At 42.4% G+C, this 72,089-nt stretch overlaps 1 pseudogene; it reads left to right on the top strand.

The window, feature by feature from the left end:
- Positions 1 to 33,305: 33,305 nt before the first annotated feature.
- On the top strand, positions 33,306 to 34,337 carry LOC138850289 (transmembrane protein 170A pseudogene; annotated as a pseudogene).
- The last annotated feature ends 37,752 nt before the right edge of the window (positions 34,338 to 72,089 follow it).

Raw genomic sequence — 72,089 nt, 5'->3', positions numbered from 1 at the left:
AGAGGAGGTGAGATTTTATCATCACCGCTTATGCCAGTTACAATCAGGACAAAGGGCTGGAGATCAATCATTTACAATAACAATCCGGTTTGTCAGACTACTCCACTCACCTTCTTTAACCTGTGCACGTTTAATATCTCTGTGAACTCACTTCATTCAAGTGTACACTCTGCAGGTAGCTACTTTCTAAAGAAGCTGACCTTTAGAACTTGGCTTCCTATTAATGCATTTTCTGAGCCTTACTTTATTTTTATTATATGGACAAAGAGCCTGTTGGGTAGATCAGCATTACAATTTATCCACAACCATTCTTGGAAGTTATATTTGCCCAATTGTCCATGTTGTTCAACCAACCAAATATTATTTTCTAGGGAATATCATGGACTCACTGACAAACACTTGCTGTGCTCAGCTTTGAGGGGAGATTGGAAAAATGTCCCTTTTCAGGAACATGTCCTTTTCCTCCACTGTTAAGCCGTGTTGGTATCTGCCACCTAATCTTGAGTCACTTAATTAACAGTTCTGTGTTTAACTAATGCCCCAGGATGGTTGCATGAGGCAAAATCTGTTCTCCATGTAGGAATTTGAATGAAATAAAGATCTTCACTTCCACAAAAGATAAATCTACTTTGCCTAAACTGAGCAGAAAGGGGACTCTTTAATGGAAAGAAGCTCTATGAGCCTGGGGACTGGAACTCAGGAGTAGCGGCACCCACAGGCATCACTAATAGGAGCCAAAGCGCACTAGACACTTGCCATTTGTCAGGGGCTATGCAAATTTAGACATATTTTCTTCTTGGGGCATGCCTTATGATGTAGCATGTTAAGCCTCCACTTGGGGTTCTGGCATACCATATCAGAGGGCCAATTTGAGTCCTAGCTCTTCTGCTTCTGATACAGCTTCTTGCTAATGTGCCTGGGAAGGCAGCAAATGATGACCCAAGTGCTTGGGCCTCTGCCACCCATGTGGTAAACCCAGATAGCATTCTGGCCCCCTGGCCTCAGCCTGTCCAGTCCTGGCCATTGTGGCCATCTAGGGAGTGAACCAGCAGATGGAAGATTTCTTTCCCTCTCAGTCCCTCCCCCTCTCTCTGTCACACTGCCTTTTAAATAAACAAATATAACAAACCAAGTTTTTATGTATGGATGAATGGATAAACAAAATGAGAATACTACTCAGTTTTTAAAAAGGAAGGAAATTCTGACACAATATACAACCTGGATATCTTGAGGACAACTGGGCTATGTGCACTAAGCCAATCTCAAAAACATACATATCGCGTTATTCCACTTGTATGAGGTGTTTAGAGGAATCACATTCATAGAGATAGAAAACAGAATAAAGGTCATGCAGAGCTGGGGGCAGAGTGGAGAATCATTATTTAATGAGTACAGAGCTCTGCTCGCAAGAAGAGTTCTGGAGATGGATGGTGGCAATTATTGCAAAACAATGAATGTACTCAATTCCACTAAACTGTACACTTGAAAATAGTTATGATGATACATTTTATGCTATTTGTATTTTACAATTATTTTAAGTAACATATAAAGCCCTGGAATTTGTGATTTTTTTTTTTTGACAGGCAGAGTTAGACAGTGAGAAAGAAAGAGAAAAAAGTCTTCCTTTTTCCATTGGGTCACCCCACCAAGTGGCTGCTACAGCTGGGGCGTTGCTGTGCTGATCCAAAGCCAGGAGCCAGGTGCTTCTCCTGGTCTCTCATGCGGGTGCAGGGCCCAAGGACTTGGGCCATCCTCCACTGCACTCCCAGGCCACAGCAGAGAGCTGGACTGGAAGAGGAGCAACCGGGACAGAATCCAGTGCCCCAACCGGGACTAGAACCTGGGGTGCCGGTGCCTCAGGTGGAGGATTAGCCTAGTGAGCCGGGTGCTGGCGAATTTGTAATTTTTTTAAAAAATACTAACTTCTTAGAAATAAAAGAAAAAAATCACAATTTTTTTTTGAAATCTTAGATCTGAATGATAAAAAATTCTCCTTTTAATAACAGATAAGATACAGATAACATGGTGCTTTAAATCCTTAAAAGTTTACAAGGAAAAGGACAAAATAGTTTTTCAACCTCAAAATAGGAAATGATTTGTTAAGACAAAGAATATAAACCTTAAAAGAAAACATGGATACACCTGGACATAGAATTTCTGCTATACCATTATTAAAGAATAAAAGAACAAGCCACAACCTGGAAAATATACTTGTAGTTAATGCAACAAAAGAAGAACTGTTATCCAGAATACATAAATCACTTCTGAAAATCCTTAAGGCACACCACTCAGCAGAAAAAAATGGACAAGAGATGTGAAATGAAAAGCTATTGGAGAGAGAACACTAAACATATGAAAAGACACCCAGTCTTATCACCAGTCTGGGAAATGAAAACTCAAACAACATTGTAGTAGCTCTTCATAACCATCAGCTGACTAACATGAGAATTCTGGAGCTGCATAGTATTATAGCAACTATTTACATACTACTTATACTGTATTGGGTATTATAAGTAATCTAGAGGTGATTTAAAGCATATGGAAAAGTTTGCTCAGGTGATATGTTAATACTATGCTATTTTCATAAGGGTCTTGGGCATCTGTGGATTTTGATATCTATCAATCCTCCATGGAAATGGAATGATCACTATATACAAAATTTTCATGAGAGAATGCTGTAATGGCAAAACATTTGGAAATGGCATAACTCCATTAACAGGAGTGTGGGTAAATCAACTGTGGCATATTTATATCATGGAATACAATCCAGCAATGAAAATACATAAGCCAAAGTTGCACATAACAGTGTGCATAAATCTTACAAACATTATATTGAGAAAACATCAGTTTGCAAAAGAATATATAAAAGTACTGTTATTTATGTACATTTAAAAAATATGTAAAATCATATGTGCCTAAAAATAAAATTGCTGAATCTTAGAGTATGCTGATCTTAGCTTTACTAAATAATACCAAATGCTTCTTAGGGATACATGTATATTCTTAATTCTTATGTAAATAATGGAAATTCTAGAAGAATGGATGTCTATATGTAAGAAAGAGAAAGTGGATACAATTTAAGAAGTCCCGATTTAATGTGAGGACTTCCAAAAGTTTGTGGAGAAATGGAATTGAAAGATAAGCTTGTTTTGGTGCAAAAACATGTTTGAAATTCATGCATAGGTTTTTCAAAACATGCATTTTTCATGTATTTTTCAACATACCTCATATAACTGAGGTTATTTTAGCAGTTGAAAAAAAGGCAAAGTAGAATTATTTCTCTTAATATCTTTGGGATAAAACATAAAATTTTGTATTAATTAGATTGAAGCATTACAATTTGTAGTTGGTTGATATCTCTGATGACTGCCACTTGTTTCTATTTGACATCTGTCCTTTATTAACACTCTCTAATTTGCATATGTACACAACTTTCATCTAGATATAACTGCATCCAATTCTTCACACGTAGTTCATCACTCTCCTAGTTTCATAACTTCTAGAGAGAATCCATTTTCTTCAATAAATTAGTCCTGGTATCTGGCACTATTCTGGCACATTGGAGGGACTTTGCTTATATGACAGAAACTCACACACACACACACACACACACACTAACTTCTTTGGACATTAGCATCAGGATCTGATACCTGGAAGTGTATCTGGCTGCCTGCTTGAGATTAAGGCTGCCAATGAAGATGGCAGGGCAGTGAGAGGTAAAGAAATGGGATCCCTCTCGAAATGATTGAGCCGTTTAGTGGAGCAACCTACTGGGCATTTGAATTTCAAGATTTATTTATTTGAGAGCAGAGTTGCAGACAGAAGAGGGAAAGACACACACACACACACACACACACACAGAGGGAGAGAGAGAGAGAGAGAGAGGTCTTCTATTGGCTGGTTCATGCCCTCAAGTGGCTGCAGTGGCTGGAGCTGAGCCTATCCAAAACCAGGAGCCAGGAATTTCTTCTGGGTCTCCCACATGGGTGCAGGGGCCCAAGCACTTGGACCATCTTCCACAGATTTCCTAGGCCATTAGCAGGGAGCTGGATTGGAAATGGAACAGCTGGGACTAGAACCAGCACCCGTATAGGATGCCACCAGTGCTACAGGCAGAGGCTTAACCTACTACACTGCAATGCCAGCCCCTGACATCTGAACTTCTTATATGAGATAACCAAATTGCTCATTGTTTAGACAGTTTGAAGGAGGAATTTCCTTATTTGCAGCTCAAAATCAACTGAGTTGTATGTTGTTGTTGTGTCAAAAGCTTGGGAATAGATATGCTTAGAACTTGAACAAACAGGAAAGCCTCCAGTATCGAAGGTAAATTTTCAGTAAGACTCTTGATTGGATCAAATATATCACAGAGAAAAGACTTATAGACAGGAGGACCAGTGTAATTAAATGTGTATGAATTAGAATTGGTTATAGATGGCAGAAAATGCAACATTACTGGGACTTAAACAAAAACACAATTTGTTTCTATTCCATACAAAGAATCTGGACAAAAGCATTCTGGAGTTAGCAGCTTCATGAATTTGTCAGGGAAACAGTCTTTTTTTTAAAGATTTATTTATTTATTTATTTATTTATTTGAAAGGCAAAAATACAGCAAGAGAAATGGAGAGAGAGAGAGAGAGAGAAAGTGAGAGAGAGAGAGAGGGGTCTTCCATCCACTGGTTCACTCCCCAGGTGGCTGCAACAGCTAGAGCTGCGCCAATCCGAAGCCAGGAGCCGGGAGCTTCTTCTGGGTCTCCCACATGGGTGCAGGGGCCAAAGCACTTGGGCCATCTTCTGTTGCTTTTCCGGTCCATTAACAAGGAGCTGGATTGGAAGTGGAGCAGCCAGAACTTGCACGGGTGCACATAGGGGATGCCCGCACAGCTCCGGCTGCAAGGATTCAGTCTTCCATGTGCTTGGCCACCAATGTCCGCAAGCTGAGCCCAGTTCATGCTCAAAATGGCTACTAGAGCTCCAGCCATTTCAGCTATGCTTTAAGTAGCTGATCAAGAAAGGAACAAATAAGTGCTTCATCTTCCCATTCAAGACACTTCCTGAAAGTCAGAACATTTCAGCCTAGATTGTTAAATGTGCAAGAAAACAGTCACATAATCACACTCAGCTGTACAGGAAACCTGGAAATGTTTTCTTCTTGGTAGTTAAGCCCAGCCAGAAAGTTTGGGCTTCTGTTTTTCAGTAAAAAACGGGAGAAGAACTATCTGCTTCTGTTTCAAAATCCCTGGCTGTGTGAATTGGAATAGGGGCTTGATAATGAAAAAATATTTCTATTTGAAACAAAAATTGTCATTAGTCTGCTTCCTAAAAATTTATAATGAAAGTCTTAACTTGTGTTTTAAAAAATAAGCAAGTGTAATCCATAAGTTGTACTTTGGAAATTTATATTCATTAAATAAAAGTTTGAAAGCAAAAAAAAAAAAAAAAAAGCAAGCTTTCACCCTCTCCCTTCCACTTAGAGAAATGGCATTTAGGAGAGTGAGGCAGGAAGAAAGGGAAAGAAACCTTTTTGATGAAGTCTACATTGTTTTTTGTGCTTCTAAAAGGCACCAAGGATCCTTCTGCTTTTAATGCGGACATCAGCGGGTTTGGGATGGTCCAAGTCAGACTTCAGCTAAGAAAGCCTTGGGTCACCCAGACTGCAGGCTGTGCGGCATGTCAGAGAGAGGAGCCGCGTTTCAGGGCAAGGTAGAGGGCCAGAGGCTGCAAAGAACAGGGAGCTGTGCCTTTTCTAGTCTAAGGATGAAAACAACTCTTCACTGGGCCCTCTAGTCTTTAGCAGAGTCTAAGCTTACTCTGGGATTTAGGGAAATTCTTGGGGGGGCATTAAATTGATCCCCACATCAGAGAAGAGAGGAACTGTTCCTAGGGTCCATTTGCATGTTCAAAGCGCAACTCTGAAGCAAGAAAATAGCTCAGAATTGTTATTTGCTTAGCAAGGCGCAAAAGTCCCTTGAAGGCTGTAAAACTCTGAGTGCAGGCTACTTGTTTTTGGCTTTGAAAACACCGTGTACTTGCTCACACAGCCCATCTAACCATGAGCTATTATCCACAAACATCCATGGCTCCAGGCTGTGGGACTCTCTCAACGAGCAAGAAGTGACAGCAACCTCCTCAGTCAGGGATATTTACAGCAGCGAGCTTTTGCCACTGACTAAATGCAATGTAACGAAAATCCTAAGCACCATCTAATTTGGGAATTCATGGCTCGTTTTTCCAATGGCATAATGGCAATGATTTCCCCTGAGGAAATATCAAATGTACAGTTTTCTAAAAACAGACAGTCATATTAATCAATGTAATAAAAAAATCAGGGGCTGGCATTGTGGCACAACGGGTAAAGCCACAGCTGTCGACATACCATATGGACACTGGTTCATGTCCCGGCTGCTCCACTTTCAGTCCAGCTCCCCGCTAGTTCTCCTGGGAAAGCAGTGGAAGATGGTCCGAGTACTTGGGCCCTTGCACTCACATGAGAGACTTGGGAGAAGCTCCTGGCTCCTGGGTTTGGCCTGGCCCAACCCCATCCTTTGAGGCTATTTGAGGAGTTAGCCAGTATATGGAAAATCTCTCTCTCTGTAACTCTACCCTTCTAATAAAAATGAAATAAAACTGGGACTGGGCCAGTCTGGAGTCAGTTCTAGGATCCTGGAACTCAGTGCAGGCCTCTCAAGTGGGTGGCAGGGCCCCAAGTGCTTGAGCCATCACTGCTGTCTCCCGAGCTGCACATTAGCAGGAAGCTGGAATGAGAAACAAAGCCAGGACTCAAAGCCAGGCGCTCCAATATGGGATTCAGGTGCCCCAAGCAGAGTCTGAACTGCTGTGTCAAACACTTGCCCCTGTAGTTATGTTCAAGTCTCAGTTTGCTACTCACAAGGTAGGACTTTATTATCTGTGGGCTAAGCTTTATGGTTTCATATGTTAAAGATTTATGCCATGTAGAATGTATTTAGAGTGAGAAATAAGACCTCAATTTGGATTTTTACCAACACTGATCCAGAGCAATTTATTACATAATCCCCTCCTCCCATGGATGTTCAGTGAAACCTTGAATTGTAAGCAATTCCCACGTGGCTTTGGGTCCATTTCTGAACTCTCTGCTTTATTCTGTTAAATTGACTATTTTCTCCTTTACCAATTTTTAAATAGTTTAGATCTATGCAACGGTTTAATGGCTTATGAGGTTGGTGGTCTTCACTTTCACTCTCATTTTCAGAATTTCCCTGGCTATGCTCACATGTTTATTTCTCCAGCTGATTCTTAGTATCATTAGCTCAAGTTCCAAAAATAGTACTGGTGATATTCTCATTGGGATGGCATTGAAAGTACAGATAATGTTAATAGGTTTGCAAGCCTCATACTACTGTTTGTGTCTCAGTGTCAACCTGAGTGATCTCGTATGTGCCTCAGTACCCCACCGAATCTTTTACATGAAAAAGATAGATACAGAAAAGCTGAAACAATAGTACAATGAAAAGTCATATACTGATCATTGAAATCCAAATATTACCAAGTTTTATTTATACTTATAGATATTTACTTATTCAACTGATACTTTTCTAAACTGAGAACAAATTATAGGCAAAATGATACTATAAAAAATGTAACTCCTAAAAAAGACATAGTTCTATTAAAATATCATTATCAGACCTATAAAATTACCTTAACATTATTTAGTATCCAATCTGCATTCAAATTTTCTCAATTGTTCCAAAACTGCTTTTTATAGCTTCTGGGTTTTGTTGTTGTTTGAAGCTTTGCTTCATTTAGTTTGGTTGCTTGTTTATTTATTTTAAAGTGAAATTCCTAAAATAAAAATGCCACTTTTTTAAAGTGTAAAATTTAATGGCTTTTAGTATATTCACAAAACTGTTCAATCAGCACAGCTCATTTTAATTCCAGAATATTTTTATTAAGCCACAAAGCAATCCTGACCCATTAGCAATCAGACCCCATTTTCCCTCCCCCAGCCCAAGGCAACCACAGATCTACTTTTGTCTCTAAGAATTTTCCTTTCTGAACATTTCCTGTACATGAAATTTTACAATATGTGGTCTTCTGTGTTTGCTTTCTTTCACTTAACACAATAGTTCCCATTTTTAAAAGACTGACATTTATTTATTTGAAAGAGGGAGCATCAGAGAGAGAGGCAGAGACAGCAAGAGTGAGAAAGAGTGGGAGAGAGAGAGAGAGAATCTTCCATCTTCTGATTCACTCCCCCAATTGACTGCCACAGCCATGGACTGCCCAAATCAAAGTCAGGAGCCAGGAGCTCCATCTGGGTCTTCCACATGGGTGGTGGGAGTCCAAGCACTTGGGCCATCATCCACTGCTTCCCAGGCTCATTAGCAGGAAGCTGGATGGGAGAAGGAGCAGCTGAAACTCCAACTGGCACTCTGATATGGGATGCAAGTGTCACAGGCGGTGGCACAATGCTGGTCCCATGAATATATTTTCAAGGTGCACCAGAGTTATAGTATGAATCAGTCTTTCATTCCCTTAGTTGCTGAGAAATATTCCATGGAGTGACTGTATATCCCATATTATTTACCCAGTCATGGATTGGTGAACATCTGGATTTATTTTAAAACCAGCCTCCAATAAGGACTCAACCATTTTATTCTGCTGCTGTGGCTCTTTAAGATAGAAGATTTAAAATGTCTTTGTCTTTGACATTGACTTTCGGAAGAGACCAGCATAGAGGATTGTTTCCTAAGTTGTTTCCCTGGTTCTTCTATTTCCTGCAAACCTAGTGCAGTAAAAGGGCGTGGCCAAGCTAAGTCACCATCCTTATTGATAGCTCTTGCTTGGAGATGCACTCTTCTACAGGTTGGGTCACTCCAGGGAGTCCGATGTAACGTGCCTCCAGGAGAGATGACAGCTTTGTCATTTGCTCCAGGAGATCTGCTCCTGGCAAGGTTTGTGTTTCCTTCTCCGTTCCTCAGTGCTCTGTGGGTGAAGCTTTAGCACCATGAGAATTCCCTCCTAACAGCCTTTCACTCTCCTTCCTGTATTTTGTAAAATGGAATTTTTGTGTACATTATTATGTAAAAATTTTGCACAGAGTAGAAAATTTTATACACCTTATTACATTTATTTCTATTTTTATTTAAAATTTTTTTATTCACTTGAAGGGTAAAACTACAGAGACAGAACAGGGAGAGTGACAGAGAGTCGGAGAGGGAGAAAGAGACCTGTCATCATCAAACAGTTGCAACAGCCAGATCTGGCCCAAGCCAATGCCAGGAGCCAGGAACTCCATCCTGGTCTCCCCTACAGGTAGCAGGGAACCAAGCACTTGGACCATCATCTGTTGCTTTCTCAGACACATTAGCAGGGAGGTGGATTGAAAGTGGAGCATCCAGTTCTTGAACCAACACTCCAATGGGTAATGCCATCATAGCAAGAGGAGGCTTAACTTGCTTTGCCACAATATCAGACCCTATTTCTAGTTTTTAAAAATGTCTTCACTCCCAGGAGACAGCCAGGCTGGAGGTACAGGATCAGGCCCACAGCACAAACTTGACAACCAAGGCATGTGGAGCCCCTCTAGAAAGCCCAACAGAAAGGCACTAAAGTTCTCTGGCTCTCTCTGATGCAGTGTCTGTTTGGGAGAATTTTATCTGTGGTCCTTCTCAATACTAAATCCGTGTTGCTGTGGCTATTTTTTTAACGTCAGTATTTTCTTAAGAAGAGTTGACTCTCTGGTCAATTTCCACTCCATTAGTCATTTCATTTTCTGTTGATTATTTCCATCAAGTCTAATTTTTTTTGCAATCATTACAATTTTCAACACTTCCTACATGATTTTTTGTAGTTTTTCTTTGGTAACAAATTTTATCATGTGAAGTTGCCACCCATGTCAATTTCAGTTTGCATTGATAACTTCTCCCAGCAATGCTCATATAAGTTGGATAATTTGAATTTATTTCTTGCCTGAGCCATTTTATAAATCTTATCAACAGTGCAAGTAATTACAATTTTTCTCTTCTGCTCAAGATTTATCTACCTTATTGCTAATCCAACTCCTCGGTTTATTTCTGATCACTTTGCATATGCTCATACTGCACAATATTAGCACAGCAAAGAGCAGACAGCGGAAGTCACAACAGTGAGACAAAAACTAAAATGGTTTCTAGCAAGGTCCAAGATTCTTAAGGGTAAAGTAGCTTTGGCTAAGCCCCACAAAGTAAGAGGAGGTCATCTTATATCTGTATTAAGTCATGCTGTCACAATATGACATAGCCAATATGCATAAAATCCAGTGATTTAGTATAAACATTTATTAATTTGTAAGTCCATGGATCAATTGTTGGGTAACCAGCTGGGCTGAGCTGGGCTGGAATCTGGGCTTTGCATATTTCTATCCTCAGACCTGGTTAAATGAGCCATGGCTACAAAAAGACAAATACTGCATGTTCTCACTCATGTGAGTGACTAAGAAAGTTGGGCTTCAGAATAGAGAATGAAATTGCCTTCACCAGAGGCTGAGAAGGGTGGCAAGAGGCAGGAAGGATGGAGAGAAGAGGGTTAGCAGGTGCCAGGGTATAGCTGAAAAGGAGGAATGACTTCTAATATACCGGAGTAGAGTAACTATGGTTGATAATAGCCAATTATACAAGGGATCTTCATCATGTACAAGGAAATGTGTATTATGAAAAAAACTATGCATGGACTTCAAACATTTTTGCACCAAAATAAACTTATATTTTAATTCCATTGTTCTACAAACTTTTTGAAGTACCTTAGCGTATTTCAAAATAGCTACAGAAAGGATTTTGAAGGTTCCCCCCCAAAAAGGAGATGATAAATATTTGAGATATTGGATATGTGAATTATCCTGATTATTACATATTGTATGCACATATTAATATATTACATTATACCCCATAACTATGAACAACTATTATGTTTCAATTAAAAACAAAGGATAGCAACATACACATATACATATACACATGAGGGTACTTCAAAAGGTTCACTATAAATGTGAATGAAAGTTAACGTACACTTTCCATGGACTGTTGGAAGACCTCTATATATTGTGTTGGACTAAGAAACTCAATAAGGCAAGTCAAGACATCTTATACCTCTTGACACCCTGTTCAGAACTGTCACATTCTCTCTACCACCTACATTCCAATGGTTACAGTCAATGGCAAAAGGGTTGAAAGTAAACTCTTCCCATGAGGAATGCACACCAAGGCAAGGGAGAGACAGAGTTATAAACAAACGATCTCCTATACAACCTCTGTGTAGTGTAAGGGAGCCAACATTTTCATTAGCAGATAGCAGAACAAAAATATCGATTCAGTGGTAACCTCATTTTTTTGCCTATACACACAAAAAAAATCAGCCAAAATAATTTCTGTGTTGAGTTCTTTCTCTTTGGACACTCTTTGCAATAACTAAATATTGAAAACCCCTAAAGTGTTTCTTGAGCAAAACAAGGGTTTTCTGATGAAGCTGCCTTGAAAATAATTATTCCCTGCTGATTTCACTTCTGACTGGAGCCCCGTGGTTCTCTCTGCTTTTCTTTACATCACCTCAAAGTCCCTCAAAGCAATTTGGGTTTGCAACCAGCCAGTCACTGAGCCTGCGGCCAGCCAGCAGGTTGTTGGAGCAATCCAGACAGCAAGGGATGGGGACATGTCCTTGAGTGGCAGGCATGTCACTTGAGGTGAAAGAAAAGGCACACTGAAGAGAGAAATTATTGGGATTTGATTGTAGACCAAGTATAGTCATAAAGGGAAGCAGAGGTCAAGGAGGACTCAAATTTCTATCTTGGAAGAGTGGAAAATTAGTGGTCTCACTAAAGAGAGAGAGAGAGAGAGAGAGAGAGAGAGAGAGAGAGAGAGAGAGAGAAATGATTGGAAAAGGCACTTTGAAATTGGCCCTATTTGGAGCCAAGTTCCTGTATTAATCCATCATTAGAGGAGAAACCCTCTGGTGATTACGGTGTTGACAATCATAAGCAATTTTCACATTCTACAAGTAGTTGCTTTGCAGGCAGTTCTGGTAAAGAGGTTGCTCCTTTCGGCGGTGGCGGGCGAGCTGCATTGACTTTCACTGGGAAGTGATAAATATGTTTTTGTAGGAACGAAGGGTCACAATCTCTTAATTGACCTGACTTGCTGGGTATTTTGGGAAACAGCAATGCTGTAAATGCCTGGAACGTCTTGGAACTTCTTGCTGCTGCTGACGTCTCCTCTCCACTGCCAGCACTCTGTCCACCATTCCCTGGACCAGTCTTCTGGTTCCCCAAATGTGAACCTAGCATCTCTTTTTATCCTAACTTGTCTCTTTTTGTGTTCAATAGACCTAGTGCCACTTAAGCTCTCTTATATATGCCTCAACTGAGATGGCCAAAATACATGTCCATCATGGCTTTCAACTCACTGTTATTTCCTTAACATTATTCTGACAATAGAATTATCCAACCCCCAAACCAGTTAAGTTCCAGAAGATCCCTTCCACTCCTGCTTAATGGGACGTTTTTGTATGCTATTTAATTTTTGTTAAATTTTTATGTATTTATTTTAAAAGCAGAGACAGACAGAGAGAGGTTTTCCATCTACTGGTTCACTCCCCAGGCACAGTTGAGGCTGGACTAGGCTGAGCAGGGAACCATGACCTCCATTGGGTCTTTCATGTTGGTGGCGGGGACCCAATTACTTGAATCACTACTGCTGCCTCCCGGGGTGTTCACTAGCAGGAGGCTGGACCTGTAACCAGAAACGATTCTTGAACCCTGGCACCCAGATATGGGATGTGGGTGTCCCAAGAGGCACAGTAACTGTCTTAACCGCTGGACCAAATAAATGTTTTATCCATCTTTATGCTTTACATGTGAGTGAAATGCAGTAGCCATACCCTGGCCTAAAGCACAAAAGTGCCATAAGTATATGCACACATTGGAGTCCTGTGTCCCCTCCCCTTCCTTCACCCTCCATCTTCTCTTCCTTCCTGCCCTCCTGTCTTCTTTCCACAGCTATATATTGAGCATCTTCCATATGTCTCATACTATGGATATAGCAGCAAACAAAATAAGCAAAATGAAGGCTTTGATCCTATGGAAACTATATTCTAGAGAGAAGAGTGGTATATGTGTATAGACACACACACATATACTACTCATATATGATTATATATATGCATGTGTATATGTGTGTATATATATATATATATGTAGGGATTTCAAAAGTTCATGGCAAATACATAGTATTAAAAAAAAACTGTTGAGAGCCCGGTGCTGTGGTGTAGTAAGCTAAGCCTCTGCCTGAGGTTCTGGCATCCCATATAGGTGCTGGTTCGTGTCCTGGCCACTCCTCTTCTGATCCAGCACTCTGTTATGGCCTGGGAAAGAAGTGGAAGATGGCCCATGTGCTTGGGCTCCTGCACCCATGTGGGAGACTCAGATGAAACTACTGACTCCTCGATTCAGTCTGGCCCAGTCCCAGCCATTGCAGCCATCTGGGAAGTAAACTAGTGGATGGAAGATCTCTCTTGCTCTGTCTTTGTCTCTCTGTCTCTGTCTCTCTGTCTTTCTCTCTGTCTCTCTCTCTCTGTATAGCTCTGAGTTTCAAATAAATGAATATATCTTTTTAAAAAAAGAGCTCAGTCTCCTTACATGTATTTTTTGAAGATTATTTATTTTAAAGGCAGAGTTACAAAGAGGCAGAGGCAGAGAGAGAGAGAAAGAGTGAGAGGTCTTCCATCTGCTGGTTCACTCCCCAGATGGCTGCAATGGCTGGAGCTGCGCTGATCAGAAGCCAGGAGCCAGGAGCTTCTTCCGGGTCTCCTACGCAGGTGCAGGGGCCCAAGGACTTGAGCTGTCTTCTACTGCTTTCCCAGGCCATAGCAGAGAGCAGGATCAGAAGTGGAGCAGCCAGGACTCAAACTGGCACCCATATGGGATGTCGGCACGGCAGATTTACCCGCTATATCACAACGCCAATCACACATGTATTTCTTAAATGAAAGAAGTCACTTGTTCTTCCTGCCATTGGAAAACAGAGACTGGGTCTCATTCTAGCTGTTTTTTTTTTTTTTTTCCTTCTGATGAAATGGAGGTCAGAATACTGCTGCTGTCCACACTGTCCTTGGATGTTCTGAGGAAATATGTTTGGCTACTACCCACAAATAGGAGTGCCTGTAATCTGAAACTAGTTACCAACACTGAGCAGACAGGCCCAGCGGAGCACGTGGATAGTGTGAATGTCCATGGTGGGGATGGAGAGGATCTGGCACTGGGTTCCTCAGAGCTGGTCCTGGACAAGAATTGGTCAGGAATTTATTAAGGAAGTGCTCCCCGGAGAAGCTGCTAATAGAGCAGGGAGGCAAATAGAAGAGGAGGAAGCTGAGCCAGGGTATGACTTCAGGCAATTTCAGGGTGTCCTTCGCCCTGAAGGCGAGACCTGGAGCATAAGTGACAGCTCTGAATTTGTCCTGACAACATGACAATGGAGCTGGCCTTTCATGTTCCCATACTCATCAATTTTGTTCAGGGTCACTCAAAAGGGTCTCGATCCCAAAGGCACTTTGCATCCTACAATTGTGAGCAAAGTGGCCCCAAAAGTCCAAGGAAGGGTCTCCAAAGAGAGTCAGCGTCAAGGCATTAAAAGAAAAATCACACAGAGACCAAGAGAAGAGTGGAAATATGACAAAGGGATCAAAGAGACATGGGCACAGTCTCTAAACCATCTTTTTTTTTAAGATTTATTTATTTATTTGAAAGTCAGAGTTATACAAAGAGAGGAGAGGCAGAGAGAGAAAGAGGTCTTCCATCTGCTGTTTCACTCCCCAATTGGCCACAACAGCCAGAGCTGCGCCAATCCAAAGCCAGGAACCAGGAGCTTCTTCCAGGTTTCCCACATGGGGCAAGGGCCCAAGGACTTGCACCATCTTCTACTGCCTTCCCAGACCATAGCAGAGAGCTGGATCAGAAGTGGAGCAGCTGGGATTTGAACTGGCGCCCATATGGGATGCTGGCACTGCAGGCAGTGGCTTTATCCACTGTGCCACAGCACAGGCCCCATAAACCATCTTTCTTATAAAAAGGTTATGTAGAGGCCCTTGTGGACTCAACTAGGTTAAGCGCCAGGCCTGCAGGCTGTGGAAATCTAACTCAATTTTTGTCCTCTGTCGTTCACTTTCAATCATATCTGTAACTTCCCAATGCAATTGAGTTTGCTATAATCAAAGGGAACCCTTCCTCCCCTTAAAGGGGCAAACCCTTAGCTTAGTTGCTTGGTTTCTTCCTTTGCTTCTGGATGGGAGAGCTCCTTTGCAGCAACCCCCTTCTATATCTTATTTCTAACTGAAGCTATGTTTGCATTGTGCAGAGATGGGCCAGACTTCTGTGGAGAGGCCAATGAAGTGGAGGTGCGACTCTAGCTGCCTGGGGACCACTGGGCTGTCACTTGCTCTGCATCAGAGAGATGAGTGAGCCTCACTTTCCTCCAGTGGAAGTACCATCTGCTCGCCCTCTGAAAAGTAGCACTGATAGATGATTCATTAGCTTATGTATATTCGAATATGATCCTGAGCATTAAAAATCATTTTTTTCAGACCTCAGTGGATCTTATGACTCATGTTAGAATATTTCTCTCTTATTTCCATTTTATTATTTGGCTCCCGAATCAAAATTAGAAGCTTAAGTGAATATTTTATGGCCCACACTATCTCTTCGTTCCCTTATGCATAACACTAAGTATTTGCATTTAATGAAAGCAAATGAGGGATTTCACAAAGTTACACCATTCAACTAAAGGTTGAATTTCCAGCCCATGGAGTCTTTATTCATACATAACACCTGCTTTTGTTCAGAACCAGGAAAACTATTTCTGCCCTGGCTCTCACGTTGTCCAGTTGCAGACACTCTGATGTCCTAGGAAACAAACCCACACGCACTTCTGAGTGTGCCGCACGCTTGCTTGCACACAAATATTGGTAGAACTACATGGCTCCCTCTATCATTTTCCTCTCCATTTCTTCCCCAGAGGTGTCTGCTAAGGCTTCGAAAGTTGGGGAAGCCCCAGAAAAGTGTCAGTTGCCTCTGGAATCCCCTTCTGTTCCACTCCTGTTGAAGGTTTTTTGGCTAAAGTTCAGGAATCTTTCTTCATGCTGAACCTGAGAAGTAGGAAGGCGGAGCCAGGACTTCCGAGCCCTCAAATCTCTGAAGTTACCTTGTGTTTCGAAGAGAAGTAGGGAGGTGAGATTTAAAATTTTGTATTACGTGCTGTTATTTAAGTAATATGAGGGCCCATCAAAAAGTCTATGGAAAAATGGGGTTAAGATACATTTGCATAATTTTTTCCATAGTGTGCATTTTTAATGAACTTTCTGAAGACCTCTTATATATACTATTTTTAAAAATGCACTAAAAGGGCATGGAAAGCCAAGACACTCTGGCAAAAAGATCTCTGTGAGTGAGATCCCAGTGGAAAGAACAGGTCTTCAAAGAAGGAGGTACCTTTCTCTGAAGGGAGGAGAGAACCTCCACTTTGACTACAACCTTGTCTAAACAAGATAAGAGTCGGAGAACTCAAGGGGCTTCCATAGCCTTGGAAACTCATGACTGGTGCATAGGGAGATTACTGAGGCCATAAACAGGAGTGTCAATTTGTAAAGTCAACAACAGGAGTCACTGTGCACTTACTCCTCATGTAGGATCTCTGTCCTTAATGTGCTGTACATTGAGGCTTAATGCTATAACGAGTACTCAAACAGTATATTTCACTTTGTGTTTCTATGGGGGTGCAAACTGTTGAAATCTTTACTTAATGTATACTAAACTGATCTTCTGTAAAAAAAAAAAAAAAAAGAAATTAGCAATTCCCAACTTGACTCTCACTGGGATTAAACATGACAATAGGTCTGATCTGATTTCATCATAATTTAAAAAAAATCACCTATTATTTTTCACTTTATGTTTCTGTGTGGGAGCAAACTGTTGAAATCCTTACTTAATGTATATTAAGCTGATCTTCTGTATATTAAGATAATCGAAAATGAATCTTGATGTGAATGGAAGGGGAGAGGGAGTGGGAAAGGGGAGGGTTGTGGGTGGGAGGGACGGTATGGGGGGGAAGCCATTGTAATCCATAAGTCGTACTTTGGAAATTTATATTCATTAAATAAAAGTTAAAAAAAATGCACTAAAAGGGACCCATCTTTTAGTTCCATTTTCCAGGAACTTTTTATTAAATGCTGGAGCTTTGGTATTTATTTTAGTGTTTATTATAAAGTTCTTTCTTCCTAGGACAAAAACATATGGAGGAATTTGGATATACTTTTATGCACAGATTCCAAAACTTTTTTGCACTGAAATAAGCTTATCTTTTAATTCCATTTTCTGTGAAAGTTTTGAGGTATTCTTGTACCAGAAAAGATGAAAGAAAGGTTCATGGAATTTTTGCAAAGTGATGGGTAATATGAATTCACTCTCTCTTTCCCCCGCAAAATCTTTACTAATTCCTAAACATTTTAGAGTGATTTTAGGGTTTTGATGGATAAAAGGAAAGAATCTAAAAAGATATTATGATGTGTTCCAGGCATGAAGAGAACCTGCAAAGGGAATCGGCCATGTATGTGCTTTATGAGTGTGTATTCATGGGAAGAAAGAAGTCTTCTTCTGAATTTATTATTAAAATGGTTTAGGGGAAGATGAGCTATTGCAGCTCCAACTCATATGTCAAGTGCTATGAAAACTATAGATGCATCCCTTTGTGTAAAAATATATTTAAAACAACCTCTGCCAATCAGCGTCTTCCCGCCCACTGTGTGTTTCTCCATCTCCCATCCTGGCTTGAAAAATGTCAAAGAAAACTTATTTTAAGCTGTCAGAGTAATAAAATACTTTTGTTGCTGGCGGCACTGTCATAACAAACTCTCGTTAAAAAAGGGTGAAAGGGAGTGGGAAACTTACTGAGGGGTTATCAGATTCAACCATTTGCTTCCATATTTGGCTAATGGCAAAAAGTACATCTGATTCCTCGCGGGATAGGAGAGAGAAGTCAAGAGAATAAAAACATTGGAATCCTGGGAATTCTTGAGCCTGGAGGAAACTCTTGGCAGGGAGCAAACACGCAATGCTGGAAAGTATGAGTGTCCTATCAATGAGGGGGACTAGAGCAACACATGCTGCAGCAGACATGCTGGGAGATTTGGCAGTGTTGTGGTACAGCTACCTCACACCATCATAGCCCTCTCTGATACAACTCCTCAAAGCTCAGTTACAACAGAAGCCTAGACCACGGCATTTCAGAAAGTTCATGGGAAAAGGAATTAAAAGATAAATTTATGTTGGTGAAAAATTGCTTTTAAAATCCAAGCATAGTTTTCCATAATACATATTTTTCATGAGCTTTTTAAAGGACTCCTTGTGCTTCTTCAAAGTTCAGTGACTTCAAACAATGAACAGGAGTCTGTGTGTTGGCAACTTGTGCTAGAGTCTGAGGGGCTCTTCTGCTCCCAGCTGGGCTCTTCTCATGTTTGGGGACAGATTGCTGTTGGCTGCCGGTGACTGGGTGACATGACTGTGATCAACAAGTCTGCCATCCTCCAGCAAACCAACCAAGGTGGTAATGGCACTGACAGAGATGCAAAAGAAGGCAAGGACCAATGTATACACCACTTCAAGCATCTGCTTGCATCATGTCTGCTAATATCCTATGGGGAAAAGCAAGTCACATGGCTGAACCCGAAGTCAAGAGGCAGGAGCAGGTTTCCCATGGTGGGCCGTACCATACTGCCTAGTCACTCGGCAAAGGAGTGGGCACAAGGAGGGAGGATCACTAGGCTCAAAATTGCTGTCTACCACAATAGCCACTCTGGGCTTAAGCTGGTTTGTCATTTTTGTCGTCAGAACTTCAGAAGGAAAACTGACCAGGAACTGCTCATGATCAGAATAAGGATGAAAATCTAGGAAACCTATGAGATGAAAGGAGTTTTTAATCACTGCCACACAGTAAAAAAAAATAATGCCAATTCCAAGCACTAATACTCTTTAATCTTTTTTCTTGGGGTACTCTTAAATAGAATATTCCATGTTTGTTATTTAACATTTGCATAACACTTCCATATGTGACATGAGCCTCCCAAAAATATTTAAGAATTATCTTCACAACAGCCGGAGGAGAGAAGTGCTGATTATTTCAGTTTATTATAGAGGTGGCTGAGATGACAGATGTGTCCCAGCAACACTCAACCAAGTAACTCAAGTGTGGAAAGTTTCAACAGTCCCCTGGGTATTCAGTTTGTACAAGCGAACATGTTTCTGGTTGAATTGACTGATTATTGGACTGAAGTAAATAAACCAAACAGATGTTTTAGCAACATGGTTTCGCAGCTTCAAAGCATATTAAGGATTCAAAAAAATTCATTTGCCTTAGATTGCAATGGGTAAATTAGTATTGTAGCTGATGACTTATAGGTTGTAGATATGGTAAATCTTTCTGTGGTCTAAAATATATAATCCTGGGGAACTTGGGAGTATCAGACTCTCTCAAACTGAGATCCCCCAGAAGCATATCCTGGAACAATGATTCCAATGAAGGTATTTTATTTGGAAGATTATCTTGAGAGACACTGAAAGTGAGAAAGGGAAGAGAAAGGGTCAGTCAAAGGAGTGTTGTTCCTCCAGCTACCACTGGGACAAGTGGCGCTCGTCCTGTGGAGAACTCTATGGAGCCATGTAGGACCTGAGGTGCAAGGGAGTTGGGAGGTTGCTCCCTGAATCTTGCAGGCCATGGGCTGACACCTACTCTAGGGGTATATTAATTTCCTGGCACGTACAGTCCCCTATAAGCTTGAGCAGAGCAACTCCCTGCAGCCTCAGAGAAATCCCATAAGAAGATACAGCGTGGGCAGTTAGAAGTAGGTAGTTGCTCTGAGATGCTGAGGCCCAGAGGCTAGGAAAAGAGCATGACAAAGCTTGTTGCTTATACTTCCTAACACCATAGCAAATGTGCTTAAGTGTGGAATGGAGGTATCTTTGCCCAAATGCTCTTCCTTAAATCAAAGAAGGCAACAGGAACAAGGATAACAGAAGGGGGGGAGGGGATACTATCCATGAATGTCCAATAAGGAAACAAAAACCTCCTGTTATTTCACAGGAAAAAAATCAATTCAAAGAATTCTTAACCAGCAGAAGATGATTAGCCACCAAAAGAGGAGACAAAACTCTGAGGCATCCAACACCAAAACTCAGTCCAAGAACAAAACTCAGCTACTATCTCTAGGCTGAGGGAGAGTGGCCAATGCACTATCTTTGGATAAGAAGAGGGGGATCCCTCAATTCCCAAGGCAGGGATTCAGGCAAGGAGGCCACTGTGACATTGGGATTTACAGTAAGATGTGTGTATCTTCACACTTAGTCTCCATTTCCTGGCATAAAACTCTTCAAACCCTTGGAATCTCCAGAGTGATGAATGTCTTCTATAGGCTAAGGGGATGACTGGTGGTTGTGGGCCCCTAGAGAGCTTCAGGGTGGAGTTGGTCACCAGAAAGACCAAGGCAAGAGGGTCAAGTTTTCATCCTCTGTGGGGGAGGGAAGTGGAGAGGAGGGATATGAGGATCACCACTGGCCAATGATGAAATGAATTACTTCTATGCAATTACACTGCTATAATAAACTGAAAGGATTGGGTTTGAGGATCTTCCAGGCAGCTGAACACCTGAGGGTTCCTGGAGCTCTGTGTTCTTTCCCATGCGCCTTGCCGTGGGCATCTCCTCATTGCTTATTGATAAAGTGGTAACACTATATCCCCCTGAGTACTGTGAACCACTCCAGCAAATTAATAGAAATCCAGGAGGGAGTCTTGGGAACCCTGATTTTCATTCAGTTCATCACAAGTGTAGGTGACAACCTACCACTTGCAACTGGCCTCTGGAATGGGGACAGTCTTGTGAGACTGAGCCCTCAACCTAAGGGACCTGATGCTGTCTCCAGGTAGACAGAGTCAGAATTGAGTTAAATTGAAGTCCACCTAGCTGGTGTTCACGGCAAAATGCTTGATGTGGGAGGAACCTTCCCCAATATACATCCGGTCACAGAAACATTCTGTGTTGTACTAAGTGACAGCATGAGAGGGCAGTAGGATTGCAGTAGGATTGTTCTTTCAATAATAACAACCCCGAAGAAGGTTCCCTAGGTGACCTCTGATATGAGACAGTGGTTAATGAATGAAAGGTCGGAGCTGGGACCCTTAAGCTGTGAGTCCAAGCCCCAACAAACTGCCCAGCTTGGACTGTGGTAGCTCAGTCTGGAATAGCAGGAATTCATCGAGGAAGAATTCTGTCCCCATGAACATCCCCCAACTGTCCAACCCAATGAAAATGTTACCTGGAGCATCCTTTGTGTCTCATCATTAAACTGACATGATTACTGCTTTATATCTACCCACAAGAAGATCTAAGCTACACATTTTACTATCGGTCCAAGGGGCAGCAAAATCACTACCTTCAATTCCCTCTGTCCTTTGTCTAAGTCACGTGTACTCTCCACGTTGGTACATCATCTGCTCCCAAGAGCACAGGACGTGCAGGGAAGGTGAAGAGAGTGGAAAGAGACAGGGGAGGCAGCTATCTGGTTCCAGCTCACTGAGCCCCTCAGCTGTCAATTTCCCGGAGCCAGCACTGCCAACCAATTGAGAGAATCTTAGGCTGGTGGAGCAGACATTATCTTCCACGTGGGAAACTGCGCTTTTTAATCAGAGCTTCTGTTTGCTTTTCATCTGGCCAGAATGCAAGGAATTTTTGCAAAACCTCCTCCAATAAAGGAATATGAAATAATAGAAAATATTTTTAATAAAAATCTATGTTCCATAAAGTGCCTGCCATTGGTGCTGACTTTTCTTGCAATTTCTTGTGTTGCGTTTGGAAAGATATTTTTTAAAGGAAAAAGTCATTTATTTCTTCTTTGCATTGATCTGCTTAGGAATGCAATGATGGGATCTAGCAGCATGACACCTGCAATCCATTGTGTTGAGATCCAAGTTCACAATAATGGCCTCAAAAGCACTTGAGTGCTCCTGGACAGGTAAGGGCAGGGCCTGCTTCAGCTGCATGGGTGAAGTCTCACATGGGAGTATTGATTAGGGCATAAAAGGAGAAGGAAATCTGGGAAGAAGACACCTCCTATCTTGTTAACTGTGTATTCCTTGAAGTAAATGATTATTTACCACCATAGTCAGCATTAGATTTTTACTATGTCTTATTGCCATATATAAATACACAAATACACATATTGAAATACAATTAAAACCAATGCTACAGTTGCTATCATCCACATACCAAAACTCACCTGTGTCCAACCACGCTGGGCCCCATCATGATCAGAAATTTTCTATGCTCTTTATGATTGTCCCAGACAAATGAGGACCTGGGGATGGAATTCAGTAGCCCTATTGGCTCCACATGCACCTGATGTAGCCTCCATATCTTTCCCCGTTCTTCATTAAAGAGAGGCCATTCAATGCTCAACATGCCCTGCGAGCATTTTCTTCTGACTACACCACGACTGTTTTTCACTTCTTTCCCCTTCTTCATTTTTCTTTAGAAAAAGAAAACTTCTTTGCTCCAAGTGATTTGGCCAGAATCAAAGGAAAATCACCCAGGAGTACACTGAAGTCTCCCAGTTTTTCATCCTTTGAAGCTTAAACCGCTTAAATCACTTTGTTCCAAACGCCGAAGATTAACCTTGAACTATGTCAAAATCCTCCGGCCCATCCTAAACCTTTTCCTAAAAGATGTTTCTCAGTTTTATTTTGCCTTCTATTTTTAATATGTTCAAAAAGAATAGGTTTCCTACAGAACTTGCTGGCTCTCTCATAAGCATTCATTCTGAGGCACTAAATAGAAGAAATTTACCACCTCTCTTCCATAGATTTTTAAAAGTCAACCTTCACATCCTTCTGATATGATCTGTTGTTATGCACTTATGTAGCAGGATTCGGGCCAGACTTGGCTGGTTAAAAACCACTCAGATTCGCTTGCATCCCTGGGAGTTAAAGTCTGTCAAAAATACTACAATTTTAGTTACGAGAAAGAAAATGCAGACAGACGTCACGTATGCCTCCCACCGTCTGTGGCTCCAAACCCACTCAGGCTCCGAAATAATCTTCTCCTACATGATCTCACTGATTTGTACGAACACAAAGTAAGCTACACCGAGTTATTACGGAACGGAGACTAGAATCAAGAACATCATAAGTGCCCTTTACTCAAAATTCTGATATTTAGCCAAGGAGGCCCATCCTACGCTATTTATAAAGCCTTGTGCAAATATCTGAGCTTCAGCTCATAGCCCCTCCTCTTTTGCCCATTCTTTTCCTCTTTCTACTCTTAATTCAAGGATCTAAAAACAAGCCCTAAGGCCATAAGGATGAATTTCAACAAATACGGCATATATTTAATTTAGTCTTGGGGAAAAACAGTTCAAAATATTCTATACTCCCAGGCATTATCCTCAGAGGAGGAGAAAGAGTTTAACTTCAAATTGCATATTACTCAAAGCATGCACTGCCTTCACTCTATTGCAATAATGATCTATATGGACAAATAGACCATTTATCAGGCTCATGTGGCAGGTGGGTGACTAATAGTTCAGTCTGGGAACAAGGAGTTGGCATGCAAGGGGCAGCAAGGAGACTGAATCTGGGAGACAAAGCACACTAGCAGGCCAGGTCAAATGCTGAGAAATAAAATTGAACAAGAGAGTTCATAAGCAAAGGAGCATGTTGTGGGTACAGATTTACACAAATCACATCCAGAGAAACCCTCTCCTCCTAGTTCTGTAGCTAGAGGGATGTTGAGAAGGGAAATAGGGAGTGAAAGCTTTTGATGACCCTAACATTTGTCATTCAAATTAGGACACACTGAAGAATAAAGTTGGCCGATTAATAATGTTTCACAATGCAAGGACTAGTATTGTGTTCCCTAAGAAGATCTATTCAAATCCGATTGCATGGTATTTGGAAATAGGATCTTTGGAAATAGAGTCCTTGCCATGGAGTCCAGGTTAAAAGGAAATCATGCTAGATTAAAGTGGACCCTAAACCCAATGAACCTGTGTCTTAACAAGGAAGCAGAGAAACACACAGGGAAGAGTACCACGGTGAGGACAGGATCAGAAAATAGAGCAATCTGTCTGCGGGGCCCAAAGATTGCCACCTCCACCAGGAGCTAGGGAAGAAGCGTGAGAAAGATTTCCCCCTTAGAACTAACTTTCCCAACACTTGCATTCCAAACTTCTAATTCCCAGTACTGTGGGACCATAAAATTCAATTGGTTTAAACCATCCAGTTTGTGGGTTTGGAAACTAATAAATAGGGACAGTAGCTGTAAACCAGCATAATGCTATCCATTCTGGGACAGGGCCACCCAAGTTAAAAAAAAAAAAATGATTTCCATGTTTCAGGTCTGGGTGACCAAGATGGAGACGCTATTAACTGTATCATGGACCAAGTAGCCAGCGATTCTACAGGAAGATACTACAGCTGGTTTTGGACGCTGTGGACTGAAGTACTGAAGTGCATTCCTCTAATGAGAGATGCAAGCAGAAGCTTTGGGAAGTTTCAGATGAGCCAGTCCTGCAGGAAAAGGCCACCACTTCAGGCTTTGTCATGCGTGAGTACAGTGCTAATCTTGGCTTAGTAGAAACTCTCATTTTTGAAAGTATTTTCACATCAATTATCCTCATTTGGTTTTAACAGGGATGCTGGGAGGTATAATTATCTTCAATTTTTAGATAAGTAAAACAAGGTTTTGAGAGGCTCAGGAGCTTGTCCATAGTTACATAAAAGCTAAGCTATCAACAGCACAAGAAGAGGAACCCAGAACACTCCCTTTCTAATCTATTTTAATTCCCATTGTCATGCTGCCCCCTTTTAATGTTCAAATTCAGAAAAAAAATATATGTTTTTTCTTTACTGGATTAACTAATGGACAGTGAAAAAGAACGAAAAGCAAAACAGTCATCTACATTTATGTACTTTAATATAAGAAACTATACAGATTTTCTACGAAGTTATCAAAATTTCCATGAGAAGCAATTTCCAAAAAGTTACAGATGATAAAAGTAAGAATTGAATAGGTTGAAATAAAAAGAAACATGACTAAGGACCTTATGCATGAAAAGATGGTGATGGAAACTCAAATGCAGGTGAGTTTAAGAGGGTGGAAGGTGCTGGTACTGGGAAGCATAGGGGAGGGTCTAGAAAAGAAGTGCTATTTCTCAGAATAAATGAAATGCAGGGCATGTGTTCAGTGGTGAAGACGCAGTTAAAACTCCCCTGTCCCACATCGAAAATGATTTCGGTTAATTCCGAGTTTGATTCCCACTTCCTGCTAATGCAGACCCTTAGGAGGCAGCAGCGATGGCTCAAGCAATGGGGCTCTTGCCAGCCACATGGGAGCCATGAAATGTGTCCCTGGTTCCCTACATTGACCTCAGCCCAGGCCTGGCTATTTGAGGAGTGAATCAGTGCAGGGAGTGCTCTCTCTATCTCTCAAGTAAAACAAAACAACAAATAAATTAATAAATAATTTTTAAAGATTAAATAAAAGAACAATAGCATAGAGTAACAAACATGATTTTATAAATTATCTACAGTGTTTGTAAAGTCACTATTTTGCACATGAAGTTCTGATTTTATATTTAATTCAACAGCTGAAATTGAATTTGGTTGGGTTAAAATATTAATCAATTTTAGGTATTATGGAGATAGGCAGGAGAAATTTAAGACTATATTTCTACACCAGACCTTGCTTTTTATTTTACAGTTAAGATATGTGTGAGGATTTTTTTTTAAAAAAATGGAATTGAAAGATGTTTGTTGAGATTAAAAAAAATTAAATCCCTGTATAGAGTGATCTTTGAAAAGTTCATGGAAATGCATATTATGAAAAATTATTCATAGACTTCAAGATTTTTGTGCCAAAGCTATTTTATTGTTTATTCTATTTTTTCTTGTTAATTTTTGTAGATGCTCTTCTACATCAGCCATGTCATTCACCTGAACAGGTGGTGGCTTGTCCAGGATCAAAGAACTGATAGCAGTGATGGCATCAGAAGACCAGTTGGTCTTCCAAGCACGGTTAGCTTGGAGGACAGGGAGATAAACAAACAGCACCTCTAGGTATTGTTGGCAAGAGTCATTTTCCACATGACCTGAGATGTATTAACAAAGACGAATGGCTCACACCAGATGAACAATTTTATATCATCAAATTATGTCTGTTAAACTACATTTCATGCTTCCTAATTGTTGAATTAAAGAGGTCTGTTAGAAGAGCAATAACACACTCAAACTGGTCGTGATTCCTGTTCAACACCCATTTTATGAGAGGGATAACTCATGAGGCCCATCTAATTGTTCGTTAATACCTAAACCTCTGTGTGAGAAGGGGCAGGCAAGGTGTTCTTGGAGTCCAGCTGATGCCGGGTGTGCAACTGTACCCCAGGGACTTCCATCAGATAAACTCTGTGTTCACAGTGTATTTATTCAATCATGTTTGTCCTTACTGATACTCTCTCTCCCTAAACCATTCCCTCATTATCAGGGATTTGAAAGAACTACGAGGCAATGAATACCTGGAAAGGGGGATTTGTGAGAGCCTGAGAAAGCAGGGAGAGGAACACCAGGGAAGCAGGTGGAGAGTGTAAAAACATCGTGAAATAAGGACAGGAAAAGCACTGGTAAATAAGAAAGCAAAAAAAAAAAAAAAATGCGGGCAAAAGTCAGTGGTGTTTACCTAGCTTGTGTGTGTAGGAGCCTGGTGTTGAAGGGCCAGGGGTGGATCCTGAGGAATCCGGGAGGTGGAGGTTGGGAAAGTGCCAAGGCTGAGTTTTGGATCCTTGCCAACAGAGGCCATGTTGTGAGCAGCCCCAGGTCCATTAACAGAGGAGGGGGGAATCCTGACCCCTCAGGGGCTGAGAAACAATGTTTCCAGTGAGGTCCTGAGATTCTGTTGCACTCTTCACTAAGATGGTTTCTTGTAGCCAGGGTGCCAAGCAGAACACAGAGGAATCCTTCCATCTGTGACATTCAAACTGCAGTTACCCTTTGGTATCTGTTGGGGGTTGATTCCAGGACACCCTGAAAAACCTGTGGATACCGAAATCTGCAGATCACCAATTCCCTTATATCAAATGGTGTAGTAACTTGTATCTAACCTACATGCATCCCATCATACACTTTAATCTCCAGATTACTTACAATAACTAATACAATGTAAGTGCTATGTTGATAGTTGTTATACTGTATTGTTTAGGGTATGGTGATTAGAAAAATAAGTCTGTTCAACAATTGAAATTCAGTTGTAGTTTGGTTAAAAACACTTATAAATCATAAACCTCAGACATCATGACGATGGATATGAGAGATATAATACGGCGTCTCTCAGTTTTTGGGTTGCAAAATCTAATGAAAGATGCAATCATTTTCTTGAGTGTTTTAAGCCGGTGGTTAATTGAGTCCAGGGATGCAGAACCCAAAGATATGGAGGGCTGACTGCATCCCCAGATGAGCAGCGGTGCCTCAGGGTATACTCACTGGGAGGGAGCAGGAGCAGGATAGGGGGGAGGGGGAGGGAGAGAGCTCTGGTTCCAACTCTTTCTTGCCTCTGCTTTAACCAAAGCAAGCTACTCCCATCTGTGGGTCCTATGTCAGATCCTGGGGTGCCCTGAAAAAAAAGCAATTTGAAGAATATTTTGCTTTTAATCTATAGAGACGTGCACCCTTTATATAGACACAGGGTGTTATTCCTTGTGGTAGCATTTATATTATCGGGTCCTTACAGCAACTGTCTTAAAGAATTCAGGTATAAACCAATGAAGGTGTGATAAAGGCAACACAAAGACATGGACTTCCTAATCCAGAATTTTTCCTACAGTACCAGACATTTTGGTATTTGTTTTTAAATGCTGCCATTAACTTTGGAGGCGTACAATGAATAAAACTGGAGTCTGTGTTTTGCTGAAGCACAGTTTATATTCATTAAAATGTACAGATTTTAAATGTATAATTTAAGTTTTGAGAAACCTAACCATGCTGGAACCATGACCCAAATCAAGATATGAAACATTTCTACCCCCTCTGGAAGTCTTGTCTCACACAGCTTTCTGATTTGTGTCATTATAAATCAGTTTTATCTGATCTTGATCTTCACACAATCAGAATCATATACTCCATACCATCGGGTCTGAATCCCATCACCCAACGTATTCTGGAGGTTCATCCATGTTGTTTATGTCACTAGTTCAATCATTTTACTACTGGGCAGCTTTTCATTTATGCATATACTAGTTTGTCTAGGCAGCTACCTATTGATGGACATTCCAGTTATTTCCAGCTTATGACTACTATAAATAAAGCTGTTGTGAATATTCTTACAGATTATAAAACATATATGTGTGTGTGCACATATGTTTTCATGTCTCATGTAAATACATAGGAATGAGAGTTTTCTTCCTGTGATAACTATGTTTAACTGATACAAAATTAGCAAATGGCTTTCTAAGATGGTTGTAGCAGGTTAAAATCCCTCCACAGAATTGAATGAAAACTCTAGCTGTTCCCTAGCCTTGCCAAGACTTAGTATTAACAGTCTTTATAAAAATTTTGGCAGTGGTCTATAAAAATCTTACAATAGGTATAACTTCATTTCAGTGAGGTTTTAATTCCCATTTTGCTAATGACAAACAATGTTTACTTTCTTTTATGTGCTAATTGGCCATTCTTTTATTTCCTTTTGTAAAGTGAATCTATAAGTCTTTGACCAATTTTAGGAAGTTGTCGTCTTTTTGTTCTTGATTTACAAATGTTCTATAAAAAGTATGCCTTTTTTCAGTTTATGCCTTGCATATTAATTTTCCTAATGACATCTTTGTTGAAAAATTTCTTTATATATTAAAGTTTAACTTATATTTCCCCTTTTATAGTTAGTGTCTTTTATATAAAATTGTTGGCTATTCTAAGACAGGAAAACATTCTTCGAATTTTCATTCTGGAACCTTTGTTTTTTTAGTATTTAAATTTAGGTTTACTATCAATCACAAATTAACTTGGAGCATGATGTAAGGTAGGAATCAAGTCTTACATGAACTCAATTTTTCCACCTGTGTTGAACAGACCTTTCTTTCATTATTGAATCTCATTGGGTCCTTTGTCATGTATATGGCACCCTATTTCTAGGCTCCCTATTCAGTTCTGTTTGTCTACATGTCAATCATTGTATCAGCATCTCACCATTTCAATTACTCTAGATTTATGATGCCTTGAAATAAATTATTATGTCATCTAATTTTGTTCTCTTTTCTGAAATTGGAGCTTCTTCCATTTCATATAATAAAAAAAGTAATTTGGGCCAGCACTGCAGCTCACTAGGCTAATCCTCTGCCTGCAGCGCTGGTACCCCAGGTTCTAGTCCCAGCTGGGGCGCCAGATTCTGTCCTGGCTGCTCCTCTTCCAATCCAGCTCTCTGCTGTGGCCCGGGAAGGCAGTGGAGGATGGCCCAAGTGCTTGGGTCCTGCACCCGCATGGGAGACCAGGGGGAAGCGCCTGGTTCCTGGCTTCGGATCGGCACAGCGCGCCAGCCATAGCAGCCATTTGGGGGGTGAGCCAATGGAAGGAAGACCTTTCTCTCTGTCTCTCTCTCTCTCACTCTCTAACTCTGCCTGTTTTAAAAAAAGTAATTTGTCATTCTTATAAATATCCTGCTTGGATGCTTATTAGCATTGCATCAAAGCTATAAGTCAATTTAGGGAGAATTGTCATTTTTATCAATGGTGAGTCTTCCAATTCATAAACATGGTATATAACTTTATTTATTTAGGGCTTCTTTAATTTCTCTCAGGAATGTTTATAGTTTTCATGATATAGGTATTGCACATCTTCCACTAGAATTTTCTGATGTAATTTTTGTTTTTGATGCTAATGTAAATAATACTGTTATTTTTTATAGTAAACTAGTATTTGTTGTTTATTTGAGGTTCACACCTAACTGGACATCTTTTTTATCTTTCTTTTTTTTTTTCATTTATTTTTCCCCCAAAGAAACCTTTTATTTAAGGAATACAGACTTTATGCATTTTATAAATACAGCTTTAGAAATATAGTAATTCTTCCCACCATACCCACCCTCCCACTCCTCCTCCTCCTCTCTCTCCCATTTTCAATTAACTTTATATACAGAAGATCAACTCTATACTGAATAAAGAGTTTTACAGAAAAACAAAACAAAACAACAACAAAAAATTGTTCCTCAACAGTCAAGACAAGAGCTGTTCAAAGTCATTGCATCTTAAAGTTAATTTCACTTCTTTTTTTTTCTTTTTTAGAAACTGAATTAACTTTAAAGAAGCACCAAAGAATGATACACCTTTTACGAGCACTTAGGCATAATTATAATACAACTCTTTGAGGGCAGAGGTCCTGCATGGAAAGTTAGTGCACAGTGACTCTTGTTAATTTAACAATTAACACTCCTATGTATGATGTCAGTGATCACCCAAGGCTCTTGATATGAGCTGCCTAGGCTATGGAAGCCTTTTGAATCCACAAACTCCATCAGTATTTAGACAAGGCCATAAGCAAAGTGGAGGTTCTCTCCTCCCTTCAGAGAAAAGTACCTCCTTCTTTGATGACCACTTATTTCCACTGGAGTTCACCCATGAAGGTCCTTTATGTAGGAAAATTTTTGCTGCAATGTCTTGGCTTTTAATGCCTGAAATGCTCTCATGGGATTTTCAGCCAGACCAGTATGCCTTAAGGGCTTATTCTGAGGTCAGAGTGCTACTTAAAGCAATTGTCATTCTATGAGTCTGCTGTGTGGACTGCTTCCCATGTTGGAATATTCTCTACTTTTTAATTCTATCTATTATTATTACCAGACACTTGATCTCATTTATATGATCAGTTTAACACTTAAGATGATATTTTTACCATCCAGCTTAAGGGGATTGGGGTCCCATGGCCAGTATTTAAATTGTACCTTAGAAGTAAGTCTGTAGGAATGTATGCAGAATTATACAGCTGTTGCAAACTTCATATGCTGCATTGTTACAATGTTAGGAACATGGTGATTCTTCCCACTATGCCCACCCTCCCACCAATACTCCCAACCTCTCTTCCTCCCTCCTGTCTTATTCCCACTCTTATTTTTTACTGAGAACTATTATCAATTGACTTTATACACATATGTTTAACTCTACAATAAGTAAAAAGTTCAACAAATAGTATTAAAAAAACTGTTCTTCAACAGTCAAGACAAGGGCTATTCAAGTCATTGCTTCTCAAAGCAAAGTGTCTATTTCACTTTTAAAGGTTGCCTTTTAGATTATCTGTTAGTTATCACAGGTCAGAGAGAACATGTGGCATTTGTCCCTTTGGGACTGGCTTATCTCACTCTAAGTATGATGTTTTCCAGATTTATCCATTTTGTTGCAAATGACAAGATGTCATTTTTTTCTTTTTACTGCTGTGTAGTATTCCGTAGCATACATATCCCATAATTCCTTTATCCAGTGTTAGGTTGATGGGCATTTAGGCTGATTCCATGTCTTAGCTATTGTGAATGAGCTGCAATAAACATGGCAGGGGGGCAGATACTATTTTTATTTACTGATTGCATTCCCCTTGGGTAAATTTTGCCAGGAGTGGGATGGCTGGGCAATATGGTAGGTCTATATTCAGATTTCTGAGATGTCTCTATACTGTCTTCCATAGTGGCTTTACCAGTTTACATTCCCACCAACAGTGGATTAGGGTACCTTTTTTTTTTAATTTTTTGACAGGCAGAGTGGACAGTGAGAGAGAGAGAGAGAGACAGAGAGAAAGGTCTTCCTTTGCCGTTGGTTCACCCTCCAATAGCCGCCACGGTCGGCACACTGCGGCTGGCACACGCTGATCCGATGGCAGGAGCCAGGTGCTTCTCCTGGTCTCCCATGGGGTGCAGGGCCCAAGCACTTGGGCCATCCTCCACTGCACTCCTGGGCCACAGCAGAGAGCTGGCCTGGAAGAGGGGCAACCGGGACAGAATCTGGCGCCCTGACAGGGACTAGAACCTGGTGTGCCGGCACTGCAAGGCGGAGGATTAGCCTAGTGAGCCGCGGCACCGGCAAGGGTACCTTTTTCCCCACAACCTCACCAGCATTTGTTGTTTGTTGAATTCTGTATGAAAGCCATTCTAACTGGGGTGAGGTGAAACCTCATTGTAGTTTTGATTTGTATTTCCCTGATGGCTATTGATCCTGAACATTTTTTCATGTGTCTGTTGGCCATTTGGATTTCCTCTTGTGAAAAATGTCTGTTTAAATCTGTAGCAATTTCTTAACTGGGCTGTTTGTTTTGTTGTTGTCGAGTTTCTTGATTTCTTTGTATATTCTGATTATTAATCCTTATCAGTTGCATAGTTTACAAATAATTTCTCCCATTCTATTTGTTTCCTCTTTACTTTCCTAAGTGTTTCTTTTGCAGTACAGAAGCTTCTTAATTTGATGTAATCCCATTTGTGAATCTTGGCTTTGACTGCTTGTGCCTCTGGGATTTTTCCAAGAAGTCTTTGCCTATGCCAATGTCTTGCAAGGTTTCCCCAGTGTTCTCTAATAATTTGATGGTATTGGGTTGTAGATTAAGGTCTTTCATCCATTTTGAGTAGATTTTTGTATAAGGTATAAGTTAGCTTCATACTTCTGCATGTAGAAATCCAGTTTTCTAGCACCATTTGTTAAAGAGACTATCCTTGCTCCAATGATTGGTTTTAGCTCCTTGGTCAAATATAAGTTGCTTGTAGATGCTTGGATTGATTTCTGGCATTTCTATTCTGTTCCATTGTTCTATCCATCTGTTTTTGTACCAGTACCAGGCTGTTTTGATTATAACTGCCCTGTAGTATGTCTCGAAATCTGGTTTTGTGATGCCTCAGGCTTTGTTTTTGTTGTGTAAGGTTGCTTTACCTATTCTGGGTTTCTTGTGTTTCCATACGAGTATCAACATATTTTTTTCTATATCTGAGAAGAATGTCCTTGGTATTTTGATTGGTATCATATTGAATCTGTAAATTGCTTTTGGAAGTATGGACATTTTGATGCTATTGATTCTTCCAATCCATGAACATGGAAGATTGTTCTATTTTTTTTGTATCTTCTTCTGTTTCTTTCTTTAATGTTTTGTAATTCTCATTGTAGAGATCTTTGACTATCTTGGTTAAATTTATTCCAAGGTATTTGATTTTTTATAGCTATTGTGAGTGGGATTGATCTTAGAAGTTCTTTCTCGGGGAGGAAGGAAAAGGCCGCGGCAGAATGTGACGCTGAGGCGACGGAGGTGCGGGAGCGAACCTCCGCGGCACTTCAGGCGCCCTCCCCGCCTGTGTGTGTGGTGAATGGCAGCGGGATGGAGCGCGAGGGGAGCGGCGGCAGCAGCAGCGGGGGCTCAGCCGGGCTCCTGCAGCAGATCCTCAGCCTGAAGCTCGTGCCGCGGGTGGGCAACGGGACCCTGTGCCCCAACTCCACTTCGCTGTGCTCCTTCCAAGAGATGTGGTACAGGGTGTTCCTGTGGGCACTGGTGTCATCTCTCTTCTTTCATGTCCCTGCTGGATTACTGGCCCTCTTCACCCTCAGACATCACAAATATGGTGCAGCAATTGCTGGAGTTTACCGAGCGGCAGGGAAGGAAATGATACCCTTTGAAGCCCTCACCCTGGGCACGGGACAGACCTTCTGCGTGATGCTGGTCTTCTTTCTGCGGATTTTAGCAACTCTCTAGCATACCCCCTCTGCTGTGGTATCCACCCTGAGTTTTATAGAGCCTTCAGAAAGAAAACATGGAGTGCAGTGTTTCACACAGAAGCCACTTGAATGGACATGAGTGCGAAAACCAACATCCCAGCCTTGTCTTCGGTTTGATGCTCCAAAAATTGAGCTCTTTGCGGACTCTTGGCGTTTTCCACCAAAACAAAACAACTTTCTTGACTTTCTTTTTCATAGATACTGAATTTAAGTAGCTTAACACATTACACTTTCACCCAAGGCAGGCCAGCCATGCCTCTGGGTCAAGGTCATTTGCACTGACATTTACAATATTCTGTGACAAAATGAAGTGTTGCATATTTCACGCGGTTTCTTTTAAATGAGCAGGGTATGCTGTACTACAATCCTAGTTGATCTAATCTTGATTAAAATTTGGCAAACTTTGCTTTTGTTAAATCTTCATGACAGTAAATGCCAATTAGGTTTTGGTTGAGAATGGCTTTGAGAACAAGTTTGATGAAATGTAATGGGCAAGAAAAATCAAAGTATAACTCAAGTAGTGGCTTTGGTTCCACTGTTAGAAGACAAAGTAGACAACTATTGAATAATGTGACATTTTATAGATACCTATCTTGACCTCTGATTATTTAATATATTTTAAGAGATCTGAATTTATTGTCTAGTAGATTTTCTCAAATAAGCTAGCTAATGGAGACCTTTAGAATTTTTATATTGCCTTTTCCTATCACTTTTAGTTCTATTAATTTTATTTAGCTTAATTGAAAACATTCCCTGTTAAATGGGTTGAATTGACAATTTTAAGCCAGATTGGTTAGAATACTCATTAGACAGAGACACAAATAAGATACTTCATGAACATTCTGTTACATTTTTTCTTAGTAGTTTGTTTACTGATGGCTTTTAAGAAACCAGAAGTGCAGCTGAAACTAGAGGTGGTGGTTGTTGATCTCTTAGTCTTACTGTGTTTACCTGGGGGGACTCCTCAACCCCCCTTACAGTATTGGGTGTCAGCTCCCATAAAGTGCCTGAAGTTTCATTTCCAATTAGCTCCCTCCCTGGCCTTTACGTTTTTATTCAAGAGAATTAAATAGATGAATTAAAAAAAAAGTTCTTTCTCAGAAGTGGCATTGTCCGTGTATAAAAAGGCTGTTGATTTTTGTGTATTGATTTTATATCCTGACACTTTACCACATTCTTCTATGAGTCCCAGTAGTCTGCTAGTGAAGTCTTTTGCATCCCCCATATATAGAATCATGTTGATTTCTTTTTCTTGCCTAATGGCTCTGGCTAAAACTCCCAGGACTATATTGAATAGCAGTGGTGACAGTGGGCATCCTTGTCTGGTTCTGGATCTCAGAGGGATTAATTTCAACTTTTCCCCATTCAATAGGCTGCTGGCCATGGTTAGTCATCATAAATTGCCTTGATTGTGTTGAGGAATATTCCTTCTATACCCAATTTGCTTAGAGTTTTCATCATGAAAGGGTGTTGCATTTTATCAAATGCTTTCTCTGCATCTATTGAGATAATCATATGGTTTTTCTTCTTCAGTTTATTAATGTGATGTATCACATTGATTGATTTGTGAAACTCAAACCATCCTTGCACACCAAGGATAAATCCCACATGGTCCTGGTAAATGATCTTTCTGATGTGTTATTGGATTTGATTGGCTAGAATTTTGTTGAGGGTTTTTGCATCTATGTTCATCAGGGAAATTGGTCTGTAGTTCTCTTTCTCAGTTGCCTATTTTCTAATAATGGACAAAATGATCCTGAGCAGAAAAAAAATCAAGCTATAGGCATCACCATACCAGGTTCCCAAGCTTATCACAATGCTATAGTAATTAAAACAGAATGGTACCAACTTAAAAGCTGACACACAGATCAATGGAATATAATAGAAAACCCAGACATTAATTCACATACACACAGAAAACAAATTTTTGACAAAATTACTGAATGAAAATATGTAGAAGAATGAAATTTGATCTCTACTTCTCACATACACATAAATCTACTCAAAGATGGATTAAAGACCTAGGGGCTGACATGTGGCAGAGAGAGTAAAGCTACCACCTGCAATGTTGGCATCCCTTACGGGCACTGGTTTGTGTCCCAGCTGACTTCCAATACAGCTCCCTGACAATGGCCTGGGAAAAGCAGCAGAAGGTGGCCCAAGTACTTGGGCCCCTGCCACCCACATGGGGGACCTCGTTGGAGCTCCTGACTCCTGACTTTGGCTTAATTTAGCCCAGACTATTGCAGCTGCTTGGGGAGTGAACCAGAAAATGGAAGACCTCTCTCTGTCTTTTTGTCTCTCCTCTAATTCTGACTTTCAAATAAATCAACAATCTCAAAATAAGAAAAAAAGGTGGATCAAAGACATAAACTTAAGGCCCAAAACTATGAAGATAATGAACTAAACTAAAAGAAAATGTAGGGGAAATCCTTGAAGACATTGGTGTAGGTGGTCACTTCTCAGATAAAACCGCCAAAGCACAGGCGGTAAAAGCAAAACTAGACAAATGGGACTATCACAACAACTTCTGATACAAAGTTGATTGGAAGCATGATGAGAAGTTGTCTCATGGACTTGCCTTCTTTTTTTTCTCACAGATGAAGGGTAAGGGGCTCCAATGGAAGAATAGCCTTTCCTACTGTGACAGACCCCAACAAGAACCTTCTTCTCATTTGCATTTCAGCTTGGGTAACATCCACCTTCCCATAGATTCTTTCCTTGCTTCTAATTAAGTAGCATCTTCCCTACCCTGATACGGTGCAACACGCCCCCTGATTAGTACCCATCTCTACTTATTATTTTTAGTTAGGGAGTTGTTTTTTTCATCTTCATCTTTCATTGAATTTAAGCTCCCTACAAGCAAGAACCCTGCTTGCCTTCTTGCTGTATCCTGGAAGCCTAGCACAGGGTCTACTGTCTACACAAATGCCCAGCAGATGAATCAGCAAACCCTTAACAAAATGCTTATCCTGCTCAGAGAAGAAACCGTGGACACTCCCTTTGCTCAATGGAAAAGAAATCAACAAAGGGATGGGGACACCCTGCTTAAGTGCTGTCACATGGGTGATAATCCCAGGGATGAAGAGTGCAGATATATGTCATGCCTTTTCTCTATAGCTTCACAGGTCTCAGATAAAGACAGGAACAAGGAGACAGGGTCTTCTCCAAGGTTAGAACAGGAAAGAGGCTAATTGGCTCCTCTGGAAGGGCCTTAAGAGGTGAGGGATGAATGGGGCACTCGTAGAGTTAAATCTGGGCTTCAGAGGTTGTATCCAGGGGCATGTGGGTCAGCTGTAAAGGTTGCAGTGGGGCCTGAATGTCAGTGAGAAGCCAATGTCCTTGTTAGCCCTGGCAGCTTTAACAAGATTCCATAAACTGGGCTGTGTACAAAGGACAGACATTCATTTCTCACAGTTCTGCAGGCTGCAAAGTCCACTGTCAGGGAGCTGGCAGACTCCAGGGGTGGGGGGTGGGGGGGCATCTGGCCGGTGGGCCGAACAAGGCCCACAAGTTCATCTGGTCTGGTCGAGGCACGGCAACTAGGAATCAAAGTTCGGTAAATTGATAGTGAGCTACTTTGAGGTACACAGTGTTGTATGGTCTGCAAATGATGTCATAAATGACCCTCAGCAGAAAAACCTTCCCCACCCCTGGTAAGGCCTGCTTTCTGGCTCACAGAGGACCCTTCTTGCTGTGGAAGGAGAAAGGCAGCTTTGGGGTGTTTTTTTAAGGGCACTAATCATGACCTAATCCCCCCAAAAGACCCGTCTTCTTGCACCATAACATTGGTGATTAGGTTTCAACCTATGGATGCCCGGGAAAGGAGCACAAATATTTGGACTGTAGCAGCCAGCGCAAAGAGTGGAGGCAAGCTGCAGTGGCAGGGTACCAGCAGATGTGGAATCGAAGGGAAATTACCAACAGGAGCTCCAGTCAATACACAGTGGGGGCTGAGAGAGCAGAGTGGGGTTCAAGGTGATGCTTTAGCATTAACTTTGAAAAAAAAAGTGCTAAATCAAAACTCTCCTAATCTAACCTGCCCTCTTCTCTTCCACCAGAATCTCCAAGCACCACTTGTCCAAAAGGGAAAGCTGACAATTTCTAGCCATTCCTGGCTTTCTCCCTGTTGCAAGCTCACACAGAGGTCTGGCTAAATCTCATAGGCTGTACAACAAAAGAAGCAAATCTCTTACTTTGAAATCAGATATATTTTCATCAGATGTTGCATTGTCCCTCTGTTGTTCTTAGGGGAAAATTGCAAGGATTTCCAGAAGTTCAATCCTCTTCTTCACTGTACTCGGATTTTCTTGGGAGAACAAGGTTAGGATCGAATCAGATCTGCTTTAAGCACATGTTCCTCTGGGAAGGCACAGCCACAGCTCTTTGCTTTGGCAGCAGTTTTTGGTTCCCCCTTCCAGAGCAGTTGGATAATAAAAGCAGTCGGATAATAAAAGCAAAGGCCATTACCCTCCACGCACACCCACTACCAGCTGCATTGAGCAGGCAGCCACAGATTCTGTCAAGCAATCAGCACCGGAGCCTGGCTCCCAGCAGCCCAGCCGCACCACAAACGGCACTGCCTTTGGGCTGCATTTTGTGGCCTCTCTGAGATAAGTGGCTTTTTTTTTTAGCAGTGTAGAGGGGGCCAGTGTTGAGAGTTCAGTTCCTCAGTGCTGCCCGAGGGGCTAAAGTTGCAAGAAGGAGGCAGGAGGGACTGTCTTCCTGAGGGTGTTGAGTAGGGTGGTCAGGAGCTCATCGGCTGCTCTGATGCCCACGAGCACAGCAGGGCTGGAGCCCTGGATCCTCCCACCAAGGATGCCACATAGGAGAATTCCAAAAGCAAGCCTTGACCTCAGACATGCCAGCCTCATTAGCCTCCCACGGTACCTGGCAACCTCGAGTGACCTTAGGAAGTTCATACAACCTGTCCGGTCCTTTGTGTGTTCAGCCACAGAATGTCAGGATCTGTGTAGACAGTCGGTGCCACTTCTTTCAACTACAAAACTTAAGAAAAGATAGCAGCGTGAAGACAAAAGTTCTGTCATCCAAGACAGGCTCACTCACAGCCAGTCTCTACTTGAATGCTCCCAGGTGCAGGAAGCTTGCTGCCTTTAAATTGGCTGGGCTTGCACGCTGGAAGCGTTGTCCTTTGCATCATGTTTACGAAGGAGCCAGGTTTCTAGGACCAGCACTGGTAATTTGGAGTCAGAAAAGTACCACATCTCTTTGGTAAGAGTCACCTCATATTTATTTACCTGCTGCCAGTTCTCTTCGGAATTTTTCTAGTCAAATCTCAAAATCTCCATGCAAAGTGAGCCAAAAAGGAAGAGAAGTCAAAGCAAAATACAATCTTTGTCTTAAAAAAAAAATCCTGCCTGAACAGTGATTAGTTTTTAAGACATCATTTCTCATAGAATCAAAAACCCCTAGAGCTGGAAAACGTGCACTGGCGAGTTTTATCCAGTTCCTCTTATGATCCAGAGAAGAACTGAAAGACCAGGGAGGTGATGCGATTTACCCCAGGCAGCACAGCTGAGAACAGGCTCACATTTCTGGATACCTAATTCTCAATCCAAAAATCCCTCAGGTGTTTTCCAAAGGGTGCATCATGAGAGAAAGATTATCCAGGATATCAGAGCATGTTTTGAGGGGAGACTAGCATGGGACAGGATGACACAAGTTCTGTAGTCAGTTATGTCCGAGATATGCTGATTTAAATTGTCTGGATTTCTTTTACAGAGGTTTCTCAGAAGCTTGACTATGCTATACTGTTTGGGTCAGCCAGGAATGCAACAACTGCATTTGGATTCTTGTAGCAAAGAACTGAATGCAGGAGACTGGAGGCTTACTGATCTATGCCATATTGCAGTGCCTGTGGCTTGAGATTTACCTCTGCTACTGCCCCCCTGGGAGACAGCAGGTGATTGCTCAAGTGGTTGGGTCCCTGTCACCCATGGGGGCGATCTGAATTGAGTTGCTGGCTCCTAGTTTCAGTCTGGCCCAGCTTTAGCAGTGGGAGGTATTTGGGGAGTGAACCAATGGATGGTGTGTATGTGCCTTTTAAATAAATACATAATAAAAAAGCAGAGCTCAGTTGTGCTTCTGCCACTCGTTGGAGAAATAGCAGTAGGTCTCTCCCTTCCGCCTTTTATTTCTAATGTGAGTGCTTTTTCACAGCAGTACCCCATCAGAACCCTGGCCCCCGGGGAGCCTTATTAATGAAGTTACCAGGCTGCTGGCCACTGCAATGTAGCAGGGATCACAGAAGGAAGCCCCCCGTCCGCTGTTGCGGCTCCAGGAGGTGCCGTCTTGACTCACCGTGGAGGCGCAGCTGGAGAGCTGTCATTTTCTCCTCTCTGGTAGGGAGCCGACACTAACTGTTTCCTTTATGAGCTCCTCACAGTCCAGGCCACTAGGATTCACCCACATAGCCTGGGGTGGGTGCCAGACTGTTAGAGAGAGCCCCTAATTATTCCAATTAGCCAGGCCACAGAGAGCCCGTGGAGCCCTGCTTGCCATACATAAGCTGCCCCTGCCTCTCCAATTTGCAGTTACTCTGCCCCCTGCCCAGCCCAACATGGATACCTTCTGCCCTTCAGAACTGTCAGTAAGAGAGTTCTTCCTATTATCTAGCTGAGTGTTCTGACTTGTGTCTTGCCATTGAAGAATCTTTAGATTTCGGTTATGGAAACGAATCTGGTGCACTTACTAATGTGCATTGAAGCTCTCTAGTGGGCATCTGTATGCAGTGTTCCCTAGTTTCTTTAATTGTATGTCTTTATTTTTAGAGCAAGACCTGTTGATACAGGTCAGAGGGTATCACAGTTCCAGGAACTCATTGTGCACATAATTATTTTAGGTTCTAATTCCCAGGGTTCATGCCCTGAGGGGGTGGTGTGCCCTAGAGGGAGGTAGGAGTGGTGATCTAGCAGCACAGGCTATGTGATCAGGGTTTTCATAATCCCAGGCTGAATCCAACTGCCATTGTCTATGGCTCACCCCGCACAGAAATACTGTTATTCTGCCCAGACAGACAGCTCCAGCCAGTGGCTTTGTGCATGAATCCCTAAACCCATGTTTCCACTTGCAAAGCCATCCTGGCTTTCTTTTCTTATCTAAATCTTGGCCGATCGTCAATGCCCAACTCAATCCCCTTCTTTTCAGCACAAAATTCAATGATTTGTTCATCTCCTCTCATCTCTTCCTTCTCCGACATCTTGACATATTGTCAGCGCTTGTCACAAATCTGCCTGCGACATCTCTTGCATTACTTCCCTGCTCTATTTAGCAGCTCTTTATGTCATTCTCTTATCCCCAACTGCATTGTTAAGTTCTCAAAAGGAGATTGAACTTTCTGCTTCTGGGGTGCCTGGCCAAACATCTGGAACAATACTAAGCATGCAATGGGTATGCAGATATTTGTGGATAGGATAAATTAATTAATTGACCACTTCAATTTCTGGCACAAGGCGTTTCTGCTGTTGGGTTTTGTTTTCAGAATTTTGGTTGAAGCTGACCTAGTTTTCATATGGGAATATTTGTTCACACAGATAAGAGCAAAAATGTAGTTCCATAAAAATGACTATTGTCAAGTGGTAGGTATTATTTTCCTTATGTAACATTTCTAAGCTATTCTAGTGTTCTTAAGCCATGAAGAGCAATGTGACACTTATGAAGTTCTAAATGACTTTCTTCCTTTCAAGAATTATTTCAGGCTTGAATTCCCAGCAATTCAGAAGCAATTTCTATCTCTGCCATGTTCAGAGTTTGCATCTTTATAGCTTAAAATTTTTTTCACATATATGGTCAACACCTTCCATTAATGCGCCTATGATCTGAGCACAGCTGACACAATTTTATTGTCATCATTTTTTAAAAGATTTATTTATTTATTTATTTATTTATTTATTTGAAAGAGTTACAGAAAGAGAAGGAACCACAGAGAGAGAGAAGAGAGAGAGAGAGAGAGATCTTCCATCCTCTGGTTCACCCCCCACAAATGGCTGCAATGGCCGGGGCTGGGCCAAGCCAAAGTCAAGAGTCAAGAGTTTCTTCTGGGTCTCCCATGTGCATGTAGAGGCCCGAGCACTTGGGCAGTCTTCCATTGCTTTCCCAGGTGCATTAGTGGAGAGGTGGATCAGAAGTGGAGCAGTCGGGACTTGAACTGGCGCCCATATGGGAAACCAGCATTGCAGATGGCAGCTTTACCCGCTGTCCCACAGTGCCACCCCCTCCATAAGTTCCTCTTAATATGGAGCAGCAGCCACCTTCACAGTGCCCTCCTGTCTCAGATTTGCTCTGTTGCCTTCTCTGCCCTGCTCCTTTCCCCCCACTTCTACTTCCTTGAGGCCGTGCTCCCCAGTGCAGGAGTCGCGGAGAAGCTGTTGTCTCAGAATCAGCCTCAGACAAGTGAGGATTCACAAGGAGGGGTGAAGGGGACGTATCACACCCTGCTTGCTCATAGGCCAGTTTATAGCAACCACTTATGGAGCATCTACTAAGAGAGAGAGAGAAAGAGAGAGAGAGAGAGAGAGAGAGAGAGAGGTCTTCCATCTGGTGGTTCACTCCCCAGATGGGCACAATTGCTGGAGTTGCGCCAATCCGAAGTCAGGATCCAGGAGCTTCTTCCGGGTCTCCCATGTGGGTACAGGGGCCCAAGGACTTGGGCCATCTTCTACTACTTTCCCAGGCCATAGCAGAACGCTGGATCAGAAAAGGAGCAGCTGGGACTCGAACCACTACCCACAAGGGATGACAGCAGTGCAGGTTGTGGCTTTACTAGTTATGCCACAATGCCGGCCCCACCTTTAGGATTTTTAGAGCTTGTATAGTGTTTTAGTCTGCCCAGCTTCCATAACAAAATATCATGGGCTAGACTATGTCTTTTTTTTAAAGAATTAATTAATTTATTTGAAAGACAGAGTTACAGAGAGAGGTAGAGCTAGAGAGAGAGAGAGATCCTCCATTCTTCTGGTTCACTCCCCCAAATGACCACAATGGCCAGAGCTGAGCTGATCTGACGCCAGAAGCCAGGAGCTTCTTCTGGGTCTCCTACGTGGGTGCAGAGGCCCAAGGACTTGGGCCATACTCCACTGCTCTTCCAGGCCATAGCAGAGAGCTGGATTGGAAGTGGAGTAGCTGGGACTCGAACTGGCACCCATATGGGATGCTGGCGCTGCAGGCTGGGGCTTTAACCCACTGCACCACAGCACCGACCCTTAGGCTATTTCAGTAACAGAACTTTATTATCTCACAGTTATGGATGCGGAAGTCCAAGATCAAGGTGCCAGCTTGAGTTTATTCCTGGCTTTTAGATGATGGTCTTGCACTGTGTACTCACAAATCAGGAAGTGGGGAGGATAGATAGCAAGCTCCCAGGTGTCTCTTCTTATAAGGGCACTAATCCTGGGGCCGGCATTGTGGTGCAGCGGGTTAATGCTCTGGCCTGAAGCGCCGGCATCCCATATGGGCGCCAGTTCTAGTCTCCGCTGCTCCTCTTCCAATACAGCTCTCTGCCATGGCCTGGGAAAGCAGTAGAAGATGGTCCAAGTCCTTGGGCCCCTGCACCCATGAAGGAGACCCAGAAGAATCTCCTGGCTCCTGGCTTCGGATCAGTGCAGCTCTGGCTGTGTGGCCAAGTGAGGAGTGAACCATGGGATGGAAGATCTCTCTCTCTCTCTCTCTCTCTCTCTGTCTCTCCTCTCACTGTATGTAACTCTGACTTTCAAATAAATAAATTTTTTTAAAAAATAAGGGCGCTAATCTAATACTGTGACAAAAGGATTCTGACAACCCATCTCTTGACCACATATAAACCTATCTCCTTCAAAACATCATCACCAAATACCATCACATCAGGGGTTAGAACAGCAACACATGAATTTGAAGAGAATACAATTCAGTCAATAGGATTTCACCCCTGGCTCATCAAAATTCATGTCTTTCTTGGGTACAATATGTTCATTCCATCCCAATAGTCCCTGAGTCTTAACCCATTACAGCACCAACTGTAAGGTATAAAGTCAAAGTCATATCTAAATATCATCTAAATCAGATATAAGTGGGAGTCAAGGGAGCCTGGGAAAGCAGCAGATGATGGCCCAAGTACCTGGGCTCTTGTACCCATGTAGGAGACCCAGAAGAAGCTCCTGACTCCTGGCTTCTGCCTGGCCCAGCCCCAGCCATTGGGCCATTTAGGATATTAACCAGTGGATGGAAGATACCTCTTTCTCTCTCTCTCCTTCTCTCTCTCTGCTTCTTTCTCTCTGCTTCTCTCTCTCTCTCTCCTCTCTCTCTCTCTCTCTCTCTCTCTCTCAATTCTGCCTTTCAAACAAATAAAATAAATCTTCTCTTTTTTGACAGGCAGAGTGGACAGAGAGAGAGAGAGAGAGAGAGAGAGAGAGAGAGAAAGGTCTTCCTTTTCTGTTGGTTCACCCCCCAATGGCCACTGCAGCCGGCACACTGTGGCCAGTACACCGTGCTGATCCGAAGCCAGGAGCCAGGTGCTTCTCCTGGTCTCTCATGTGGGTGCAGGGCCCAAGCACTTGGGCCATTCTCCACTGCACTCCCGGGCCACAGCAGACAGCTGGACTGGAAGAGGAGCAACCAGGACAGACGCGGCGCCCCAACCGGAACTAGAACCCTGTCTGCCAGCGCCACAGGTGGAGGATTAGCCTAGTGAGCCACGGCGCCGGCCCATAAATCTTTTTTTAAAAAAGACACTTTCTTGCTTCCATCTCTACAGCCTCATCACCACTTCCCACCTTGATCTGTACTCTATACCAGGTTCACTCAGTTCTCATGATGTGCAATAGTTCCATGCTATGAAGTCATTGTGAATAACGAATTAGCAAATTCTGCACGATGGCTCCTGGGGGAAACCAGGATTAGGAGGAGCCTCTGGTCACAACAGTGTCATTCATTGATCAATACATAACTTGTTACGTGCATTTTTCTGTTTTAAAGCTACTCATTAAATTTGTGGTTTTGATCAGTTAACATTGAACTCACAGTCAATAGCACGATAATTCAAGTCTCGACGAAGCTGATCTAACACTTGTATTTTTTCTGTAAGATGCGTCCCAACATTCTAGTTCAGGGGAATATTAGACAAAAATGCAGCACCGTGTTTGGGATGAAATACCCAACAAAAAGCATTGAACATGGAAAATGTGGCACTGCATAGACCATGAGGAAGACACGCACTTACAGTATGAGAGCTGAAAATAGACGACAGAGCGCCACCTCATTCCCCGCAGCGGGGAATGTGGACACTGGTGCTCAAAGTTTTTGCTGCTCTGCAGATGAATGAAAATGACTGTGAAAGTGCTTTAGGGGCCGGCACTGTGGTGTAGCTGGTAAGGCTGCTGCCTGCAGTGCTCGCATCCCATATGGGTGCTGGTTCTAGTCCTGGCTGCTCCACTTCCGATCCAGCTCTCTGCTGTGGCCTGGGAAAGCAGTAGAAGATGGCCCAAGTCCTTGGGCCCCTGCACCCATGTGGGAGATCTGGAAGAAGCTCCTGGCTCCTGGCTCCTGGCTCCTGGCTCCTGGCTCCTGGCTCCTGGCTTTGGATTGGCACAGCTCTAACTGTTGCAGCCATTTGGGGAGTGAACCAGTGGATGGAAGACCATTCTCTCTCTCTCTCGCTGCCTCTGCCTCTCTGTAACTCTACCTTTCAAATAAATAAATCAATCTTAAAAAAAAAAACAAAAAACAAAAAACAAAAAACAAAAACAAGAAAGGAAGAAAGCACTTTAAGTACTGATTTGGGGTTACAAATAAATTTTAGCAAATGGGTGAATTTGCAAATACCAAATATACTAATGAGAAACAGCTGCACTTGAGGGCTTCTCACTCCCTAGTTAATAGCTCTCTGCCAGTATGTCTATCTGCACCCACACAGGAATGAAAACACCTGACAGGATGGAGCTGCATTCTGTAGCTCCATGGGTAGCAGGCAGCCGTTAAATACCTGTCGAAATCGGGGTGAGTAATTAGCCTAGTTGTTAAGATCCCCATGTTCCGCTCTGGCTCCTGATTCCAACTTCCCACCAATGCAGATCCTGGGAGGCAGCAGTGGGGGCTCAGCTTAGATTCCTGCCACCCACGTGCAAGATCTGGATTGACTTCCTAGCTCCCAACTTCAGGCTGGGCCAGGGTCATTGTGGGCATTTAGGGAGTGAATCATCAGATTTCTCTTTCTATCTCTGCCTCTCTGCATCTCAAACAAATAAATATTTTTTAAAAAAATTAAATATAAATTTGAACTGAGGCAAATCTCATGTTATACTCTCATGGTATGCCAATGAAGATCTGATCCAGGTAGAACAGGGAGTCATAGTGGACACCCCACTGGGAATACACAGCTAAGCTAAGCTCTTAAACAGAATTTGGAGCCCTCATATCAGACCTAATGAGTGGAGGGAGCGAGAACCTCTTCTAACCACCTTATTTCTCAGTGCTCAGGACACAGAGTGGGGAAAAGGAGCTGACGGCTTACCTGGGGCGCTATGGCAGAGTTAGAGCTTCCTGCAGAGATGACTAGCCCATCCAGTTGTCTCTGAGGTTTAAAATTCTGTTGTTGCAACTTTATTTCTTTAGATTAAGCATTTTCAGACAATGGTATAGAAGAGCCGAGCTGAAGGTCTTAGATGCGCAGGCACTTTGCCTGTGTTTCCCTCTCGAATACATGTACCGGTCTATAAAGGATCAAAGAAAGGTAAAGAAATGAGAGTTGTTTTAATACAGTCTCCTTTTGCCCAAATCCTTCTTCAAATATCACCTTTAGAGATAGCTGAGAGAGAGGAAGGAAGGGAACATGCAGAAAGGCAATATTTGTAGCCAGATTTGTTTGATCACAAAGATCTGGTTATTTCTGTGACCCCCAAGCCACTTTTGAAAACACAAATATCAGGGCAGTGTTGTGGTACAGTAGGTTAAGCCACTGTCTGAGATGCTGGCATCATATATGAGCACAGGTTCTAGTCTTGGCTGCTCTATTTCTGATCCAGCTTCCTGCTAATGCACCTGGGAAGGCAATGGATGATGGCCTGAGTCCTTGGGCTCCTGCCACCCATGTGGGAACCCCAGATGGAGTTCCAAGCCCCTCGCTTTGGTCTAGCCCAGCCCTAGCCATTGAGGCCATTTGGGGAATGAACCATGGGATGGAAGACCTGTCTTTGTCTCTTTCTGTAACTCTGTTTTTCAAATAAATAAATAAATCTTATCAAAAATAAAATGCAAATATTCCTGGTAGGGGACCATATAGTCATTTTCAGTCACAAATTATTTATTTTAGCCATTCACCAAACGTTGGTAGTGACCTTAAAACTAGCGAAGCAGTCTACTAGGGGCTAGGAGGGATAAAAGTTGAGTTAGACATGGCTCCTGGTCTCACAAAAGAACAAGCACATAAGCATTTAGGAGATAAGTAGAAATTGTGTATTATAAAAGGGACATTCAGGGGCCTGTCTCCTAGGAACAAAGGTTCTAGGAGCAAAGGACCCATTCCTGATGTGAGGGGCAATGGCTGTGGAAAGAGCAACATCAACATGGGAACAGTACAGGCAAAGGCACAGTGAGGACCATGTAGGTCAACAGCTGGTGATCCAAGGAGCTGGGTGCAAAGTGAGTAGAACACAGCAAAGCAGGGCCGGGGGGATCCTGCTGTGAAAAAACCCTCTCCACCAAGGTCAAGGTCAGACCCTTCACTCTGGTAGGCAGCAAGACAACCCCAGTGCCTGCAGAAGCGAGTGGAAAGTAGTTTCAGGCAGCAATGTGTATTAGTCATCCAGGGCTACCCTAACAGGGCCACAGATTTCAGAAGTGGAGTGTCTCGTGGCTCTGGAGGGGAGGGCGAATACCAGTGACCAAGAAGTCAGCAGGGTTGGGGTCCTGGAGACCCCACTCTGGCTCCCTTCTTCCTGTGTCTTCATCTGATCTTCTCTCTGTACATATCTGTGGCCTAGGTTCCTCTTCTAATAAGGATGCTGATCATATCATAGTACAGTCTCCCCAGATGACCACGTTTTAACTGAGTTACCTCTTTAAAGATTTTATCGGCCGGTGCCACGGCTCCTCAATAGGCTAATCCTCCGCCTGCAGTGCTGGCACCCCAGGTTCTAGTCCCAGTTGGGGCGCCGGATTCTGTCCCGGTTGCCCCTCTTCCATGCCAGCTCTCTGCTGTGGCCAGGGAGTGCAGTGGAGGATGGCCCAAGTGCTTGGGCCCTGCACCCACATGGGAGACCAGGAGAAGCACCTGGCTCTTGGCTTCGCATCAGCGCAGTGCGCCTGCCGCAGCGCACCGGCCGCAGCGACCATTGGAGGGTGAACCAACGGTAAAGGAAGACCTTCCTCTCTGTCTCCTCTCTCACTATCCACTCTGCCTGTCAAAAATAAATAGAATAAAATAAAATAAAATAAAATAAAATAAATTTTTAAAAAAGATTTTATCGTCAGGGGCGGGCATTGTGGCTAAGAAGATTGCTGTTTCCGATCCAGCTCCCTGCTAACATGCATGGGAAGCAACAGATGATGGCTCAAATACTTGAGTCTCTGTCACACACATGAGAGACCCTAAGTGGAGTTCCTAGCTCCTGATTTTGGCCTGGCCCAACCCCAGCTGTTGCAGGCATCTGAACCAGTGGATGGAAGATCTCTGTCTCATAAATAACTAAATATTTTTTTAAAGATTCTATCTTCAAATATGGCCACATTCCAAGTAGTGGGAGTTAGGATTTCAACAAGATATTTTGGGGTGCACAAGTTACCCTAATATACGTTGAGCTGGATCATGAGGTGGAGAAAGCAAGGAGGCTGGGTAGGAGGCATCCCAGTAATTGTGAGCAGGTGGTGCAGTAAGAGAGCGGCAGGCAGGAGGCTCAGCGGCCCTCAGTCTGACTGCTTTCCTCTATGCAAAGAGGAATCCAACAGCGATAGCAAGTTCCGCAATGGGTGCACAAGAGAAAAAGAATGGCAGTTTGAATTAACCTGGCAAGTGTTCCTCAACCCATACAGATATCCCCGAAGCTATCACTTCTTGCCGCCTCCCTACAGCAGGAGGGTTGCTTCTGATTGCCAACCCACGCAGGACAAAATGTCTCATTACTCCATGGGCTCAGAGCATTTATATCATGTTCTCTCATGCCTAGAAACTGAATCACATCCAGGACATTCCTAAGTGACAGCTCCTATGAACTCATTATTAATGTTCCTGGCACGGAGTCTGGGTGGGCATTTATTCCCATTACCCAAGCCTAGTGATGAATGGAGTTTTGCACAGGCTGCATAATTTCTTCATTTCTCCATAAGTCTGTGCCTTCTGCTGGCATTTTAAGGAATGTATTTTTATGGAGTTTGGCGCTATTCAGTAATTTTCCAGGAGGGCACATTGCCCAGGCCAGATGGACAAATTTTTTTTCTGGTTCCAGCTGGTGAAGTCCTCTCTGATAAGATCCTGTCCCATCCTATTTGAACAGTGAAGCACAGTTTGCTTGCGATGTGGGTGGTGAAAAAAATAACTTGAGGAGGATCCGGTTACGGTGGGTTAGGGCAGGAGGGCTACCCAGTAGCTAAAACCTCCTTAAATGGGGAAGAGAGCTGGAGCCAGGGGACTCCAAATGACACACCTGAGCCCTGCAAGAAGGCCATTTTTGTTCTAAGATGTAGCAATATCATAATAGAACTGTAATGGGGCAGGATGTCAAGAAGCCGTTCTACTGGGGTGAAGAGTTACTCAGTTACTGCATTGAGAAGACTGTATTGCTTTCTTAATTCATTTATCTTTAGAAAGAGAAGCCTGGCTCACTGAAGTACATGAAGAAGCATGAACTTTGCCTTCCTGAAGAGGCTCACTTAAACTTGCAGTTGCACTGCGTTCTGGGCCATCTGTAATTGGCTGTATTGTACAGTTACTGGCACAGAGGTTCCTTGCATGTTGAGTCTGTAGCAGGCTGGAGTGAACCCCAGTGAGGGGCATGTGTGGTTCCTGGCACATGGCAGGGTCTCTTTGAGTGACACTCTTTGGATTCTGCGTTCTCCCTTCTCACTTTTTAAAAACTAACCTTCTAAGGGGAACAGAGGCTGGATAATACTTTTCCAGAAATCTACCTTTCCACAAGAAGTGGCAGTGACATTAGCAATGAATAGAAACACTCAGCTTTTCTTTGTACCTCTTTTTTTTCCAGTTTGGACATTTCTTTAAATATATTGGATATTAATATTTTTTCTATCTGCTTCCCAGACTGTCCTTTCCTGCCCTGGGGGCTGGGCTGGCTGTGGCAAGGGGAAGGGGGTCCCCCTATGTACTTTCTCTGTTGTTGGCTCTCCTTGTCTCGCTGCAGGTGAGTTCCTGTGACGCTGCATTGTTCTATAGCTCTTCAGCGGCAAATCAGATTGCTGCTGCCTTCTCTCTCCTTCTACTTGCTCCTACTAAGAGAAAACTCTCCAGACTCAGCCATCTCCTCATTCCCATTGCAAACAATTATCATGTTTTCAAAAAACATGTAATTGTTTATTTGAAAGACACAATGACAGAGAGAGAAGGGGTGGGTAAAGAGAATGAATCTTCCGTCTGCTGGTTCACTCCCCAGGTGGCTGAAATGGTAGGATCTGGACCAGGCTGAAGCCAGAAGCCAGGAATTCCATTCACGTGGCAGGTGCCCAAGTACTTGGGTCAACTTCTGTAGCCTTCCCAGGTGCAGTAGCAGGGAGCTGGATTGGAAGCGGAGCAGCTGGGACTCAAACCTTTGCTCCAATATGGGATGTTGGCATCACAGGTGGTGACTTAATTCATTGCACCACAAATCCGGCCTCAAAGATGAATATTTTGACTTTAACCAGGAGGTAACACAACAAATTTCCAAGAAAGAAGGAACTGTTGCTCCCATTTGACAGATGAGAAAACCAAGTCATATATACTAGGTGATTTGTCCTAGCTATAGCTCTAGAAGCCAAGATTTGTAGTTTTGTTGCAAAAAGTCTATCAAAATGAAGAAGATAATTCAAACAAGGAAATTTGATCAACAGCCAGACAACCAAAACAAAGAAATGTTAGTGAAAACCATAAAATAAATAACAAATTGTCTTCCTCCAAATTGACATATTCTATTCTATGCAGAATATATAAAGAGCTCTCAAAATGTAACAATAAATAATCTGTTAGGAAATGGACAAAATATTTGAATAGGTGCATCAGTAGAGAAGACACACAGATGGCAAATAAGCACATGCAAAAATGCCTACTAACATCATCAGCCTAAACCAGTAGGGGTGCTGGGAACACCTGTCATATTCTTTTAGTGTTCTGGGTAGGATGAGGAGCAACTCTTCTTTTAAAAAAATATTAACAGGAAGAGAACAGATTTCATGTACTTCACGGGTACAATTGTAAGAAGATAACCATACTTCCCACCCTTCCTCCCTCCCTGAATCCAACTGCTTCCTTCCTTTTCCTTTTTGTTTAATTTTTGCAAAAGCATAATTTCAATCCACTTTATAATCACAGGCTTAAAGCATCCCTAAGTATAATGTTCAACAAGTAAAAAGTAGAAAGACCACAGTTCCACCAGAGTATAAACAAGGGCTAAAAACAACAATCAAAACACAAGATGTTCATTTCATGCCTATACATTTTTTGTGTATATTCTATACTAACCACATATATCAGAAAAAGAGCATGACATTCGTCTTTTGGGAACTGGCTTATTTCACTAACCATAATTTTTTCTAGTTGCATCCATTTTATTGCAATAGACAGGATTTTATTCTTTTTTAAAAAAGCTCACTAGGCTAATCCTCCGCCTTGCGGCGCCGGCACACTGGGTTCTAATCCCAGTCGGGGCGCCAGATTCTGTCCCGGTTGCCCCTCTTCCAGGCCAGCTCTCTGCTGTGGCCAGGGAGTGCAGTGGAGGATGGCCCAAGTGCTTGGGCCCTGCACCCCATGGGAGACCAGGATAAGTACCTGGCTCCTGCCATCGGATCAGCACGGTGCGCCGGCCACGGCGGCCATTGGAGGGTGAACCAATGGCAAAGGAAGACCTTTCTCTCTCTCTCTCTCACTGTCCACTCTGCCTGTCAAAAAAAAATAAAATAAAAACATTTATTTTATTTATTTGAAAAACAGAGTAACAGAGAGAAGCAGAGACAGAAAAAGAGGTCTTCCATCCACTGGTTCAATCCCCAGATGGCCACTAAAGCAGGAGCTGTGCCGATCCAAAGCCAGGAGCTTCTTTCGGGTCTCCCACATGGATGCAGGGGTCTAAGGACTTGGGCCATCTTCTGCTTTCCCAGGCCACAGCAGAAAGCTGGATTGGAAGAGGAGCAGCCGGGACTAGAACCCGTGCCCATATGGGATGCCGGTGCTTCAGGACAGGGCTTTAACCCACTTCACCACAGTGTCGGCCCCAGGATTTTATTCTCTTTATGGCTGAGTAGATTTCCATGATATATACATACCACATTTTCTTTACCCAGTCATCAGTTGATGAACATCTGAGTTGATTCCATATCTTAGCTGTTGTGAATTGAGCTGCGATAAACATGGGGGTACAAATCACTTTTCATATGCTGATTTCATTTCCTTTAGGTAAATTCCCAGGCATGACATCCTCAGGTCACACGGTAAATCTATTTTCAGATTTCTGAGTTATCTCCATACCGCCTTCTATAATGGCTATACTAGTTTACATTCCCACCAACAGTGTATTAGGGTACCTTTTTCCCCACATCCTCACCAGCATTTATTATTTTTTTAAGATTTATTTATTTATTTGAAAATCAGAGTTACACAGAGAGGAGAGGGGGAGAGAGAGAGAGAGAGAGAGAGGTCTTCCATCTGATGGTTCACTCCCTAATTGGTCGCAAAAGCCAGGGCTATGCCTATCCAAAGCCAGGAGCCAGGAGCTTCTTTCAGGTCTCCCGTGTAGGTGCAGAGGCCCAAGGACTTGGACCATCTTCTACTGCTTTCCCAGGCCATAGCAGAGAGCTGGATCAGAAAAGGAGCAGCCAAGTCTCGAACCAGCCCCAAATGGGATGCCGGCTCTTCAGGCCAGGGTGTTAACCCACTGCACTACAGCGCCAGCCCCAAGCATTTATTATTTTTTGATTTTTGGAGAGGAGCAGCTCTTTCATGTTGCTGATCAGAATTCACAAAGATACAGCTACTGGGAAGAGTGATTTGGCACTTCTCACAGTGCTTGCAAGTATGTACCGTATAATCCAGCAACTCCACTCCCGGGTATGCAATCCAGACAAGAAGCAAGTCCACACAGAAAACAGCACATGAGTGCTTGCAACAACCTTCTTCATAATCCTCAGCACTGGGCAAACCTCAATGCCCAGTGACTGATACGTGGATAGACTATGGTAAATCTGTAAAATGGAATTTCACTCAATATAACTAAAGTATTGATGAAAACAGCAAAATAGATGATTTCGTGTGCATTATGGTAAGGGAAAGGAGTCAAATTCTAAAGATGACATATTTTACAATCTAATTAAACTCACTTTACATTCCGTTTAGTTTTCTTTTCTGGGAAAGGCAAAAGCAAAATACTGGAGAACAGATCAGTCATGGCCAGGAGTGAGGGCAGAAGTGGGGGTGGATGACCATGAAGAGAAAGGGGGTGTTTTGAGAGTGATGCAAAATTTCCATATCTTGATACATTGATGACTACCCAAGATGTTTGTCAACATTAATAGGAGCATACACCAAAAGGTGAATTTAATGCATATGAATTGCACCTTAATAAGTATGTTTAAATGTTGAACGTAAAAGGAGAAATCTGTGGCAAATACTCCATTTTACATTCATTGATTCTCCATCAAACCCTTCCTGGGGAGAGATTCTATATGCCAAACCTTGCCCAATAGGTAGAAATTTAGAGATAAATAATGTCATCTCTATTCCCAGTGTGGTGGGAGGTGTAAGATGAGCTCAACATTTTTATGATGGTATTTTCTTGGCTGTGACTGCAAGCGCTCAGAGAAGTGTTAAGGTTGTGCAGGAAGAGGGATAGCAGAGCTCCCGCTACAGATTTAGAGGAGCTGAAGCCCGAAGAAGAATTTGATGTTGAGGGCGGAGGCATTTCAGTCTAAGAAACAGTGGGAACAAATACAGGAGGGCAGCAAAGAACTGAAGGGAGTGGACCCTCTCCTCCTCGCTCAGCAGCTGCTGTGGGAGATCAAACAGCCAGCCAGAGCTTTTCTGACCAGCACTGACCCCCTGGAAGAACAGAAGGCTGATGCCTTGACCTGGATCTCACAGCAGACAGGCAGAAAATACTTACTAAATTCTGCCTTGCAGTCAGATGCCAACGATGAGCACAGAAAGCATAGTAGAAATGATGAAAATAGAAGAACGTTTTTAGGTAAACACTAGTGACAATTGTTGAAGCCAAGTATCTTTTTTAAAAGATTAATTGATTGACTGATTGATAGGAAGAGTTACAGACAGAGAGAAGGAGAGACAGAGAGAAAGGTCTTCCATCCGCTGGTTCATTCCCCAGATGGCCGCTATGGCCAGAGCTGTGCCGATCCGAAGCCAGGAGACAGGGGCCTCCTCCAGGTCTCCCACGTGGGTGCAGAGGCCCAAGGACTTGGGTCATCTTCTACTGATTTCCCAGGCCACAGCAGAGAGCAAGCAGGGTGTGATACGTCCCCTTTACCCCTCCTTGTGAATCCTCACTTGTCCGAGGCTGATTCTGAGACAACAGCTTCTCCGTGACTCCTGCACTGGGGAGCACGGCCTCAAGGAAGTAGAAGTGGGGGGAAAGGAGCAGGGCAGAGAAGGCAACAGAGCAAATCTGAGACAGGAGGGCACTGTGAAGGTGGCTGCTGCTCCATATTAAGAGGAACTAATGGAGGGGGCAGCACTGTGGCGTAGTGGGTAAAGCCACCACCTGCAGTGCAGGCATCCCCTATGGGCACCAGTTTGAGTCCCAGCTGCTCCACTTCTGATCCAGTTCTCTGCTACGGCCTGAGAAAGCAGTAGAAGATGGCCCAAGTCCTTGGGCTCCTGCACCCACATGGGAGATCTGGAAGAAGCTCCTGGCTTTGGATCAACCCAGCTCTAGCTCTTGCAGCCATGTAGGGAGTGAATCAGCAGATGGAAGACCTCTCTCTCTCTGTCTCTCCCTTTCTCTGTCTGTAACTCTGACTTTCAAATAAATAAATAAATCTTTTTTTAAAAAAGTATTAAAAGCATTATTTTTAAAAAAGAATAACAGAACCTTTTCATGGGACCATCTTAGGAGGCCTTTGGTAGGAAAAGAATTTATCCACTAGCTTTTTCATCTCCCACTGATCAAAGGTCTACCCCAAGTGGCATTTCATCTCCTGCACCTTGCCATGTCCCTGCATGAAGCCAGGGAAGGACTGCAGTATGTCAATCCTAGGCAAAGCTAGAGAAAACAGCCTTATATTGAAGACAAGAGGCTCAATGTCTAGAATTTCCTTCTGGTCATGACGGTAACAAGAACCTCCATAACACTGGTCTCCAAACTTAAAGTCAGGGGCAGACAAGTGGCCAAGAGTCCTGGCAACAGGCAAGCCTAAGCTAATCTGACGTGGACTTTAAAATCTAAGGTTTCAAATATACTGAATTATATTGTCCACTTAAATATTCCAGGAATTGGAGAAACAGAACCAACCTCAGAGGTTACTAACATTCTAGCTTTCTTTTATTGGCACATGTCCTAAATTGGGTTAAACAGTGGTTGGTATAAAACTTGAGATGTAAGTACCAGAAGGGTACTTAACAAATCAAGCACTTTGTAAGAACAGAATCTTTATGCTATGAACAATTGCCCTTTTAACTGTTCTGTTTTGATTTGTTATATTTTCTAGGGAGAAAACATTCTTGTACAGTCTTTATCTTTAAGGCTCATGTTGATTCAGTTTGCTATTAGAGTCTGTGGCATTAGGAATTCTTAGCATTTGCTACTGAAATGTGAAGGCTATTTATTACACAATGCATCAGACTCACATATTCAGCTAATTGAGACAACAGGCAGCACCTTATATATCTTGTAATACTCCATGGTATCCATAGAGGCAAACAAATTCTCAATCAGTATTTGTTGGTTGGGAAATAGCCTGCATTGCAGGCATAAGGTGAATGCTTTTTTTATAAGAGAGTTATTCATTTATTTAAAAGGTAGAGTGACAGAGATAGAGAGCAGGAGAGACAAAGAGAAAAGGAGATATTTCAGCCTCTGTTCAGTCCCCAGTGGCTGCAGGGGCTGGGCCAGGCTAAAGTCAGGAGCCTGGAACTCCATCTAGGTCTCTCATGTGGGTGGCAGGAGCCCAAGTACTTGGGCCATCTTCTGGTGCTTTCCCAGGTACCTAGTATGGAGACGGATCAGAAGCAGAGCAGCTGGGATATTAACCAGGACTCTGATATAGGATGCTTTGTTGCAGGGGGTGGCTAACTTGCTGCAGCACAACACTGGCCCCATAAGGTAAATGTTAAATAATAAATGGTGAGGCATCTATGCAATGGAATTGTTCGCATGGTTGTAAAAGACAATGGGATATTTCCTCCAATGCAGACAAAAAGAAACAGAAGACAGTTATTTTAGGTGAATTAAATAAATTGCAGAATAGTACCTATAGAATAATCCTATTTTAATTACCAATGCATACACATATGTATGTGAATAAGCCTGTTTAGCAGTCTAAAAGGTAAGATCACACACTAACCTGTTAAATGTACTACTTCTAAAGATGAATTTGGCAGAAGGGGAAGGAATTTACTCTTCTTACATGTATGGTTTGTGTTCTTTAACAGAAAACATTCATTATACTTATATAGCCTAAAAATAAAGTCCAGTAAACATTGCTGGAAATGAATCACAGGAACTGGATGGCACAGTAGGGAAATAGCAGAAACAAATACTTAGTGTTGACACTGGATTAGTCAGGTACCACCTCTCATTTAACCCCACATGGAGAAAATGCTGATTCCATCTTTTCAGTCCCTGTGAGAGCCATTAGAACCTCTGCATTCTCCACTTCCCCCAAAATACGAGGATTCTTGGCTGACTCGCTGGGCTATCTATCATCATATTTGCAGCGTCATTCTTTCTTCTGCAGAGTTGTGTTTACAATGCTAATGAAGAGATAGAAACTTTGCAGCCAATGTAGGTCACTCAGCTATGCAAAACTGAAGAAGTTGCTTTTGCTTTTCTTAGTTCCAAGATTTTCATTACCCGTGTCTGCTCCAAATGAAGATGTATTTGTGCCCTGAAAACTCTTAAATAATAATATACTAGTAGTCAGATGCTCTGGCATAAATAGCCCCCACACCCTCATGGATCCCACACAGCTAAGCGTGATAAATATCTACTTAGAATCCTTGGAAATGACCAATCGGTTATTTCCAGCTGTGTTCATTTCATGGGTCTTTTTGTGATTTCTCCCGTGATACTTAGAGAAAGGCCCAGAAAAGAGTGCAGCACAACTTTTCCTGGAAGGGCAGAGGAACTGGAGGAAGCAGAGCTGCATGCTGCCCAGTACTCAGGCCTCCCCACATTTCCTAAGTGCACATCAAAACCGGGTTTGCCTGCTCAGAGGAGCCAGACCCCCATCTCATGCTTCATTCCTCCCTGTGCACTTCCTAGTCTCGCTGCCTCTCTTCATTCTCAGGCCACCAACTACACTTAATAAGGAAAAGTGCTAGGGCAGCAGAACACTTAGCTTCGGTATCAGGTAAAGCTTTGGAAACATTTAGGGAAAAAAAAAAAAAAAAAAAAAAAAAACAAGGAAGGCTCCCATGGGTCCCGTGGAAAGAAGAGGATGATCAAATACTGCCCCTTGATAGCAGAATGCTGATCCCTCAGGCCTGAGTTGGAGGGACATTTTGTTATCCTAAACACTACAGAACAACACTGAGCGCCTACAAAGCCCTAAGCAATAGCAGCCAGCAAGAACTTGAGAGATGAAGAGTGGGCGTTTCAGCTGCCTGCATCCCACGTCAGAGCACCTGGTTTCATTACTGCCTCCTGCTCCTGAGTCCAGCTTCCTGGGAATGCAGACCTGAGATGCAGCAGTAATGGCTCGGGAGGTGGGTTCCTGCCATCCACGTGCAAGACGTGGGTTGAGTTCCTGGCTCCAGTCTCAGCCCAGCCCTGACCACTGCAGGCATTTCAGGAGTGATTCAGTGAAGGGGAATTTTCTTTCTGTCTCTCTGCCTCTCAAATAAGAATAAGGTAACTATCAAGCTATCTTTAAAAAATAATATGAAAGGGCTGGCACTATGGCATAGCAGGTAAAGCCACTGCCTGCAGTGCCGGCATCCCATACGGTCGCCGGTTCAAGTACCAGCTGCTCCACTTCCAATCCAGCTCTCTGCTACGGCCTGGGAAAGCAGTAGAAGATGGCCCAAGTCCTTGGGCCCCTGCACCCACATGAGAGACCAGGAGGAAGCGCCAGACTCCTGGCTTTGGATCAGAGCAGCTCCAGCTGTTGTAGCCAATTGGGGAGTGAACCAGCAGATGGAAGACCTCTCTCTCTCTCTCTCTCTCTTTCTCTGCCTCTCCTCTCTGTGTGTAACTCTGACTTTCAAATAAATAAATAAATCTTTAAAAAAAAGAATATGATAGAGTAAGTATTCACCAAAATGCAGTTCCTATTTTCCTAGATCCTGGATAACATTTGCTTTTCTGAAGAATTCAAGGAATGTGGTCACAGCCCCTCAGCAGATTTTCCTTTATGTAGAGGAGACCTAGAAAGGTAAATGGAAAATAATCCACATCTTTATTTTGCACTAGCTTCTGGATGAAATTTAACTTTTATCTCTATTATGAGTTTAGGCAGCACATGACAGTTATTAGAATTCATGACTTTGGCACCAAGGGAAATAACAGATATTTTTAATAACAGAAAGTTATCTTGAAATACCGTTTATATTCACCACAATTCAGAATGATGGTACTTAATTGACTGAGCAGCTACTAGATTGCATTATTTAATGTGTTGATAAATATATTTTAATATAAATTTATAATATTGGGATATTTGTATTTCAATATAACTGGTTTCCTTTATGACTCTGAAAGCACTATTCTAAGAAGGATTCATGAGCTTCCCCCACTGCAGATGCATGGAGAAGCCAGCTCGGAGCAGAAAACACCCACCTGAGGCCGCCCAGGGCCCACGGAGGAACTGATCATCTCAACAAATGATGTAGTTTCAAGCCATTAACTTCTGGAGTAGTTTGTTACATGGCAATAAATAACGGATACGTATCTATACTATATTTATTCAGCATTTTTCTCTACATCAACATTTTCATTAAAATAAATTAGTATTTATGGGGCCGGCGCTGTGGTGTAGCAGATAAAGCTGTAGCCTGCAGTGCTGGCATCCCATATGGGTGCTGGTTTGAGTCCCGGCTGCTCCACTTCCGATCCAGCGCTCTGCTATGGCCTGGGAAAACAGATGGCCCAAGTGCTTAGGCCCCTGCACCCATGTGGGAGACCTGGAAAAGCTCCTGGCTCCCAGCTTCGGATTGGCACAGCTCCAGCCGTTGTGGCCAACTGGGGAGTGAACCAGCGGATGGAAGACCTCTCTCTCTCTCTCTCTAACTCTGCCTCTCTGTAACTCTGCCTTTCAAATAAATAAATAAACAAAAATCTTTAGTAAATAAATAGTGTTTAAACAGTATGTAGAACACTGGTGGAAATAGAAAAATGCTTTCATTGGACACAAGCGAAAGCAAACTAAAAACAAATGGAAAACACTAAACGTTATTTAATCATGTTTAGGTATGTTTGCTGGGAAGGATCTTTATTAAATGTAAAACATATCCTGAGTGAATGCTGTCATGGTGAAGACACATCCCCTGCAAAGTGAGACTTTCACCTTGACAAAGGCAGAGGTCAAAGTCATTCTTCTCTCACTCTCTTCTGTCCCTCTGCTTAGTCCAAGTTCAGGTATTTGTATGAACCCTGACACATATGATAATAATTCTTATCTATAAGACTGATAATACTAATACTAATACTAATACCACTACTAATAATAAATAGCAGAGCATAAGAGCCCAGAGTATCAGTGTCGATTTTGTCTGTCTGCATGTCCTGTCAAAGTCTTACAACCAAATTTACTTTTATGGGGCAGGCGCTGTGGCATAGTGGGCTAAGCCTCTGTCTGCAGCACTGGCATCCCATATTGGCACCGGTTTGTATCCCGGCTACTCCTCTTCTAAACCAGCTCTCTGCCTATGTCCTGGGAAAGCAGTGGAAGATGGCCCAAGTGCTTGTGTTCTTGAACCATGTGAGAGACCCAGAAGAAGCTCCTGGCTCCTGGGTTCAAATTGGCCTAGCTCCGGCCATTGCAGCCATTTGGGGTGTGAACCAGCAGATGGAAGACCTTACTCTCTGTCACTCTATCTCTCTGTGTGTAAATCTGCCTCCCAAATTTACTTTTGTAGGATAATTTCTTCAACAATAAAATGTGTATTTAAAGCATTTATATCATAGTGTTATTCTAAAAATTAAAGACAATGATACACAAAAAGTATCTAGAATGCTGCCTGATACGTAATACACATATTAGTAAATAATAATGTATATGATAATATCAGTACATTAATAAATATAGTATTAAATATATTAATACTAAAGTATTAATCAGTAATGATGATGGAGATTAGGAGAATGAGTACATCAGCAGCAAACTACTGTTAACAAAGACTTTGAAATAAATTCCATTTTCTAAAACAAATTCTCAGCATTCACTTCTGTGTCAGAAGTAGAACCTCAACAGTCTGAGAAAATACGGCCTCAGCTGTTTTGGGGTGATCATTTTTATTTTGTGGCATCATTTTAACCCATGATGAGGACATATATGCCCACTGATGCAAAGGAAATTTACATGGGAGTTTTGAGAGTGTGAAAAATACTCCTTCATGAAGACTCTCCTCATCCTCACAGTGCTCTCTCCCTGTTACTCAGCCTCTTTCTCCTTGAGAATATGCAACAGAGTTACATTCTGGTTCCAAGAGCAACTCTGGCATTTAAACAAGATTCGTACATGGTATGCTATTTCAGTAGAAATCATTTTCCAAAAACAGCATTACGAGAAAGTGAGGCCAACAAGAACTTGCTGTTCTCTCTCACACTGGCACAGGGAAGCATCTGCTTAACCTGATGTGGGCTCAGGTATTCAAAGCCCATGGTACATTTCTGTCTCTCTTTTGCTTTAAATGGCAACACAACTTCAGCCTGTTGCCAAGTCTGACTTAAATTATGCAGAGACATGCGAGAGGAGGATGGGCCCGTTTCTCTGGTCCTTGTGTGAGACCAGCTGGGTTAATGGGGCGCTGCTGTGACTGTTTCCAGCAATAAAATGGAATAATAATAAAGAAAGCAAGTTTTAGAGTCAAGATTGAAGTTCAAATTCATAGTGTGTCTCTTGCTGTATGTTTGACTGATTTTGAGCCATTTACATGGCCTTTCCTGGTACATTTTCTCTTGGGTACAATGAGCCTGATAATACCTACCCCGGGCAGATATTCTCTTCATTAATTCTCAGAACAGCCCTCAGATGTAGGCATTGATAGCACCATTTTGTAGACACGTCCTAGAATTTGCCTAAGGCCACACAGCTAGTCAGGATTTCTGGGGGTCAGCGGGGCTCAGCTGGGTGGTTTTCACACAGGGTCTCTGTATAGCTGCAGTCTGAAGTTGTCTCAGCGCCCATACTCCTGTGCCTGCGTGTTGATGCTGGCTGTTGGCTGGGACCTCTGTGTGCTACCAGGAGCCAGAACAAACACATACAATTGTATCATGTGGCCTGGTTTCCACTTAAGCATAGCAGCAGTACTCAAAGAGCAAACCATCCCAAGAGATAACAGATGTAGGGTGAATCAACTTCTCAAACTTAGCCTCTCTCTCTCTCTCTCAACTCTGCTTTTCAAATGAAGTTAAGTAGCACCATGTTCTATTAGTTAGGGGCAAGTCACTCAGACTGGTCCATGTTCAGACAAATATCCTGTATACAAGGAGAGCCAATGAGTATCTGCAAAGTATTGATGAAAAATAATTAAAGCTTAGAATGGTATACACTAAACCACTATCAAATCATAGTGTTCTTTTATAAAAAGATCAAACTTCAGAAATTCAAAATTGGTCATGCAATGTATCTAATAAAACATTAGGGTCTTTCAGTTTATTGGCATTTTGTTAGTAGGTTTTGTCACTAACTATAGAATATATCGCTATAGAAAACATCCACCAACATTAGAAGATATAAAAAAGAAGAACAGAGGCAGAAAATAATGAAGATAAAAGTAGAAAATGATGATATACAAGTGTAATTATACTTAACATGGGTAATTTAGGGCCTAATAAGATACATGAATTTTTTGGCATGCTTTTTAAACAGAGGGGAAAGTGGGGGAAAAAACAAATACAGGAGACTTAAAAATAAGAGAATGATGGCTGGTATTGTGGTATAGCAGGTAAAGCTATCACCTACAATTCTGGCATCCCATATGGATACTGGTTCATATTCCAGCTGCTCCACTTGTGATCCAATTCCCTGGTGATGCACCTGGGAAAGCAGTGGAAGATGGCCCAAGTCCTTTGGCCACTGCACCCATGTGGGAGACCTAGAAGAAGCTCCTGGATCCTGGCTTCAGCATGACCCAGCTCTGGTTATTGTGGGCATTTGGAGGAGTGAATCAGCAGATAAAAGATCTCTCTCTCTCTCTCTCTCTCTCTTTCTCTCTCTCTCTCTTTTTCCCTCTCTCCCTCCCTGTAACTCTGCCTTTCAAACAAATAAATCTGAAAAAATAACAGAATGCTATGTATAGATTTATACTGATAATTGCCATAATATAGATAGATTCAAAATTAGGATTTATAAGAATTGGCTAGGAAAATTTAGAAAAGCTGACTGGACCAGCAATTATTAAAGAAAAAGTCACGGAAATCAAAGATCTACCTTTGGAAAAGATCACAGGTCCAGAATATTCCATTAAACTTTCTAAAAAGCATAATTCTCATTTTAAACACAGTGCTTCAAAGCATCTACTCAACCAGCTTTAGAAGACATCACACTTTAATGCATAAACCACAAAATAATTCCAAAAGAAGAGAAAAATAGGCCAATGTCACTTATGAGTGTAAGGGGCTGGGTGGGAATTTGGCCTAGCAGCTAAGATATCAGTTAGGTGGCCCGTGCCCATATCAGAGTGCCTGGGTTTGATTCTTAGTTCTGGCCCCTGATTTCAGTTTCCTGCTAATGCTCACCCCAGGAGGCAGTGGGTGACAGCCCAAGTCATTGGGTCTCTGCTACCTATATGGGAGACCTGGACTGACTTCCCAGCTCCCAGATGTGGCTAGGGCTAGTACCACTGTTACAGGAATTTCTGCAGTAAACCAGTAGATGGGAACTCTCTTTGTCTCTGTCTCTGTCTTTCTACCTCTTGAATAAATTAATTTAAATATAATTATATGTAAAATATCAGTGTACTGAACACAGTTTAAGATTAAATCATTGGGTGGAGTTTTCATTTGGCGCAGTAGTTAAAATGTTGCTTGGACTGTCCATGTCCCACATTAGAATGCCTAGGTTTGAGTCCCAGCTCAGCTTTGTGATAACATGCACAGGAAGATAGCAAGCGATGGCTCAAGTACTGCGTTCCTGCCACTCATAAGGGTGACCTGGCTTAAGTTCCTGGCTCCCAGTGCTGACAAGGCCTGGTCCTGGCTGCTGCAAGCATCTGGAGAATGAAGCAGCAAATGAGAGCCCTCTCTCTCTCCCCTTCAAATAAATGGACAGTTAAAAAAAAAAAAACTCCATCTGAAGACAAAATGGTAATTACTAGAGCCTGGGCAGAGTAGGGAGGATTGACAGAGGCTCGATAATGGGTACCAAATCAGAGTTGGATAGAAGGACTAAGTTCCCATTGTTACACAAGTGAGATGACTAATGTGTACAACAACCTGTGAGGTATTCTATGAGAAAATACTGTAATACTTTGATGACTGAATATCCACTTGAAAAAAAAAAGAGTTTGATTCTTGTAACATTCATCAAAATGAATTGCAAACAAACCAAAGACTGAAACTGAAAAAAACTGTAAAGTTAGAAGAGCAGAGAAAAGAAGTCTATGATCTCGAGGATTAATATGGCTTCTCTTTTTTAAAAAGATTTGTTTATTTGTTTGAAAGTCAGAGTTACAGAGAGAGAGAGAGAGAGAGAGATCATCCATTTGCTGGTTCAGTCCTCAATGGCTACCGTGGCCTGGGCCAGGCCAGACCAATCCCAGAAGCCAGAAATTTCATCTGGTTACAACTGGATCAGAAGTAGAGAAGCTGGTACTTGAACCAGTGCCCATATTGGATACAAGTGTTGCAAGTGGCAGCTTAACCCATTGCACCACAGTTCTGGCCCCTAATATTCCTTCTTACACAGGGGAAAACATGTAAGCGTATTGAAACCTTTGACTACATCAAAATTGGATTTTTAGAAAAGACATGACTAGTACCCAAAGTTAAAATGCAACTGATAGATAAGATGAAATGCATAAATATGTAACAAAAGATTAATAACCAAACTTTACAGAGTCAGGCATCATTTAACAACAGGGACACAGTCTGGAAGATGCATCATTAGGCAAAGCCATCCTTGTGACTTTGTACGTCACAGAGAGTGAACTTACACAAACTAACATGGCCACAACATCACTAGGTGCTGTTCTAGAACTACAATCATACATGAGGTCTATCACTGAGTGAAAGGTTATTGTGTGTTCATGAACTAATTTTATAAGACTATTAACCGACATGAAGAAGCCAAACACTCAGTTTAAAAAATATGGAAGCACATGGACTGAAGCTTAACAAAATAGAAATAAAAATAGCCAACAAAAAAGAAAAGATGTTTTAACTTATTAGACATAAAAAGTGTAAAAAATGATAAAGGTTGATATCACCAGACATAAGTGAGATAACAGCACAGACATTGTAAGTTGTCCAATGTGCACAGCTGTTAACCCAGTAATTCTGCTTACCTGTATCTACTCTAGAGGAAAAAAAATTCCTTATGTGTTCATTAAAGCACTCAGAGGTGCTGACTACAGTTTTATTGGTAATAATGAAAATAGAAAAGAAAACCCTAAATGTTTGTGAATATTTAAATGACTAAATTGTGTGCACTTATGTATTTCTGAATATGCAGATATGTTTGTGCATACAAAATCATACATACATATGAATATATAGACATTGAATAAGCACATATGTTGGATGAAACATTATTCAATATTTTAAAATGATGAGGACATAGAATTTCCAACTCATGCAAGATGGCACAGATTTGTCTCTATCTGCTTCTCTCCCACCAGGTTAAGATATAAACCCTGGAAATAACGCAAGAGGCAGCCAAAGTTGGACTCTGAAATGTAGGAGAGTGGAGCAGACTGCTCAGGAGGAAAAATACAGCAGCAGGTATCTAATGACACACCCCCAAGCTCTCACAGGAAAGCGCAACACTCCCTCGCCACAAAGGAGATCCTGGGTTCATTCCTCCCCCAGGGGACACAGAAAGACTGCTAACAATCCCCTAGAAGCTTGGGCAAGGGTAATGATCGGGAACACTGCTAAAGACAAGTAGACAGCTGAAGTGCTCTGTGCCCATTGTTCCAGGAACTCCATGGGCCTGAGACTCTTCTCTCTCATCCAGGGACACTCAGCAGATGGACAGCACCAATGAGGAGATCCAAAACGAACACCCAGTCCAGGAAGCATCCATCACCAATGTCAGCCAGACACTTCATCTCCCCACTTACAGGCCCCTGGTGGTCTGGCATAGAGAAATTCCACCCCATCAGGAGACACCAGCAGGGATTAGTGGGAGTCCCCAAGTCACCAAACAAACCAAGATGACCAAAGCAGTACCATAAAGTCTCTGAAATTCAAATTGTCACCTATAAGCGTAAACCAGGACCTGCGTGCCAAATCTAAACAGAATGTATTAGTCTGACCGGGATGCTGTAACAAAATACCATCAACTGGATAGCTTACAAACAGCAGACACTTATTTCTCACTGTTCTGGGGCTTGAAGACCAATATCAAGGTTGTGGCAGACTCAAAGACTGGTAAGAGTCTCCTTTCTGGTTCCTAGACAGAGCCTTGTTGCTACCTCCTCATCTGATGATAACGGTCTCTCCAGGCTATCTTCTGTAAGGGCACTAATCCCATTCATGACCTAATCACCTTTTCAAAGGCCAACTGCCTAAGACCATTTTGAGGGGTAGAATTTCAGTATATGAAAGTGACTGCTAAAATACAAGATGCAATAGGACCCAGAGTCTCCTAACATCCAAATATCCTTGCACAATAAAAGATCCCTCATCATATCAAGAAGCAGTATAATCACAACTTGAATGACGAAAGTCAGCTAACTGATGCCAGCACTGAGATGCATGAGATGTTGAGATCATCTGATGAGTCTTTAAAGTTGCTCACCATAAAAATGCCAAAAGGGAACTACAGACTTTTGTGAAATTAACTAAAAAATGGAAAATGACAGCAAAGACATAGATGTTATTTTTTTTAAAAGAAAGTGAGTGAAAAATATAAAACTGAACCAATATGAGTACCGGTGTGGTGCATAGCAGGTTAAAGCCCCAGCCTGCAGTGCCAGCATCCCAAATGGGCTCTGGTTCAAGTCCTGGCTGCTCCACTTCTTTTTTTTTTTTCACTTGTCAATTGTTATTTGTTTTTTTTTTTTTTTCCATTTTTATTTAATAAATGTAAATTTCCAAAGTACAGCTTCTGGATTACAATGGCTTCCCCCCCATAACTTCCCTACCACCCGCAACCCTCCCATCTCCCGCTCCTCTCCCCTCCCATTCACATCAAGATTCATTTTCAATTCTCTTTATATAGGGGATCAATTTAATATATATTAAGTAGAGATTTCAACAGTTTGCACCCACATAGAAACATAAAGTGTAAAATACTGTTTGAGTACTAGTTATAGCATTAATTCACATTGTACAACACATTAAGGACAGAGATCCTACATGGGGAGTAAGTGCACAGTGACTCCTGTTGTTGACTTAACAAATTGACACTCTTGTTTATGGCATCAGTAATCTCCCCAGGCTCTTGTCATGAATTGCCAAGACTATGGAAGCCTCTTGAGTTAGACAACTCTGATCTTATTTAGACAAGGTCATAGTCAAAGTGGAAGTTCTCTCCTCCCTTCAGAAAAAGGTACCTCCTTCTTTGATGGCCCACTCTTTCCACTGGGATCTCACTCACAGAGATCTTTCATTTAGGTCTTTTTTTTTTTTATTTTGCCAGAGTGTCTTGGTTTTCCATGCCTATAATACTCTCATGGGCTCTTCAGCCAGATCCAAATGCCTTAAGGGCTGATTCCAAGGCCAGAGTGCTATATAGGACATCTGCCATGTTGGATCGTTCTCTCCTTATTTAATTCTATCAGTTAGTATTCCGGCTGCTCCACTTCTGATCCAGCTCTCTGCTATGGCCTGGGAAAGCAGTAGAAGATGGCCCACGTGCTTGGGCCCTTGTACCCACATGGGAAACCCAAAAGAAGCTCCTGGATCCTGGCTTTGGATTGCCCCAACTCTGGCCATTGCATCCAATTGGGGAGTGAACCAGCGGATGGAAGACCTCTCTCTCTGTCTCTCTCTCTCTCTCTCTCTCTTTCTGCCTCTGCCTCTGCCTCTGCCTCTCTGTGGCTCTGCCTTTCAAACAAATAAATAAATCTTTTGAGAGATACAGAGAGAAACAGAGTTTCAAGGACTTATGGAATAAAAACCAAAAGATCCCATACTTATATCATTGGGGCTTTGGAAGAAGAAGAGAAAAACAATAAAACTGAACAATTATTGAAAGAAATAGTGGTGGAAAAGTCCCCAAATTTGGCAATATATATATATATATATTAACATATATATATATATATGTTAAAGATGAAAGAATAGGAGCATACACCAAATAGGACAGAGCTCAGGAAATACACAACAAGGCACACCACTGTCAAACTTCCAAAAGCTAAAACCAAAGAAAAAAATCTTGAAGATAGCCAGAAAAAAATGATTCATAACTTACAGGAGAACATGAATGCAAAAGATGGCATATTCTACATTTAAAACCATGGGAGCTAACAGGAAATGGTCCAAAATTTTTCAAGTATTGTACAATAATCAACTACAAACTCTATATCCAGGGGGGAAAACTGCTCAATAATGAAGGGGAATGAAAGATATTCATAGTCAAAAGGAAGGTATAAGACTTTGCAACTGACCAACTTTGAAAAATAGCTACAGGAAGTTCTTCAAACAGAAAGGAAATGATAAAGATGATTGCAGCATCAAGAAGGAAGAATGAATAATAGAAAGAAGAGGAATGTGGTCAACATAATGGACCAATAATTGCCTATTTTTCTCCTCATGACTTCTGAATCTTATTGATGATTAAAATAAAAATAATACCATCTCATACTTGAGACAATAACATTTCAAACATGTAGAGGTACAGGGTCCCAACTGGAGGTAAGATTTGCACACTTTACTAAGTGGTAAAACCACTAGACCAGTAAACTGAAATGTCACATACACAGAGCAACCATGAAGGAATCTATACAAAGAGATACATCCGAAAACATTAACAAAGCAAGATGTAACCCTTAGATTCAAATAACCCATAAGGAAGCAATAAAAACAAAATAGGAATGAGAAAGCTAGGAAACAAACAGATGGAAGGTTTTATTGTTATTATTATTTATTTGAGACATAGAGTTTCAGAGAGAGGGAGAGACTGAGAGAGGTCATCCTTCTGCTGGTCCACTCCCCAAATGGTCACAACAACAGGAACTGGGCTGATTCAAAGCCAGGAGCCAGGAGCTTCCTCTGGCTCCCTCACATGCACACAAGGGCCCAAGCACATGTGCTATCCTCCACCGCCCTCCCAGGCCTTAGCAGAGAGCAGGATGAGAAGTGGAGCAGCTGGGACGCAAACCAGCGACCACATGGGATTCCGGCACCCCAAGCAGAAGCCCAGCTCACTACACCACAGCACTGGTCCACAGATGGCAGATTTAAGTCCTGATATATCAATAATCCCTGCAATGATTCCTTCCTATATTCTGTCTGGTGAGACAGGTATAGAATGGGAAAAAAAAAAAAGTAGATTACTTACAAATAGGCAGCAAGGATAAACAGAAATCTAGGCGAGTCATTCCCCCAAGGTTCAGGAAAACTGCCCAGGGCAGATGAAGCCTTGCCTACGTGTGCCCTACATTGCGCTGAGATGAGGGATCTGAAAACTGTTTTGCCCTGCACTTATACACGCTGGGTGCCACTTTGCTTGCTGAGCTTAAATTGCAGGCTATCCTGTTCTGGGAGGCAGGGAACACAGCCTGGGTGGTTCTGAACATTTCCTCCTTATCGCAGTATGCTGCATTCTCTGAATAGCCTGCCTGGAAATTGACAGCAAGAAAAGAGTTGTGTCAGCTTAGGTCATCCAGGGACCTGTCATTATGCCATTATCTTAAATGTAAATCATCTAAATAAGCCAATTAATAAACAGATTGACAAAATGGAATTTAAAAAAAAATGACCAGACTTCATGCTGTTTCTAAGAAATTGACTTCAAAATCAAGTGAAATGATGAGAAAAGATGTATTGTTGGCCGGCGCCGCGGCTCACTAGGCTAATCCTCCGCCTTGCGGCACCAGCACACTGGGTTCTAGTCCCGGTCGGGGCGCCGGATTCTGTCCCGGTTGCCCCTCTTCCAGGCCAGCTCTCTGCTGCAGCCAGGGAGTGCAGTGGAGGATGGCCCAAGTGCTTGGGCCCTGCACCCCATGGGAGACCAGGATAAGTACCTGGCTCCTGGCTTTGGATCAGCGTGGTGTGCCGGCCACAGCGTGCCGGTCACGGCGGCCATTGGAGGGTGAACCAACGGCAAAAAAAAGGAAGACCTTTCTCTCTGTCTCTCTCTCTCACTGTCCACTCTACCTGTCAAAAAAAAAAAAAAAAAAAAGAGAGAGAGAAAAGATGTATTGTGCAGACATTAATCAAAATGAATACTAGAACATAGTATCATGTAAAATAAAAGCAAGTTGTAGAATAACATAAATTTATATCTAAACATAACAAATATATTACTATTTTATAAATCTTATTCTAACATTCATGTTTTATTTATTTATTTGTTTATTTTAAAGGTAGAGTTATAGACAGTGAGAGGTAGAGACAGAAAGGTGTTCCATCTGCTGGTTCACTCCCCAAATGGCCGCAATGGCCAGAGTTGAGCCAATCTGAAGCCAGGAGCCAGGAGCTTCTTCTGGGTCTCCCACGTGGGTGCAGGGCCCCAAGGACTTGGGCCATCTACTATTGCTTTCCCAGGCAATAGCAGAGAGCTGGATCGGAAGAGGAGCAACCGGGACTAGAACCGGTGCCCACATGGAATGCCGGCGCTGCAGGTGGAGAATTAACCTACTGCACCACAGTGCCGGCCCCCTAACTTTCATGTTTCTAAAGGTGCGTTTTTATGTGTTCAAGTGAACAGGAAAAGATTTAGGAGTTTATAACCCACAAGTTTAAAAACCAATTGGTTGCCTTTGTGAAGGTTGAATGTGTTTCATATTGGAAATGGTTGTGATTGAAGGGACATTTGACCTTATCTAGACATGATTTAACTTTCTTCTGTGATGTTTTTCCTGTCATCAATCTCTGGCAATAGTAGATTGAGTTAGTGATAATATTTTCTCTTACGGTGGCCTCCAGCCTCACCGTGGCCTACATCAACATCCTCTCAAATCAAGGCCATCAAGTGCTTAGATCTGTGAACACATCAAATCCCCAAGAGCTTCCTGGGGAGCAGGCACTGTGGCACAGAGTAAGCTGCCAATTGGGATACCTGCAACCCCATACCAGAGTGCTGGGGGTTGAGCCCTGCCTCCACTTCCAGTGCAGCTCCCTGCAAATGCATGTCCTGGGAGGCAGCAGGTCATGACTCAAGTCCTTGGGTCCCTGCTGACCATGTGGGAGAACTAGACTGAGTTCCTGGCTCTTGGCTTCAGCCTGTGCTAGTCTAGCCCCAATTGTTGTGGGCATTTGGTTAGTGAACCAGCATAGGGCAGATTTCTCTCTTTCTCTCTCCCCCAAGTCCCCCCCCCATCACTCTGTGTTTCAAATAAATATACTTTTTAAAAGAATGATGAGATGTTGACTTTGAGGAAAGACACCAGCAATGAGGACCACATACCCATTCACTGAACACATTCTTGTTGGGTATCCATCCGTGTTACAAGAGCTGAAGCATCAACAATGAACAAAACCCAGTCCTTGCCCTGGAGAGTGTACTTTAAATGGGAGGAGGCAATGATTAGATGTATAGGCAAAAAAATGAATAAACAAATAAAAAACAGTGTTTCACACAGTAGTATGTACTCTGCAGCCAACTCAAGCCATGTGAGGGGAGGAGAGGTGATGGGAAAAGGACTTCCCTAGGTAGGTAATACTCATGCTGTGTTAGAGGCATAGTAGGGACCCAGGCAGCACTGTGGGGAAACGGACTGTGAAAGTGCTGAGGCAGGAGAGTGCTTTGGTGGGTCTGAGAAACAGCAGAGGCAATATGACTGCAGACGCTGGAAAGAGGAGCAAGGGAAAGAGATGAGACCAGAGAGAAGTGGAGAAGCAGCTGAGGTCCACCTCACCTGGGGAGCTGGGGGCCCTGCTAGGACTTCAGGGTTCATGTTGAATCGAGAAGCATGAAATAATTGGAAGCAGAGGAGTGCCGCGAGCTGGCTCACATCAATCTAGAACGGTCCAGAAGACTTCCTGATGAAATAACTAGAGGGGGGAATGGCTCTGTGGCACAGTGGGTTAACGCCCTGGCCTGAAGTGCTGGCATCCCATATGGGCGCAGGTTTGAGACCCGGCTGCTCTACTTCCAATCCAGCTCTCTGCTGTGGCCTGGGAAAGCAGTGGAAGATGGCCCAAGCCCTTGGGCCCCTACACCCTCGTGGGAGACCCCAAGTACGCTCCTGGCTCCTGGCTTTGGATCGTCTCAGCTCCAGCCATTGTGGCCATCTGGCGAGTGAACCAGCGGATGGAAGACCTCTCTCTCTCACTGCCTCTCCTGTCTCTATGTAACTCTGACTTTCAAACAAATAAATAAATCTTTAAAAAAAAGAAAGAACGAACTAGAGGAAAACACAAATGGGTCCCTACCATTTATCCTGTGTCTCTAAGGCTCGGTCATCAATTTATCCAGCGCCCCTACA

This window comes from Oryctolagus cuniculus, chromosome 11 (assembly GCF_051225735.1).
Source record: "Oryctolagus cuniculus isolate XC-2025 breed Fujian yellow rabbit chromosome 11, ASM5122573v1, whole genome shotgun sequence".
Classification (NCBI taxonomy): domain Eukaryota; kingdom Metazoa; phylum Chordata; class Mammalia; order Lagomorpha; family Leporidae; genus Oryctolagus; species Oryctolagus cuniculus.
Note: the sequence above shows the minus strand (reverse complement) of the source record. Positions and strands in the feature narration are given on the sequence as shown.